This window comes from Strix aluco, chromosome 33 (assembly GCF_031877795.1).
Source record: "Strix aluco isolate bStrAlu1 chromosome 33, bStrAlu1.hap1, whole genome shotgun sequence".
Classification (NCBI taxonomy): Eukaryota; Metazoa; Chordata; class Aves; order Strigiformes; family Strigidae; genus Strix; species Strix aluco.
Genome location: NC_133963.1, coordinates 623,769 through 695,857, shown reverse-complemented (window position 1 = coordinate 695,857; position 72,089 = coordinate 623,769). Strand labels below are relative to the sequence as shown.

The following is a 72,089-nucleotide window of genomic DNA, read 5'->3' as shown; positions in this document are numbered from 1 at the left end:
TGTTCCGATGTTGAGTAATGACAGTTTCACAGAAATCTGTGTTACTGCATGTCTGGCAAGTTCTATAGGAGATGCAGGTATATTCAGATAAATTTCTTTGCAACCACTTCCTTCAAACACATCATCTGCTGGGTCCAGGAGAACACTGGGGCAGCTGTGGTAAAAAAACTCATTAAATATACTGTATCACAAATGCCTGAAGGTTTTTATCACGATCACATTTTAATCATCCCCTCTGGTATTTTTCCCTCGTAACGTAGCTCTGAAATCATGCAAACTGTCTTGTTAGTAGGCCACAAAGGCAAGACACGCTGCTTTTTTATTGGTGAAGTTTAACTGCAAATTCCATATAGGCCAGCCCTGCCTGTCTTCGCAGCAGGGTATTTGTCACGTGCCTCATTTCAAACATTTCCTATTGACAATCATATTTTCCATATACGGACTCAAGAACTAAAACAGCACTTCAGAAATAAGAAATTGATTTTAGCTCCAAAACTTTGACTGTGCATGAAAAAAAAGGGTAAAAGAAAACATCCCTATCTCTAAAGGCTGCTTTAAACATGAAAAGTGTTTGGAGCTTTTTTTGCTTTTTGTTTTCACACTGCTTACATCTCTATGTTTCTTGGGATGACGACAGTCACTTTTTGAGATACGATTTGTCTCACGATGACTGCTGGGACTGGCTGCTAAGATCTTCATAACTAACTCCCCAAGACCTCTCATTACAAAAGCTTTGGTTTAAATCTAAGACATAACAGGAAATTAGTTAGGCAGATGCAAGATGGACATTAGCCATAGCGTGTTAGAAAAATATTTTTAATAGTCTTGATAGGAATAAAGTTCATTATCTTCTAACCCCCAGATGGCATGGGCACAAACTGGAAGAAAAGGATCTGGGGGTTCCAACTGACAAGCAGCTGAACATGAGCCGGCAGTGTGCCCAGGTGGCCAAGAAAGCCAACGGCATCCTGGCTTGGATTAGAAATAGTGTGGCCAGCAGAAGCAGGGAGGTGATAGTCCCCCTGTACTCTGCACTGGTGAGGCCACACCTGGAGCGTTGTGTCCAGTTTTGGGCACCTCAATATGAGAGGGATATCGAGGGGCTGGAGCAAGGGCAGAGGAGGGCAACGAGGCTGGGGAAGGGCCTGGAGAACAAATCCTGTGAGGAGAGATTGAGGGAGCTGGGACTGTTCAGTTTGGGGAAGAGAAGGCTGAGGGGAGACCTCATCACTCTCTACAGCTCCCTGAAAGGACATTGTAGAGAGGTTGGTGCTGGTCTCTTCTCACAGGTGAATAGTGACAGAACAAGGGGGAATGGCTTTAAACTGCAACAGGGGAGGTTCAGACTGGACATGAGGAACAAATGTTTCCCAGAAAGAGTGGTCAGACAGTGGAATAGGCTGCCCAGGGAGTCACCATCCCTGGGTGTGTTTAAGGGTCCTTTAGATGGCATCACTCAAATTGGCATTAAATAGATACATTCCTGGAACAATAAATAAATAAGCAAAACCATACAGAGTTCAGTACACCAAAATACTTTATGGTCTTGTTTTGGCAATAGGAATCTTTGAATATGACTGATAGTAAGTATCTTCTGAAGCTATTGCTCAGATCTATGCCTTGCCTCTAGCACAACTCAGATTTGTCACAGAGAGTCCTAATCAGTGCTAGTTTAGTGAAAGACATACTTCTCTCCAACACCTTTAGAGGAAGGCAAAAGGGAAGAATCTTTAGGCATGGCAGAACAGGTAAAAGCTTCCAGAAGACACCGTGTAGAATTACACTGCCGGGGAAATAACAGCTAACTACTTCTCTTGCTAACGGCCATCGGCAAGCCCCAAAAAGACACAGCACGGATGGGGAAAGCAAGAGGACACAACTGAAGGAGGCAACAGGAGGGCCCCAAGTGCTTCCCCTTCTACCCACTGCACCATTACAAGCTTCTGTTGGACAGAAACCCTGGCACAGCTAACAAACTCTGATAGGGAAATCCTTCCACTTTACTGGCAAACTATGGAGTCATTTATTATGGTTTTTGGGAGTTCTCCACAAGCAACAGGCTCAATTACACTGAAGGAAAGAATTTGGTTTCCAGTAACCATTTGCATCGCACTTTGCTACCTAGAGTTAGCACTTCAGATTTGGTGATTTTGTGCGAACTGTGGGAGAAGGGACGCTTTGATTTCTATCTACTCAGTTCAATCAGTGCAAAGAGTGAGGTGGGTTTCTTTATACTCTGGTTCAGGGTTCTCCCTTGACCTTTGATCTTCAGGCTTCCTGAGAAAGAGGCTAATAGCAAAAGTTCAGTATGAGCTAATGGTCAAAAACGTTCTACAAATTGAATCTCTTCCGGAACACTTGGCACATCGCTCCCTTTAGAAAACAAGCATCATACTCAGTGTATTATTATTTAGTACTACTCCTACCAGGGACAGCTGAACAAAAGCAGGAGGTGTATTTCTCAGAAGTTCACCTACTTCTGCTGCTTATTCCTCCACCTGAAAGCAACTGTGACTAGAGCACCGTAACTACCTCTGCAGCAGATACGCCAAACGAGCACAGCAGATGGGGAATGAACCCATATAGAAAGAGATCTTGTCTTCATCATGAGGTACCATTTGTAAAAAAAGAAGAGGTATAAAACCAGCAGATAGGATTTTGGTAACGTCTCTCAAGGGACAAAGCGACTTTGAAGCAGATTTTTTGGGAGGCAGGGGTTCCCATGTGAATACTGATGTAAATGCAGCTTCCTGCCCGGCCCAGTGACAATTTGCCAGCTGGCAGTGTGTTATCTGGCAATTCCTCCCCCATGGCAGATCAGACATATCGGCAGCATGCTCTAAACAGAATGTTTCCCAACAGGATGAGACGTCCGTGGGTGTTTTCAGCCTTGCACCCAAAGCTCGGTATCTCACTAACCATATACCCCTAACATTCTAGCCACAAAAGACAGCTACTGCTTGCAGCAATGCATTTGACAACTAGCTAAGGACAACAGGCCTTTCTATAAAATAAATTAAAATGCTTTAAAACTGATTTAGAGATGTAATGAACAACACTTCACAACTGATGAAGCCTTTGCTGAAGTCATCCTTGCAGGCAGAACCTCTTGCTTCGAGTGCTGCAGGTCCCTGCAAATGTCAGGCTGCCTTTGGTACAGAGCAAGTCATGTGTGCAGGCTCCAATAAAAAGGCCAGCCACTTTTTAAGCTTCCTAGGGCTGGAACTGCAGACACATCTTGATTGCATGCAGTTAACCTAGGTCTTCTTTCCCCACCATCTGCAAAAGAGAGATTCTGACCCAGGTTTCTACCTTTTAATTTATCCATTTCAAAGTACTCCATTGTTTCTTGACGAAACCAGCCTACCTAATACTGATGGCTTAAGGCAAAGTGATACATTAAAAAAAAAAATTACAAAAGACAGAGCCAAGCAGAACAGAGAAAGAGTCATCCACCCCATCTTCCACCCCATAGTAGTCACACATACCTATGCCACTCCTGCCAGACAGTTGCCTTACCTCACTACAGTACTAGAGGCTTCAAGCCTCCCTAAGCCATACATTCCAGGGCTTAATTATGCTGAATTAGAATGCTTCTTTCCCTAATCTCTAACCTTAACTTCCTTTGCTGTAAAAATCAACCCACTAACCCCAAAGGGCAGAAGCAGTAATAACTCCATTTTGTTCATCACCTCTTTGAAGACTTAAAACCCACACTTTCTTTACCCAAGTCTTTTTTCTAGCTCGTAGATTCTGGTTTGTAGACCTCTGACTTTCTCATACTCCTCCCTGAAGTGTCTCTGGTAAGTTTTTATTCTTCCTTGATACGTGATGTCCAAGTCTGGAAAAAGTACCTTGGCCAAGAAAAAGGGTTTCCCCATTATTTTACTGAAAAGACAGATAGTCGCATTGAGGTCACTGAAGATTTAAGTCTCCAAAAATCCTGTCTTCTCCTACTGATCTAGTCTGAAGTTGCTTGCTAAAGCTAACTCAACCTGGTTTTGAGGCTACTAGGATAATCAGTGCATGGTCAAAAGACATGATTTTGCTTATTCTTTAGAAGTGACCCCATCCTGCACAGCAACTTATGCAAATGAAAGTGAGTTACCATACTAAGATTTATCAAAACAGTGGAAAAAGCAGAGATATTAAACAGTGGCTGACAATTCATGGCCCATGCCAGAATTAACACAGCTTTTCTAACGGCACAGTTGAACCACTTATTCACAGAGCCCCTCAGAAAAGAGACATGAGTGATGAAACGAAAGTTGGGAAGCAGCAGTCCTAAAGGAATCTCAATACAAGCACCAGAATGAATAGAGGCATACGTGTTGTGGTGGTTTGACCTTGGCTTAATGCCAGGTACCCACCAAGTCGCTCTATCACTTCCCCCCCTGTCCCCTTTTTTTCTCAACAGGGAAAAGAGGGGAAAGAAAATAAGATAGGAAAAAAAACCCCAACCCTTGTGGGTAAAACAAAAGCAGTTTTAATATAAGCAAAGCGAAGCAAAGGTCCGCGTATGGAAGCAAAAAAAAAAGCAAACAGATTTATTCTCTACTTCCCATGAACAGGCGATGTCGGGCCTTCTCAGGAAGCAGGGCTCCCATACGCGTAGGGGTTGCCTCGGAGGACCAAGGGTGACCCCACCCCCTTCCTCCTCTCTCCCAGCTTTATCCTCGAGCAGACGTCAGATGGTCAGAATATCCCTTTGGTCAGTTGGGGTCAGCTGTCCTGGTTGTGTCCCCTCCCAAGGTCTTGCCCACCCCGTCCCACTGGGGGGGAAATGTCGGAAAGAGCCTTGGTGCTGTGTGAGCACCACTCAGCAGTAGCCACAGCACCAGTGTGCTATCAACACCCTGCCAGCTCCAACATCAAACACAGCACCATGGGGGCTGCTACAGGGGAAAACCAATTCTGGCTCAGCCAGACCCAGTACACGTGTACAGGACAGTTTCATCTGTCCTGAACACTGGACAGACATGTGGCAGAAGGGGAGCCTGCAAGCACTGTATGAAAACAAGGTTTGTTCCAGTGAAAAGTGCCACCTCTTAGTGTCACGCTACGATTATATTGTTACTTTGCCAAGCCTGTGCATAGAGTCAATACCCCAGCACTTTAAGCTTACATGACATTTGCCTTAGCATAAGCTTGGAAGCTTAACAAGAACTGAGGATACTGATTTTATAACGAACGATCATGGGTACAGAGATGCTGGGCATATATTTATATGCCCATACCTTGTTTCTCCTCACCACACTGGTTCCTGAAAAAGCAATAAGCATTGCTAGAGCAAATTCATTCTCTTGAATAACACAAGTTCTGATTTAGTAATGTATCTCTACCTGCCTATAGATATATATAAAGACCGATCCTTTCTGTAGAGCTTTTCAAACTTCACAGTGAAGCTCAGAGGTGGCAGGTACTGTTGTTGGCATGAAACCTAAAAAGAGGGGACATTCCAAAACAAATCACACTGCTTCAGGATTTTAAACTGAAAATGAACCCACAGACAGTAATGAAAAGATTACCTTGTCTCTAATAAAATTAGAGACATCAACCATTCAGGGGCCTGACAGTACTTCTGCGGTATCACTGACTTAACATTAAGTAAATCCTGACTGCTTCCTGCTTAAGTCAGCCCAGGATCACTCTGTAAGTATCTGTGCACTGATCTATGGTGGTAGGTCACCTCCAGCAAATGAACAAATGCATTTCAAAACAATTTGAATGAAGGTTAAATTTGAGGTTGAGGTAGCGCTCATTTGATAATCTGAATGGCTTAATCAGTAAGTGCTCCAGTGAAGCACAGGAAGTTATTCCACAGATTTAAGAGGCCAGAGGGACAGATTTACTATGTATACACAGGAACCACCAAACCTGCATTCTCTCCTATGACTAGGGTGAGACAAGACAAATCTGCCACCTTCCTGTTGAGATATTTATCTGACGACACACTAAAAAAAGAAATGAATAGAGCTATGAATGATAAAATGATACTGACTGCAGCAGATGATAAAACTCCTGACTCAGGCGACTAAGATTACCATGTTCCAAATTATACTACTCACATTTCTTTTATTTATTCCTTTACAACTAGTATAATTCGTAGTTACCATCAATGAATGACAGGAACTTCTAAAAGATAAAAAATGAATCGTGATGTTGAGACAAAAAGCAAATAAAAATGTCAAAAGAATAACTTTATAAATGCCCTGAGGCATAGTATTGAGCTATTAACACACCGTGCTGGTCTGTCAGTATGCTCTGACCAGAAAGTGTTCTACGTTTTCAATAAACCACGTTCAGCATTTTGGCCCGTCTAACAGCACTAACAGGCTGTTTCCTGCCACTGTGTTCTTGCAAAGGACTAACACTGTAACTTCTTGTACAGTCAGGACCAGCAGGAAATAATACTGTCACCTGTGCTTTGAAACAGCACACGGGTGGTATGTAGAGACACTCGTACTCTTCAGATCTACTGCTTAGAACAAGTTTCAGTGCACATTTCTTAGGCTTCCTATCAAAACCTGTCTTTCTTTAGAGAGACTTTCACAGAAACAGAAATACCCAGGAAGGAAAAAGTGGTGTTCAAAAACCAAGTCATTGGTATCCAGTTCTCCCTGAGTTCCCCTCACCATTTCTGTCTCAAGCAGTGGGAGCAAATGACTGTAAGAGTGAGATTTTTGAGCCTATCTTTACAGATTAGCTGCTTCCCTAGTAAAACAGCAGGACAAGATGCAGCACACATCCAGACAAGGCTGGAAGCCTATTATTAAGCCGGAAGAAAAAGGCTGCTCCGTGACAAATCGCTACAGCATACCCAAATGATCAGTCTCACAGTTTATGCACATTAGCAATCACATTACTTGCAAATGGCACCATGAAGTAACAGTGTCTCCAACACCAGCACCAAAACCATTCCCACCCTCTACAACAGTGATGTTTGTAGAGACAATGTAAGGGATTAAGTACTGAAACACAAAGGCTGTCTAGTCATAGTGACTGAACTGTGAGTCCCTGAGAGCAAAAGATGTCCCAGCAATTTAACAACTTTGCAGGTACATCACTGAAATACAACAAAGTCAAGCTCTGCTTAACAAAATATTTCAAAAGAGTATTAGGAAAAGGCCACTGATGTAAACATACTGTTGTCCAAAAACAACAACTTTGAGATGTTTCTTTCTTTCACATGATGTGTTGGAAACTGCAGCCCCAGCTGTGCCTGCAAGTCGTGCACATTTTCTCCTGCTCCTTGAGCATCCTACATGACCAGGTACATGGGGTACTAGTGGATGAAAAACTGGACATGAGCCAGCAACGTGCACTTGCAGCCCAGAAAGCCCACTGTACCCTGGGCTGCATCCAGAGCAGTGTGGGCAGCAGGGCGAGGGAGGGGATTCTCCCCCTCTGCTTTGCTCTCGAGAGACACCCCTTGGAGTGATGGGTCCAGTCCCAGACTCCTCAGTATAGGAGAAATATGGGCCTGTTGGAGCGGGTCCAGAGAAGAACCTTGAAGATGCTCGGCGGGCTGGAGCATCTCCCTTATGACAGGCTGAGAGAGTTGGGGGGTTCAGCTGGAGAAGAGAAGGCTCCAGGGAGACCTCAGAGCAGCCTCCCAGGACTGAAAGGGGCTACAGGAAAGGGGGGAGGGGCTATCAGGGGGTATAGGGATAGGGCAAGGGGTAACAGTTTTAAACTGACAGAGGGGAGACTTAGATGAGATCTAAGGAAGAAATTCTTCCCTGTGCAGGTGGTGAGGCCCTGGCACAGGTTGCCCAGAGAAGCTGTGGCTGCCCCCTCCCTGGAAGGGTTCAAGGCCAGGTTGGACGGGGCTTTGGGCAACCTGGGCTAGTGGAAGGTGTCCCTGCCCGGGGCAGGAGGGTTGGCAGGAGGATCTTTTAAGGTCCCTTCCAACCCAAACCAGTCTGTGATTCTGTGATAACGTGTAGCATCTGGATCTGTTTCCAAATTCAATACGCAAGTACAAGAATTGATCATTTCACCAAAAAATTTACACAAAGGTGCAGAGAAAAGAGGCAGGCACAGTAGCCGATCCTTGGGCCAATGGAGAAGTTAAAAACAGACAAACAAAAGGTTCCAACTAGGTTTGAAGGAAAGAAAAAACCAACTCTACAGAGGAAAGGTGACAGCTGGAAGAACAAATGAACAGCAGCTCCACCTCTTGCTGGGAAGGATAAAAGTTACAGGCAGATTGATGAGTTTACACGAACTGCACACCTGCATCATGAACAATGGCAACAACCAGCCTTCAGGAAGAGGTTGGCATTGCTTTTGTGGAACCATCATTTTGACAGTTAAATACGAGAAGGAAGAAAAATTGCTGTGGAACAGATCTGCATTTCCCAACAGCAGACTTCAACTTTAAACAAAGTTTTATAAGGGAAAAAAAAAATACTTTTTTCAACTAAAACCACTTCTAATTCCAGCAGCCTCCACCTGCATCTCCTGCTATCAAGGTCAGCAGGCTTTTATTTTGGAATATTTATCCAGCTTTCGTCACAGTAGCTGGACCAAAGCATCTTCAATCTATTTGCTTCAAACAAATTCTCCTGGTTTCTCTCCTGGGGGAGACTGAATCAACTCTGTCAACTGAAAGTGAGATACCTGTACACGAAGAAATCCTCTGAGTCTTGCTGGCTATACAGAGTTACGTTGTACGTGACTTTTACACCGCATAAGGCTTCTTGCATGTTTGTTCAATTTTTCATGTGGTAGGACTTGCACGGCTTGCAATTTACCACAGTTCATGCAAACACAGCATAGAAGTTTGAAGTGTGCTAATTACCACTTAAAATCCTTCTACTGAACCTCAAGACACTCAAAAGACTGTCTACTGGGTACATAACTCTTATATTCTCCTGCGAGACTCGCCCTGATGTCTACTCTGCTCCTGCCTTGACAGGGCAAGGTGAGGGAGCAGGCAATAACTTAACCCCCCACAGGGTACATAAAGCAATGCTATTAAAAATTTGCACTTCACAGATTTTTCAGGTTCCAGTAATACCACAACAGACCATCTCTGAGAGCAACAGAGAAGCCTTATTACTAACTAGAATGAGGACAGGGAACAGAAGAAGAGTTCTCAAGAAGCTGGTTAGAAAGAGCAGCTGCAGCAATGCGTGGAGGACTTGGTAAGTGATGGAGAGGACATTATAGATGTTCCATCAAAACCAACTACATGCAACCGTGTACTGATTGCAAAGCCATAACGTGCATTTTAACAGCACAGGCATCCTAGGCCACACCTGGGAGAACAGAAAATTCAAGACACACCTGGTAAGGTCAAAACCTGCAGTTGAATCGTCTACAGGAGTAATATCTTGCATCTCTAAGCCCCAAGGCTCACATGCACCATCTTCTTCCACTTCAAAGAAGGACTCTTCCTCCAAAGCTGTCAAGTCTGCCACCATCCAGTATACTGATGCCAGGTGGTACAGCTCTTAGCTCTGCTGAAACACCAGGCCATACTGTTGAAAAAGGAGATCATAAAGAAGGCAGACAGCTGCTAAACTGACCGGTTAAACTCATAATACCATACTCAGGATCCCAAAAACTTCTGGTCCACACTGGGACTGCTGAGATGAGACAGAACGGATCCAGCTTGCTTGACCATGCTACCAGTGGTTAAGATTGCAGGAAAGTTGAATAGCTGGAAGCTCCCAAGTGACGAAATGCTCATCAAGGAGTTTTAGCAAGCTCTCCCAGCTCCGCTGTACAGCAAGTGGAAGCGGGTCCCAGCCACAGGCCTCAGGCAGCTAACCAACTACTGGCAATGCAGCGGGGTAGCAAATACAAACCGACATCATGCCTTCACACAGCAGGGCAAATCTTGTTTCTCCCCACCTACTGGTAACATACCCTCAGCTGTAACACACAGAGGCCAGACAAAATGGATAATAAAACATTTTTTAAAAAAAAATCCAATTCAAATGGTTTTAACTTACGAAGATGCTTCTACATGGTGTGATCTTGGTGTTTTTCAGCCCCTGAATCTAAAGCTGCCAAAATCCAATTCCAACACCTGAGCCCATGTGCCCCCACCACAGCGCATGTTGGCACTAACAGAACAGGATTCCATGTCGTAACAGCAGATCTGTCCACAGCTCTAAAGGACAGGACAATGTGACAATTGGTTTTGGTGTTCCTGCTGTGAAAAGCGCATGTTTCCAGACTGCTGCAGGAGCTGCAAGTGAAGTGTGGCATGGTGCATAAACTACCCAGGCAGAAGCGTTAAATACTAATGGAGTGAGTAGCAAACTATATGGAAATATGTAGTAACGTTACTATGGAAGTTAGGGTGGGTGTGAAGATTAAGAGGCAGTGAACAGAACAGCAAGAGTCTCCAGAAGTGACCGGAGGCCAACAGCTCCACCCAAACCATGGAGATCAGAAATGCTGACATTCTCCCAATCTGCTGAAAGTACTCCTCTTCCCAAATCAAAGCAGCCCTTCTCCAGGTCTGCGGGCTCGGTTAGGTAGAGCCAGAGGAAGTGGCTGTTTGCAGGTGCCTGAAGAAAGCATTTACTCTTACGTGACTTTCCAGATCTACAGCCTAGAAGGTGACTGTAGTAGCTGACTTGGGGACGGTGTTCTGAGCAAAAGCCAAGACTGATGCCAACACAAGACTGGCAGACACCAAGGTGAGAAAAGCAGAGAACACACAAATGTGAGCAAGTAACAAAAGGTAACAGTCCTTGCAAAAGTTGTCAGCACCAAGACCCGGAACCGCAGGCTCACTGTTAGAGGCCATAAGAAGAGATGAATGTCTTGGGCCCATGACAGAAACTGAACTCCTTACTTCCCGGCGAAGCAATTCTCAGCCTCTGAAGGTCTCCCCGACCCGGTCTGTGCTCAAAACTGCAGAATGCTGCTACCAGGGAAGAGTGAGCTAAGTTTTATTTGGGCTTCTTAGAAGCAGCAGCAAGCGAGTAAGGAGGCAGACTGTTCCTACGGGATCATTTCCACCTCCCTTCTCTATCCCCCGAGTACCCATCTTCTAGCCAGAAGAGGTGCAGTTGAAAAAGGCACGTCTCAAACAAAAGAGCACGCAGTCCATTACCATGGATTAGCATTCAGCTTTGGCAGGGTAGCCAAGCAACATGACTCTGAACCAACCTAATCTGTTAAGGCCTCTGGTAAGTAAGAAATGAAAAGGAAACCACAGCTCCGAAATTACCTTAGAAAAGGCTGAAGTAGAAACAAACACAACCGGTGACCCTAAGACTGTAATCAACAGTAATCAATAGGCTGTCTCATACCCTGACACTCATATATACCAAAAGGTTTCAAAAGTTTTATTGCGGGGTTGTGGGGTTTTTTTGTTTGGTTTTTTTTCAGAAAAATCCATCTCAGGTGCTAGGTTCCACGTGCAGAAAAATCATATTACTTACAGCTGGCTAAGAGATTTTGAAGAGACTGCGGTTTTTTAAGTCAAGCATATGAAGAGACTTCTGGTTTCAGAAAACCAAGAAAATGAGCAATTTGGGGATTTAAGAAGTACGTGTTAGGTTGCATGGACTCTGAAGCAGAAAAACTGGGCAAAAATTTATTCTGATATACATGACGCAGCACAACACAAACCATCAGGTTAGTCTAACCTCTATTTTCAGTGTTTAACATTAAAATTAAAGTTAGCCTTTTATAACAGTGAAAGACTGCAATCAGTATTTGGAAAGCATCCCACAAAATTGTTAAACAAAACCCAAGCTATTCTTCTGTGATTTCTGTAATGAAAATATTTATCACACTAACCAAGAATTCTACATCAAAAAATATTCTTAACAAAGGTTTTGCTATCATTGGTTGCATACACATTAGAGAAATTAAAAAATCCTTATTATTTAATGAAAAAAGAACAAAGCATCTTACATGCTATTCAAAAAAAAAAAATCTAACTGGTTTAAGGATGGAAAACAAAGTCTAGTATCAGAGACAAACCTGCCAAGGTGGTGTCTTCAACCCCTGGGGACTGTATTATTGTTCCTGAGGGCTCCCCAATTCCCCTGGTGCTGCTTCTTGACCTTTACACGCTACATTTCCACATTCTTCATCCAACAGGACGCAGCTTCAGTAATTCCTCTACAACATACTAGTCTGTCAACAGCGCTGTCCAAGAGCGACACCCAGAGGCTAAATGTACTGCTGCAGCAACTCTGCACATTTTGACCTGTTTCTTTCTAAGAAAGGAAAACCTTCATAAAGATAAGCAACAATTTCCTGCAAAAATAAAGAGCTGACAAAACTCTTTCAATGGTAACATTAACAGTAAAGTGTTCCAAGCAAACAGACACGCTCATGAAAAGCACACCTTTACAGCTGTTGTGAACAATGTTTAAGAACAGATGATATGTACACGCACTTATGTAAAGCAAATGAGCATTTTTACAAATGCGTGCCTACAGTATTTTGGCTGGCAGCAGCACTGCAAAGGAGCAACTAGAAGGATGTCTGCTCTCTATAAAGCCAACTGCATTATTCAAATGCAGAAGAACAGAGAAGAGGCAGGCTGCCCTCCACTTCCTTTACCAGTTCTCAAAGCAGTACTATTTTTTTTCCTTAAATCTTGAAGGTGGCTGCTGTAGGAACATCTTGACTATGCCATAACAAAAATACTCCAGCAAAAAGGTGCATCTAGAGCATCTTTAAGAGGAACATATCTGGAATCACAGCATGAAGGGTAGAAAACTGGATACAAAAACAAGTTACTAAAGGTTCATCTTTAAGATCTCTGGCATCTAACAAGACTGTTCTCTGTAAATTTAAAGCCTATATAACGGACAAAGAAAAAGGCTGACAAACTAAGAACACAGTCAGTAACACCACACTTATACCCCTGAACACTTACTTAGAATAGAATGCGTTTAAAAGAAAATGCAGTGAAGACTGCGTAATCACAAAACATGACTGCACCTACCAAACCTTTTATATTTTGAAATTTCAGATCAGGACAACGATTTCACAACCAAACAAAAACAGAAGTCTCCATCAAACAACTGATGAAAAAGTTTCACATCTATTGAGTAGGGTTTGCTCCATTCTCCTCAGTTAATCACTTTTTTTTTCCCCATCTGTCTTCTCAGAATCATGGTCTTTACACGGCTCAGGTTCTTCACCTGGTTGTGGTGAAACTGGAATCGTATCCACCTCAAGGAAGCAATCATCCCTCAGCACCTGCTCAGCCATCAGTTTGTTACGGCAGAACCAATCCAGGAGAAGAGATTTAACTTTATCATCCTGCAAACAGAGGGAGTTTCATCAGTAAGTAAACCAAGCTCAACTACAAATAACAACTAAGTATTTGATGAACACATCTTGTAAGTGCTTAGGGCCCAAAGCCCTCACAAAAGGTTGTACCACGGTATTCCCAATGGTCAGCAACACTTGACACTTTGCTCATTAACAGCAAAATAAAAGCAAGTGTTCAGCACCAGGTCTGTCAACCTGGCGCCAGTAGACTTCACAGAAGAGCATGCGCTGTTATATTTTAAAATATCAATTCACTGAAATACCGTGAGTTATAGAAATACTGACGCTGGTCTTTCTACTGAGAAGGAACAGAACAGGTATCATTCACCTTCTACAACTTCATCTTTTAAGTTCTGTCATATTGCTTCATCTCTCTACAAGAGCACAAGAAAGGAAAACAAACTAAAGTAATGGGCCCTAAATCAACAGCAGCTGTTTTGCTGTTCACCCATCACTTATGCTTAGGCTCTTTGGATTTATCAGAAGGGATTACATACCTAAATGCTTAGCACATGACCAGTGCCAGACTCCATACACAGAACATAAAACCACAGCTGCTACGCTTATGCATAAACATCACCTGTTGAGGGAGGAAGAGCACACACTGGATTTGGAGCAGGGGACTGCAAGAGACAATCTCCAAGACTGATCTCAAGATGTAGACTACCAAAACTCAATGGGACCAAAATCCTTCCATAGGAAGTCTGGCTTGTTCAGGGTCTCCCAACACAGCAACACCTCTGCCCAGGGTCAATAAACCAGCCAAGCACAAGATACCTGTACACCTCTCACCTATCCCCATTTCACCCAGACTGAAGAATCACTGTGATGCGAAGAAATGCACACATGTAGTCAAAACTGGAAGACAGAAACAAGCAGACAATTTCCAACTCTTCCACTAATTATCAGAGTGACTCTGGAGAATCAGCCACTCCCCAAACAATCTGAAATCTAGCTGAAAAGATGAGATCTGAAAACTGTTGCTGTTACAGACATAAGAGATTGTTAAATGTTTAGAAAACATCTAAAATGCTTAAAGGAAAATCTCTAGTTAAGAAGATCCAAACATGTGCAATGAAATACAGGAGTGAACCACGACTACACACTTCCTCTGCAAAAAGTGAAGAAAGTCTGGGCATTTAAAGAGCTTGACAAGCTTTGTACTTGTGTATTTGCATTTCATGATATTATCAAATGTCTGTCAACACCAAATATCCCCTTCTCACCATCTTTTTGCACTAAGGAAACTGGATTGATTTCACAAGGAATACTGCTGTAGGACAACATTTCATCGTGTCTACTCCATTCCGTCGTGCTTGCTCTTACTTTTTTTTAAAAATAAAAATCTGTAAAACTGGATGCTGAAACACACTGAACACTGAAGCTTGGCATGGCAAAATGAGTGGCTACAAGAGCTTGTCTCTAAACTTTCCTTTTCCTCAACAGTTACCTAACATTAATATCCCCATTTTAAAGCTTAACGTTATTTTCCTGGGGCAATTTTACATTTGCTGAAGACAACAAAAATTTTACTAGTTGCAAGTACGAAGTCAAATTCCCTGACTTCTGAAGAGACAGGTTCCTAATTCAAATACCTCCTTGGAGTCTATAACTTGGGTGTCATTCGATCAATAGTTATCTGTGAAGAAGCTGTTCCTCCTGAGACTGGAGTTAAATATTAAGAAAAGTCAGGGGTTTTCTACCTTCTCAAACATCATTTTATTTGTGCATGCTATTTAGAATTATCCAAGCAGTCAATTAAGAACATTTTATCAACCCAGCACTTCCAATGCAATGTTTGACTTTAAAAAAAAATAATCAACTAACCACCAAGAGCACTCTAAACTTCCTCATCTGACAATTAACATACCATGACAACCACATCGACCTCAGACGTTCCATCTTCTTTTATGCCAAACTCCGAGTTTTGAACACAAAGCTGTAAATGAAAAGATACATAATGCATAACACTGGTGGGGTTTTTTCCCTTTAGTTTAACAAAGCCAAACATCAGTCAAGGAGATTCCAGGTTTCAAGTGAAAATGGATTGTTATAGGCAAATGGCAGGGAAATGCTTTCTTCCCCAATTTCACAGTAGGGTAAAACATGCAAGGGGCTCAAGTTCCCCTTACACAGAAACAATGGGGAAAAAAGTTAGCATCAGAAGAAACTTTGAGGTCAAAAGAAATAGACTTTTAAAAATATGACTTGAAGTCCATGCCCAAGCTGTACCTTTAATTATATAATCCTCTTTAAGAAATGCTGAGGGGTAAGCGCACTCTGACAGACAAATGTGAACCCTGTACCTGTACAAAGTAAAATTTCCCCAGTCTTTACTATAGCCTAGAACCATGCCCAAGTACAGCATTTTTCAAAACCCGGCCTGCAGGTTAATCTGAAAATGCCTCTATTCTGAACAATTACAGAGACAGCACAAGGAAACGTGTTTAGTCAGTGCTGGGCGCTTGTGACAGAGCAGCAGAGAACTTGGAAAACCACTGTCTCGATTTTAGAAGTGGCACTGTTGTTTAATGAGGGAGAACACAATTTCAGCTGCCCAACATGAAACTGGCAACTGTTGAACATAATACTAACACTTGAGCTAAAGTTTTCCATCAAATGATCAATACAACACCAAGTCCACGCTGCAGATGAGTTACACGTGGATTAACCTGAAATTCAGCTGGCAAACTGGGATGAGGTTTCAGAAGAATGCTGATCTTGTCACATCCCAGATATTCTCTTCAAGAAGAGCCAGCCATTCGTAAAACTGCCTTTGGTTTTTGGGGTTTTTTACTTTTTTTTTTTTTTTTAACCTCTCTTCTGCTCGTAAAAACCTTTTTTCTAGAACAGATGAAGATCTGGATAGTGGTACTGGAAGTGCTCTGACTGAACCATACCACGTTAATAAATTATAAGGATCTGTGATATTAAGCTACACTTTAGTTCATCTATTTCAGTAGAAAAATTACTTGATTTGAAGCAACTGCTTCCTAAATTGGGAATAAAACATAATGAAGAATGACTTTTATATGAACCGGCTTCATGTTCTCAGCACCGGTAACTGACAGCAGCTCCCTATCAACTTGCAGTTGACACCTCTGTTACGAAGCGTTTCCAAGATGCTGTGGCACAGAAGGGATTACCAAAGCCATCACTGTGCAGCTGGCAGAACCACCAGTGTTTCCCAGGAAGACCCCCATGTACCTGGAGCTCCAACCAGTACCCAGCAAAGCTGCTCCCGTATATCAAGCACTCATGTGAAATCACTGCCTGGGAACGTCAGCACTTGCCGGGCAGCCTGTGGCTTTTCATGTCTGGGAGATTTCAAGTTTTCCCATTCAGAACACGGGGCACTGACACCATGGTTTGAGGAGGCAGCCATAGAGTGCCAGAAGACAAAAAGGAGATGGAAGAGATGCTGTGCAACATGCCATCAAACACAGGAAAGGAGATTGCTTTCTCCTCCCCAGCATAACACACACTAAGAAACAAAACACCCGTCTAAGCACTGCTGCCAGCAACAAAACACGTGACGGTCCCATCCCTGCTTTCATCTTTCCTCTCTTGAGGAAAATTTACAGAAAAAATGCACTGTCTTCTGCCCACAATGGTAACTCCCATTCATTCCACACTTACCTCTCAGTTGGAAATATGAACACTTATTTAGCCAAAATAGTCCAAAGCAGAAGTTGGAGATAACATTTGTTGCTCTTTATAAGCCTGCTACAGTTCCGTAGTATTTCTAGAAACTCTCGCACAAGCCATGACATACCCAAAACAGAAGGCAGCCGTAAGCGTACGTGTCAGAGGCTGGAGAAGCTGGCTGTCCCATTTTCAGCTCAGGAGAAACTAAGCTCAGGGTACCGACAACCAGAGTGTTTGCAGCAGCACGTTCTTTCTATGGGGAGAAAAATTGTACCCGTGATTTCAAGCAAGACCAACAGCACATGCGTCAACTTTACCACAGAGTTCTGTGCTGACCCAGACTGAAATGTAAAATCCTCCTTTACTGATCACAAAAAAGTGGTGTGTAAAGGAAAAAAAGAGGTAACGTCACACATCTACCATCTGTAACAGTAACAGAAGAATAGGGACGGCAGATCCTATTCCTTAGTAGAACTATTTAAGCTCATAAGGTGGTATAGATTGCAAAACTTCTCAAATTAGAAAAAAAAAAAAAAAAACGGTATTAAAAGACATTTAGCACTATTTTAGAGAACTTCAGCTCTAAAGTTCAGTTCTGTCAGCTTTCCTATTTTTTCTTCTCTGCCTTTCCGGTCTTTACCTGAAACTAGCTGCTTCCTCCCTCCTGGTTTCCAGCATATTTTAGGACTGCCTACTGTCAAAATAAAAGCTAGACCCTGAGTTTCTATCCTCTTCCATGACAGCAGCCAGCGCCAGCTATAGCCAGACCGAAGAAGACTAGTCTCCAGACTGCCAAGAGTACTTGGTAACACACCAGTTACCAGCTCCACTCATGCATTTGTGATCACGCAGAAAGTACAAGCACTGAGCAGTACTGACACCCCTATAGCCAGGGCACAAACTGGATCCAGGCTGTGAACCACTGGTGGAACTTTCCTGCTCTATCACACATGAGCTGCTCATTTCAGCACAGCCCATACCTGCAGGGAGGAGTAAAGAGAGAGACGGTCTTCCCCAGCTCTTGCAATTTTCACAATGACACCATCTGTACTGAACACGACCTTTCAGAAAATTCAGCTGTCAAAAATTTTTAAAGCATGTCTCTGTCGAAAAAATGAAATTTATTTCAAGGGAAGCACACTCTGCTGTCCAAACATTTGACACTCTTCATGAGATTAACAGATAATGCATTTCCAAAGCAGAAATAAGGGTTCTCAATGAAAATTAATGTCTATTAGGTTTATTATATTAATAGGACATAATACATATTAATATTTTAAAAATTAAATAGGCATGAAGCAGACCTCTAGCACAAAAATGGTTTAGCTCAAACAACTTGAGTTTAGAAAGTCAAAAAGGTGACTACAGCAGACACCATTATTGGAGACTTTGCTATGTAAACACAATGAATAGCAAGAAAAGAGCTTGTGTTCTTAAAGAACATTAGATTTTCCCCAAGAACAACTATGAAAGTCTTTACTACAGAAACTGAGGACTAAATCAGAAGCACATATAAATACAGGTATATGGAGGCAACATGTAAAATCCTGTTAATTTCCCAAATACCACAACAGATTAAAACACAGACGAGAACCCCATTACCTATGAAACAGAGAGGCAAAGACTTCATACGAGCTCGGCCAGCCCTTCTTCAAACACGAGTTCTGACTCTCGCCTCTGATGATGCTGATTACCGTTAAATACACAAGACAGCCAGCCAGCAAACAACTACTGCAGCTTCTCTTTTTTGTTCCACTGGTTTGCTTAACCAGAGCCCACACTCAGTAATTCTTTTCTTCCCCTCCAAGATTAGATTAAGTTTACAAAAACTTCAACAAGACTCAAACTGCCCAACCCTACCCGAAACATGAAACAGGAGTCTCCCTGCTAAGCACAATGTTTATCAATAAACCCTTTGAATCGCACAGTTGTCTGTTTTGATACATAGCTCTGACTAAAAAGTCACTAAAGGATGGGGGTTTTTTACCTCTGATTTTGTGAAATCAAAGTCTCTGAGGACTCCTCGTTTTTGATTCACAGCAAAAACATTATTGTCATGCAAAGATCCATGTACTACATTAGCTCCATGCAACCTTTGCAGACCTCGCGCCACTCCTTTCATCACTTTTAATGCCTCCTCATGATTTAATTTGTATGTTTATTAAAAGATTGACATGGAAAAAACAAAGCACAGTATCAAGTAAGTTTCTATCCAGAACTAAAACTTTTTTTTTTTTTTAATGTCTGTACACATTCAAAGCTCATGCCAATTGTTTTATGAAGTATGGATTCATTCCCAGTAAGATGATGACGTGCACAGTCAGGCAGGGAAAAAAAAAATGCAGTCAGTGATTAACATATCACTAACATGAAAAAATAGGGGGGGAAAACAAACAAAAAAACCCCCACATCACTCCACACACAACTTGGACTTTTACAAGTAGGCCCAAGTCAAACAGAACTAGAGAAAAGACTTCTAACTACTGCTTCTTTGAGAAGGGATGACTACCCAAACTGCCTACACTGTGTGGGGAAGAGGGAAAGGAAAAGGAGGGGGAGCAAGTGAGGGAGGAGAGGGAAAAAAAATAAAAATTTGCACACACAGCATGCTCTAAAACTTCAATACAGAATGCCTGTCCCTGAACATCTAACATGTTCAACTCCAGTACTTGTAAGATGTACTAGAAATACAGCTGAGGCATTAGTTTCAATTAAAAAAAAAGTGTATCCAAGCAAAATCTCTTTTAGGAAGTTATAAACTACTGCCTGATCAGATGCTAAGAATGCCAGTCAAGCTATCCTGTGCAACTTTGTCAGTCACTGTCAGCCACCACAGGAAATACACTGGTGGAGCAGCATCAGCACCATAAGATAAAGCAAAACAGTAAGAGTTCAGTTCACAAGCATACAAAATAAAATGTTGATAGTTTAAGTTGTTATACTTACTTCTAAAGTTAACGGTGTATCAGCTTGTAAAGCTCTCAGACTTGCTCCTGGGTAGTATGGGACCATTATATATACACCAAAGGACCAGACTTTAACAACAACAACAAAAAAAAAAAAAAAAAAAAAAAAAAAAGGATAAATGTTTCAAATATCAGGAATACTGGGAAGTTTAACATGTACTAGTGTGATAAACCAATTCATTATGTTTACTAAGTTTTACTCAGAAAGGAAATATTTTTCCGCTTCAATGCTCCACCTTGAAATATGTTAAAGCTTTAAGGTCCAACTGCAAGTCTTTCAGCTTAAACCAGAAATCAAGATCATCAGTTTGAATCTTGCCTTGCAGAAAAGAAGGAACAACACTTGCAATAGTCCAGATTTCTCCTGCTGATTCCAAGCTCTGTGATACTTGGTAACTCCTTCTATCACTCTGGCTTCTGAGCTTACACATATAAAGTAGCCCTTAAAAACAAAACAGACACCCAAGCTATTACTCCTAATGCCTGTAACATTACTGAACTTTTTCTGTTTTTAAAGAAATGCATATTGTTAGGTGCCACCAAATAACTTTCTCTGAACACAGAACTCAATTCTAACGGTCATAGACTGTTCCCATATTTTCTTATTAACTCTTAGAAAGTCTGTACCAACAAAACAGGGAGCATGTCTCTAATCTCAGATTTAAATGAAACAAGTCAAAAGCAAGAAGAAGAATATTTACAACTATGCTTCCCATAATACTAAATCCCCTGGGTTCCCAATTGCTAGCAGATTGGTAGAAAAGCAGAGCAAGGGAAAAGCAGCAGTTCCTGAAATATCTCAGTGAAATCATCAGGAAGACAAACCAGCCTCTCCAAAGAGACAGGAGTAAGGAACAGGATTAAACATCCACCAGGTACCAGAAAGAACAGACAGTAGAGGGGAAGCACTGTTCACTACAACAGTCCTCAAAAGAAGTTAAAAAAAAAGAGCTGGAAGCAATTCAGAAGGAAAACAATGCTTCATGTTCCACAGGCCCCAACAAAAAACTCTGCCATCAGAAAAGGGCTGTTAAATACAGGGATACGAAAGGAACAGCAGAGTTCATTCGGAACCAGCACGTTAATAAGCCAAGGCCTCACCTGCAGCGCCAACTGAAACCAGCACCAGCATTACCTTTAAAAGAACCTTCTGGCCCTGAATTTCTGAACACATTAAAGGTCGCTTTGTGCTCAGTTCCTTCATGGGCTCAAGACCCAAGAGGTCTCGCTCCAGGCTGCATGTCAGCAGTCCGCCAGAACCCTGAAGCACATGCACACACAGATCCAGGGTAAGCACGGGGCATGTAACAGCAGGTAAGATTCAGAGGCCTTGACTACGTCTCCTCTTCCTCAATCAACTTAGCGAAGCACAAAACCAGCTGGCACATGTTAAAAAGCATCTGTTGCCAAGAGGCTGGCCATGATGAGGCAGCTAATGAAATATATTCCTTGAACATCTCCCAGAAGAAGGGGAGAAGGAGGAAGACACAGCAAACAATGGTCAGGGTGTTTGTCCCCCAAATGAACAGAGACTGTGCAGAGCATCGCTGGTGCAGAGCCTTGAGAGTGTCCCGAATAATAACCGACTGCACTCAAACAGTCGCTGCTTACCATAGAGTTTAGAATTCCTACTTCTGGATAAAGAAGCGGTAACTCAGGCAACCAGTTCTGTACCAAATACGTAAGCTTCTCCTAAATGAAGGAAACAAGGCCCACAGCTTCAGGTCACTAGTTTCTGACATATGTAAACTTACACTGACATTTGCAATGTATACCCAGGACATTCGAATGTACATTGACCATGACTGTACCTCCTTCAACAACATTATTCAAAGTAACACTGCCATTCACTTTTTTTTTTTTAAAAAAAAAAGCAAACCAAAAAGAAAAACCAACACACAACAAGAATACAGCAGTTCAATATGGACAGATTTTTGAAATCTCTCGAAGGTGAGTAGTCTTAAGGCCCCAAACAGCTCATACACTATCATGGAAAAGATTTCATCTCTTCTAGAAGAGGCTTTACTAGACCTAAGCAAAGGAAAACAACTTCATCACGGGTAAGTGGGGAAAGATAGAAATCAAGTAGTAACACAGACCAGGCCAGCATCTCATGCATCTCCAGACCTCACAGAGCTGTAATGCTGCAAGGGAACTATGACACACAAATGTTGTCTCTGCGGAGATAGACATATCGCCACCACAAATTCTGGCGCCCTTCTGCTCGCTCACAAGGCAATGGTTTCCAATTCTTCCCTCCATATAAAGGACTTCGAGGAAGGGTGATCTCCTTCACTTCAGGATAAAAGCCTGTTTTAACCTAGTCATAAGGAAACGTTCCCCTTCCTGCAAGAAATACAGTCTTTCTTCAGCAACTGAGCTTACAATTTTATCTGTAGCTCTTCTGGCTTGAGAACTACAGCTCACATCTTTTTCCTCACCTCACCCCCTTACGTCGTAGGGAAGGGCGGAAAGGTTTAAGAAACCATGTTCACACAGAGATAAAAGTGATTGGCCTCCATGCCTTCTCCCATAGGTTTCACCAAAAAAAGGGCCATATTAACATTCAACAACATAAAAATCACATTTTTTGTTTTACCCAGAGTGCACATTAAAACAATTGAAATGCAGATGTGCTTCATACAGGTTTCTTTTAGTTGCCTAAGTAGTTTAATACTTACATATTCTTCTTATTCCTTGGATATTTCCTGAAGAACCCTATTTTGCAGATCAGCAATTTCCTCTTTCATTCTTTTCATTTCAAACTCATTGTAATCATCAGACTGCATTAGGAATAACAAAGTTACAGTGTATAACTCTCATTCTGCTATCATACCAAACAGTAACCTACTATATCAGGATTAAAAAACAGCTTCCACATCACAGTTCTGGAGTTGAACATATTCTCAGATGCATATTTTACTCAGTCTCCTTCCTGGAAACCCAAGAGATTCTCTTAAAACCTAATCTCTGAGAAAGTTGTTCTCTTTATTTATGTGACACACCAAATGTTCTAGCCATTTGCCTGCTTGTTTCCTAAGTCACAGAGCTTTTTTTTTTTTTTAATTAGCTGATCACATATAGTAACAGCAACATCATTCATCTGCCAGCAATGCCAGGTTCCATAATTCATTCACTTTTTTCTCCCATAAGCAGGCCTTTTCCTCATGTCATCTCATTATTCAAGAACCCTTTTCTCAAGGGGTTTCATTAGCGTGTCCCATTTCAAATTCCTCCTGGAAGTTTACTGCCCCTTTACAACGCTTACAGAGAGACAGATGCAGGTTCTTTTTTTCCTTAAGCATGACCAGACTGATTAATGTGCAATCAAACAAACAGCACTGAAGCAGGGGTAATATTTACATTCTTTGGACTTCTCTGAAGGGTAGTGGAGAACCCTGGAAACTAGAACAGACACTGACTTCTGTCATCAAAGCGGAGGTACACGCATTGTCAACAAAGTAAAAACTTAAAAGTAATCACACAACCAGCACAGTAAAGAGAGATGGACAAAACTGTTCAACCATCACCACAGGGACTTAGTTAAAAGCACAGTGCCGTGACTGGGGACTGAAAAGTGGCTATGTACTGACCTTTTTTTTTCCTTTTTAAGCCATTCAGGCTTCGTCTCAGGGGCCTGTAAAACCTCCACAGTTAAAGGCAAAATTCAGGCCAGAAAACACAAACTGTTCTATATAATTACCACTTACACGGAATAGACAAAATTAAAGTTTCCAAACCAATTTAAAAAACAACAGACAAAGCCACCAACACTGTAACATTTTCATACTTCCTCAAAGTTGTTCTTTTCAAACAGCTTCCGCCTTAACTGGGACTTTAAGCTCTTCACAGTTTCCTTAATTCATAATAAGTTTTTAATATCGGGTTTTCTATTCAGCTATTCCTCAGCATGTTTTTTGAACTAGGAGGAAAATTTAAAAAAAAAAAATAAATCAGAAAGTGTTCAAGCATTCTATTTTAATATGCTTTAGTCCAATGCGTTAGAGAAACTGCCTGAAGCCTACCTGAATTCAGCTTTCCAGGGCCCTTCCCCACAGAAGAGGGGTTTTATTGTGTTTCATTTTAATTACATTAACAGCCTTCTGGAAAACCAACATTCTACTTAAAGCTCAATCCCCTTAAATTACATTGTACTGATTTGTAATGAATCCAAAGACTCCAGCTTCTACTGCTTTATTTTTTAAAAAAGTATCTTTGGATTTCAATCAAATGAAGCATTGGCTGAGGTAATGCACAACTGCAATTGTTAAGGTTTAACCCAACCAATCTCTCATCACCAACGTACTCCTAGAATTTCCTTCTAAAGAGATAAGAGAACATCTTTCAAAAATAAATTATGTCAGAAATGGTTACTGGTATAGATTAGTGTGGCAGAAATAAGGCATAAACTCACCTCAACACTGGCCAGGTATCTGTTCTGTATGACAGCGATCATATTTTGCTCCTGATGAACTTTACGTATAACTTTATTGTAAGCGCTCATAATTATTCCCTTCTCTGCTTCATCATGCTCCTGGATTTAATTACGCAGAGGGAAATTAAAGAATGAGAGTTGTTCTTCATTCATACACACCAACATTTACGATGTAAAACCTTTACTGAGAAATTCCATTGTTAATGGAAAAAAAAATCAGTTACCAGATTTTTCTCTCTCTTCTTAAAGAGATCCTAAAAGGGAAGTTCGCAAGTCTAAGAGGTCATCCAATGGTTTCAACAGAATAAAACTGATTGGCACTTCCATGCAGAAGTCCAATTTCTTACTCCACATGCTGTGACAGATTTTTTTTTTAGGATAGCACAGTTAAATAGATATGAAATATTAAAGCATGCAACCATTCTTCTAAGTGAGAGTCACTGGTTCTATCACAGAAAGCAGTCACAAGCAGACTAAACTAATGGTTTGCTGTTAGTATGATGCTACATCAAAGGACAAGTTCAACTTCTGCTGACGTGGCTATTCTCTGGCACAGCAGGGACTCTCACTGCAGAGACAATGGAAGTATCTCAGAGTTAGCAAAAGAAAATGGAGGAAATGCTTATCAGAAAAGGTAAATAACTGGGAAAAAGACTAACAGAAGCATAGAAAATTACCATCAGTAAGGCAAGAACACTTGTCCCATGTAAAATGAAAGCAGTTAAAAACCATTCATCTCATAGGACTGGGGAAAAAAAAAATTATCCATACACATTCACCCAGAGAAGCAATCCCACTATTTTAAACAGAAACTTACTTTTCATCACGTGTGTTTTCAACACAAATACCAAACTCAGTACAGTTCAAAGAAAGCTTCTCTGCACATAGAAAGGGAAGAACGAGTTTCCCCAGTTTCTTAGCTAAGCCATACATACAGCTTAGTTAAGTCATACATACAGCTAAATTCCTGTAACCCAAAGCTCTTTGCTGCCACATTCTCTTCTCTCTGGGGAGCAGCCTGAGTGAGTTTTTATCACATTGCCACAAAAAAAGATGCCGCCTTGTAGCAAATAAGGCGAAGCTGGTGCAGGGTCTGGAGCACAGGTCTGATGGGGAGCGGCTGAGGGAACTGGGGGGGTTTAGTCTGGAGAAGAGGAGGCTGAGGGGAGACCTCATGGCCCTCTACAACTCCCTGAAAGGAGGTTGCAGAGAGCTGGGGATGAGCCTCTTTAACCAAGTAATGAGTGATAGGACAAGAGGGAATGGCCTCAAGTTGCACCAGGGAAGGTTTAGACTAGATATTAAGAAGCATTTCTTTACAGAACAGGTAGTCAGGCATTGGAATGGGCTGCCCAGGGAGGTGGTGGAGTCCCCATCGCTGGAGGGGTTTAAGAGTAGGGTCGACATAGCGCTGAGGGATGTGGTGTAGTTGGAAACTGCCAATGCTAGGTTAAAGGTTGGACTAGATGATCTTCAAGGTCCTTTCCAACCTAGATGATTCTGTGATTCTGTGAAATAAACTCACCCGATACATTAAGAAAAGCTTTAAACTGAAATCAAAGATGTATAAAATATATAGAAGTCACGACACAGCAGGCATGATTAGAACTTACATTTAAGTCGGTATTCAGTTCTTCACAAATAGCCAACTCAACCTTTCTGAGAATTTCATCCGCACTGCCAACCAGTTCCTCTGAATTTGAAGATGCTTCTGACATCAGATCAAAACACTTCAAATAGATTAAAAAAAAAAGAACAAAAACAACCAACCAAACCAAACCAAACAAGCCAGCCTTGCAATTGAAAGGAAGAAGTTAGCAAGCAGACATCAAAACCAAGCAAGAAATACAAAGAGTCAGCACTACCGGGAAGCTAGCCAGGATTTGTGTCAGATCTCACTTTTAACTGCCTCACACTTGAGTGATTTAACGACTTCTAGAACAGAGTTAGTCTACCAGGCAGGAAGAAAGTCAATTCTTGCCTTGATCAGGTTTTATTCTCCTAGTCTCATTTTGATTTTTACCAAAAACGAAACAGTAGAAGAATCCCAATCCTTGTCCTATTGAGTTTCATGTCAAAAATCAACATGCGTGCTGTCCATACAGTGATACACGAGATGGCAGCTTCACTAGCGAGTGGGCTTTCCATTCCCGTGTAGTCTACCTGAGATAAAGACATATCCTGTGATCTATTTCACATTTTATCAACTGTGAAACAAGGTTAAAGATTTCACCAGGAAACCCTCTGTGTTTTCATAGAAGTCAGAAGCAACTTTAGCTTCAAGATACAAGATACAGAGGGTGCCACAGAAAAATCAGTAAGATGATATTATAATTACACTGGATGTTGTCAGCAGTTCTGTTACTCATATCTGCAGAAGAGATGTTACACTGGCAACCAGAACTGAAATGAAAACACGGTCCTGTATTTAACATGCAAGATACACAGTCATGACAGAAACCTGCAAACTCCACCTTGTTCATTTACCTATCAAGCACGGGTATTCCACTGAAAATTGTGAAAATATTTTATTACCTTAACCTTAAAGGAATTAAAAATAAAAACTTTAACAGTGCAAGTTCAAACAGTATGTTGCTCCCCAAAGCCTGGAGTTGCAGACTGGAAAGGAGCCATCCAGTGTCCAAAAACTTCCTTGTCTGTCATTGACCCACTTCATATTGTAGGTTCTGATTGATCCTATGTGAGACTAATCTGGATTCAGAAAGAGAGGAAGAGGAGTATCTATTTAAAACACAGGGAGGGGAAACTCTTCAAAGAAGCATTTCCTCTACATGACTGCTCACACTTTTTTAAAAAGGAGCTAGAAATTAAATTGCAACAGAATAATTGAATATCAAAAGCTGAAATTATTAAGATACGAAAATGAAAATTTCTTCCTTGGTCTACCTAGCAGTGCTTTACCAACCCATGCCAAAAGTCTGCACATTTCCTGTGTCTCTGAGCTCTCTGTGGAGAAGTTCAGATTTGAAACAGGTAAAGCCAAGTTCATCACCACACTAACCACCTTTACTCACTTTCACACCTGCAGAATAGCATGCTGAATTGCACCCAGCAATCACAGAAACCCATCTGCAGGTTTGCTCACTCTCTCTAATAACTGACATGATTATAAACATTTGCAAGACATTATATTCATTAACACGATACTGCACATGACATGCACAAGGCTACACTGCTGCCGAGCAGCATTCATCATCAGGTCAAGGAACAGTCACTCGTGACAGCGTCTGGCCACAGTAAATGCGCTGGGTACAATGAAATGCAAGGGCAGAGAAACTATTCGCTGTGAAAGGGCACGACCCTTGTGGATTATGTACAGTTCACACGGGCAGGAAGGTTACGCTGACACAAACTGAGAACATTTACACCCAAGTGCAACAAGGAGATCAAGGAAGCTGGGCCTGCAGGAATGGAGGGAGAGCAGCTCGCAGTCTTCCCAGGAAGATCAAGAGTCCCAAACTGAGAGAGAACATAGATGTTAAGCACAGAGACAGGAAAGCCACAAAGTTACCTCCCTGCTTTACACTTTCTTTACAAGCAGAACTCAATGGATGGTAAGCCACTTCCACCATCCATCTCCTTTTAAGACAAGTAACATGCACTCAACTCACAACTGAAGAGACACAGCATCAGAATGGTATTCCAGAAAATACTGCAGGACATGCAAATAGAAGGGGACAATAAATTCTCCACACTCGGTATTTCAATGAGGAAAAGGAAAATCTATTATGTATTTCTCTGCAGCCTGTACCTACATCACGTCAAGTCAGATTGGCAGCTTCTTTGTAGTGATCTTTCATCACCTCTTTCAGCAGTGTTTATGAACTAGAAACTTTTAAAATCTGAAGTCTTTCTATCCAAAGGCCACTTGAAAGGACTAATTAAAGCATTTCAGTCACACAATGAAGAGATATGGCACACCCATACAAAAGTTACACTTGCGTAAGTCCTGATCTTTATACAGAAGATGTCCTTTCCTAAGAAAGCGTAAGCCCTAGCTCACTGCAAAGGTACACTAAGGATAAAGGTAAATTACACTCTGTTCTGCAACACATTACCTTTCCCTCTGTATTGAGCCACTGTCATTTAGTGCCACAGCTCATCTACACAATCTCCCTGCTGCCATAGGTAGTTGTCCCTACTGACGCCTCTCCTCGCAAGCTCGGTTAGACAGTGTCATACTTCATCTTCTACACCAACAGGAAAGACTGACTGTTTGCCTTACCTTTAAGATACCGCTGAACCAGTCAGCGAGAACTTGCAGAGCTGTGTCTGTAGCATTTCTGACATAAATTAATTTCTTCATTTTAACGCTCTTGCTCTTCAAGAACTGTTGAAATGCCTCCTCGGAGTCATCTGCTTCAGAAACTTGACCACACACAGCCTCCAGAGAAGCAGACAGTTCCTGTGTGTCAAGTGAATCAAACAAAAACAGGTTTGCAAACCGGAATAAATTTGTGACAGTATACTAGCTATAAAAACAAGACATTTAACACAGAAAAAGTTAGCACTACCTGTTAGCATAAAATTATTTCTACTACAAAAGCCTCCTTCTATAGTCCACTTCCCTCTCAGATCTAGTTGCAGTATAGCTACCAGAAAACACAACGCCGAAAAGGATCTCACACAGAAATCAGAAAACACAGAAGGAAAAGACACCACTAAAAGTTTAACAGCTCATAAGAAGTCATTTGTATTCTAGTTTCTTGTTCCCTATGGATTGGACTTCAAAGTCATACCCATCAGGACAAAGAGCAAAATGGGGTTCAATTTATAATGCTCCTCATAGAACTGCTCAAATTCAGAAAACAAAGTGAACTTGTACTAAGAAACAAGGTGAGCAGCCAGACACCCAAGAAATGCTTCTGGACTGATCCCTCCCTTCAGAAGTCAAATCTCTTCTGGTGCACCTCATCATCACGCTGATTCCTAGATGAAACAACAATTACCTACGTCTCTGACACCTGAAGGCCCTTTCAAACAAGTTTTACAGTCTGCAAACTTGTATTTCCGTCTAAAAGCTAATTATTCCACAGGTGTATGAAGCAAAGGGTCCACCTCCTTTTGACTTGTATTGGAGAAGAAACTGAAATGCTACACATAAGGGAAAGGCATCGAGGCTAAAGCTCAGGGCAAACAGAAATCACTTTTGAACAAAGGGCAGTCTGTCAAACGACCTGAAGAACAAGCAAGCTCAGGGAAGAATCTATCAGTTACCAGTGGAGACAATGTCCTGACAGAAAGCTGCCTTCCTTGCGCCTGGGTGGAAAGTCACATGCTGAAAAATACTTGAGCACTACATTGGTCTTTGCCTGCAATTTGCTGTAGTTTGAAAGAGAAAATTCTCCCTAAACAGTGGGATTTAGAATAGACTAGACTATTTCAGTTGAAAGGGACCTACAACAATCATATGAGCCCAACTGCCTGACCAGTTCAGGGCTCACCAAAAGTCAAAGCATGTTATTAAGGGCATTGAGGCATGTCCAAATGCCTCAAATACTGAAAGGCACCAACTGACCCTCTAGGAAGCCTGTTCCAATGTTCAACCACCCTCTCAGTAAAGAAATGCTTCCTGATGTCCAGTCTAAACCTTCCCTGGTGCAGCTCTGAACCATTCCCATGCATCTGATCGCTGGATTCCAGGGAGAAGAGCTCAGCACCTCCCCTTCCACTTCCCCTCCTCAGGAAGCTGTAGAGAGCAGTGAGGTCACCCCTCAGCCTCCTTTTCTTCAAACTAGACAAGCCCCAAGTCCTTAGACATTCCTCTCAGGACATTCCTTCCAGCCCTGTCACCAGCTTTGTTTCCCTCCTCTGGATGCACTCTAGTACCTTCACATCCTTCTGAAACTGTGGGGCGCAGCACTGCACATAGTACCCAGGGTGAGGCTGCAGCAACGCTGAATGCAGGAGGATAATCCCCTCTTTTGACCAGCTGGTTATGCTGTGTCCAATGCACCCCGGGACGGGGTTTGCCCTGCTGGCTGCCGGGGCACTGCTGACTCATGTTGAGCCTGCTGTCAGCCGGCACCCGGGTCCCCTTGCAGGGCTGCTCTCCAGCCACTCCTTTCCCAATCTGTACTTCTGCCTGCTGTTACTCCATTACTCTGGTGCAGAACCCAGCATTTTGACTTGTTAAATTTCCTCCCGTTAACCACAGCCCAATGCAGCAACCTATCTAGATCCCTCTGCAAGGCCTCCTGTCCCTCAGGAGTCAACAGCAAACTTGCTAATGGGTGCATTGAACTCCTGCATCCAGATCATTAAGAAATATACTGAACAGAACTGGTCCTAGAATTAAACCCTGTGGAGCACTGCTGCTGACCAGTTGCCAGCCATTCACTACAACCCTTTGAGCTCCGCCCTTCAGCCAGTTCTTCACCCAGTGCACCATCAACCCGCTCATCCAACGGCTGGACTTGTCCAGAAGGATACTGTGAGGGACAGTATCAAAAGCCTTGCTCAAATCCAGAAAAAAATTACATCCACCACATCCCTTTCATCCACTAGGTGGGTGACCCCATCATAGAAGGGTATCAAACTAGTTAAACAGGACTTTCCTTGACTGTGCCTGATTGCATTACTCTTTAAATGCCTTTCAGTAGTACCCAGTATAATATTCTCCGTAATTTTTCCAGGGACTGAAGTTAGACTAACAGGGCTGTAGTTAGGCTGTAGTTCCCTCACGCCCTTTTTATAGATTGGAGTAACACTGGCCAGCTTCCAGCCAGCAGGGACTTCCCCACATTCACCGGACAGACCTTTTGGCAGATGATCAAGAAGGGTCCTGCCATAACATCCGCTACCTCCTTCAGTGCTCTGGGATGAATCCCATCAGGTCCCATGGACCTGGGAACATTCAGCTGATACAGCTGGTCCCTTACAGTTTCAGTGTCCACAAATGGAAAGTCTGGAACAACCCTGGCCAGTCCCGACTCTAATTGAGCTTTGGCCTTTTGTGTTCTCCCTGCATAAAGGAACCACAGCTCTGTACTCTTCCTTGTGAAGCCTGACCTCGCTTCCAGAGATCATAAAAAAGTTTCTTTTTCCTCCTGAGCTCCAGGGAGAGTTCCCTGTTCAGCCAAGCTGGTCTTCTGCCCCGCTTGCTCAACTTAGGACACAGTGGAATCGCCTGCTCCTGTGCTTCTAAAAGGTTGTTCTTAAAAACTAACACTCACAGACTAAGCCCTCAAAAGCAGATTCCCAGGGTACTCTGCCAGGTAGGTCCCCGAATAGCTTAGTTTGCTCTCCTGAAGTGCAGGGTAGCAACTCTGCTGTCCTTTTTTCTCCTTACACTGAAAATTTTAAACAGAACCATTTCATGATCACTGTGGCCAAGACAGCCACCTACCATCACATCCCCCACGAGTCCTTCTCTATTCACTAACAGCAAGTCTAAGAGGGCATCTTTCCTAGCTGGCTCACTGAGTACCTGTGACAAGATGTTATCACCTACAAACTTCAATAATTTCCAAGAGCTGCTCATCACAGCAGTATGATATTCCCAGATGATCTCTGGGAAGTTGAAATCTCCCATAAGGACAAGGGCTACCGATCCAGAAATTTCTCCTAATTGCCTACAGAATAACTCAGCAGTGCTTACATCCTGGCTGGGTGATCGGTAGTAGACACCCACTCCAACACCTCCTTTGTTTTCCATCCCCCTAACCCTTACCCAGAAGCTCTCAACCACATCATCACAAACCGTAAGCCCTGTGCAATCAAACCTCTCCCTTACGTATAGTGTGACACCTCTACCTCGCCTGCCTGCTCTAACCCCCCTGAACAGCCTGCAGCCCTCCATTCCAGCACTCCCAGCATGGAACTCATTCTACCAAGTCTCACTAACACCAATGAGACCGTAGCTCTGGGAGCTGACCAACACTTCCAGTTCACCCTGTTTGCTTCTCATACTGTGTATACTGGTGTACAAGCATTTCAGATACGCTCCCGGGAGCGGTGTAAATGTTCTCATGAGGACTGCCACCCCCGGGCAACACCATGCCAACCCTTGGCTTAGGTACTACAATCCTGTTGGTATCCCCTTCCCCCTTCATTTGACAGGAGGAACCTGTGCTTTTGTAATAAATAGCATACTTGAGCTTTCAAAAATCCATCATTTTCCTTGCCCACATCATTCCCAACAAGGTGACTGAAGAAACCCTGAGAAAGGCTGCTGACAGTTTACTTATATAGAGCGCTTCACTTTTTTTTTTTTCCTTCTCTCAGATCCTAAAATATGAGCTAAATACCACAGACCTTTCCAAAAAACACCTAGGTCATGCAAATGAAGGAAAACACCAAAACACCTCTCTCCTCTCAAGAGAGGTTTTCATCTGTGCATCCGTTCAGACTCAACTGCCAATGCTGTGGAAAAAGCAGTATGACAGAACTTAAAGTCACCTGTCAGGAGCCTTTTAGGCACTTGAAACACAGAGGTCATATGAGCAACCAAATATAACTTGAAGCAGAACAGGCTGACGCTACCACCACAGGCCAGAACGTAGCAGCAACGCCCGCCCCTCGCTGAGGACTGCAGGTACTGCGGAGGTCAGGAAGCGAGCCTTGACCACTTCTGTAGAACTACATGTGATGATGCCACAGCCAGGCCCCAGCTCTACAGATACAGCACAGCGAAGGTTCAGACTGGGGCCAAAAGCATAAAAATTTCCGGGCATTGTGACTAACTAACTATGGTGACAAAAAAACCCAGAAAACCAAACAACCACCACCAAACAGTATTTTATAAAAATTATAAAACCACCTTCAAGGCAATAGGTACTACACTGAACAGCATATTCAGTACAATCAATCCTTTAAAACATCAGTTTCCAACTGCACCAGGTGACATGAGCTTTGTACAAATACGCTTGGCTATAAGCTAATACGAGGAGGAGGTTTGTGCTAAATTTATGGAGGCTATTTAAATCATTCAAGCCCACAACAGATTTTTCTCACATTCTTTTCTGAACAGCTGGATATTAATACACATGGATAGAAAACGGCACAGCAAGGGAGAAGCCAGATTCAAAAGAAGAGTCTGAAGGTGGGAGAAAAAAAAAAAACAATCAATCAGCCCGTTAAACAGCCGCCAGAGGTGGGTAACAGAACTGAGAAAAGTGCTCAGCAGCAGGTTCACATCCAGTATCACACCTCGTTTACAAAAATAATAGCACTAGTCACACCAGAAGAGTATCTGCATGCATTCCATCAGGCTGTCCTCAAGGAAAGAATCCTGTAAGTTACATCCCATTTCTTCCCATTTATTTTTCTTACTATAAACACACTTCCCTAGAGCATTAGCAACTTCACCAGCGCACGGATACAGAAGTCGGCTCCAGAAGGGTAACAAGTGACCATCTGAGGACAGCTCAGTGGCCCACATGCACTCGTCCCAGACGCTATCTGTAAGCACAGTAAGTCAAAAGGAGCAGAACACACTACCCATGGGGCAGAGGGAACATGCTCACAGACAGCTAAGACAGACCCACTGACAGCCGCTCAGCTCCCACCCTAGCTTGCCTCAGAGTAACTGATGCGTATGCCCACACTCTCAGCCTTCCTCTTGACCAATGCAGTACTATCACTTGGAAAGCACGGAGTTCACCATCTGTTTACTTTGGTCCTAACCAGCTGAAACAGCTGCAGCTGAAGCTGTTGGAATTTGTAGCTCAGGCCAACAACCGTTCTCACTGGAAGGTATAAGATGTAAGTCAGAAGAGATGTGTGATGCAGAAGAGAGGTTTGCAAGACACAGCCTCAGTGAGAGGGCCATTAGCGTCTAAGCTCCCACTCTTCTGAGAGATATTGGGAAAAACTCTTGTTTCTCTAGGACAGCACAGCGTGACCTTTTCAGCTCTATGAAATTGCAGTCAAGGTTCTCACTGATACTTGGTAAAAACTTGTTTATTTCCCTACTTGGGAAAACTAGCTTACATCCTGGATGTAAACCATAGCTAGATCTTCTAGCTGCTGATACAGGAGACAATCATCAACACAGTTAAGCTAAAGCACAACATTCACGCAACACACCTAGGAGCATTCCAGTACTCCTTCAAGTATTTTCAAAAAACTATTAAAATATCCCTGCAGTATGATTATCTAGAAGATGCTTAATGCCTACCACCTAGTGGATTAGCACGGCCTAACCTTTAAACACATACCAAAAAACCCCACAACCACAAAACAGAAAAACCCCGTACGATACAGTACAGCTTTCCTCTGTCAGGAGGAACAGGATCCACACAGGGCCTCCAGTGACAGAGAGCCATGAAATGCTAGCCATCCAGTATCTTTTCCAATTAGACACCAATCTGCATATCAGACTAGAATCAAAATATAAGTGTATCAAAACATTTTTTTGAACAGCATTGAAAAATAATTCCATTAGAAATGGAGTCAGTAATTCCATAAAAATTTGAATGCTTCCATTTATTAATGTTGCTCCAACCTGATACAAATGTAAGTGCAGCCTGTAGTCGTGGTGACTTTTCCGACAAACCCAATCTCATACACTTGTGGACAAATTCATCTCTGGAATTGGCGCAGACAAGCTGTCAAACTATTGCCAACCTTCTTCCCCTCTCCACACACACTTGCACAGACAAAATAAAAGGAAGTAATACTTCTAAAGCTAAAAAGATGAAAAGAAATTATTTCTAATAGCAAAGCCCAGAAGCACCAACTTGGTGTTTCTATTGGTAAAGTCCTCTTCAGAAGTTCTTACTGCCTCTACAGAGCCTGTTTCCCTGTCTACTTCCCTACTTCCTGTTACTGGGTTGGCTGTGAGGGAAAGACACCCTTGGGATAAACACATGCTTCTGTAGTGTTTAACTCTCACCTTAAAAAAAAAAAATGTTTTAAACATTTTACACTTTGCTACACTAGTCCAAACTACACAGCCACCTTAACAGAAAGGGCTCAGAAAGCAGCTGCTCAAATCCAGGATCTAGATAATGATTTGCCTCTAGTAACAAAACATCTAGGAGACCAAGATCACAAGTAGCACTGAGAACTACGGGTGTCAGATGTACAACTTAACTCAGAAGTGTTATCTAAAGCTCCACTTGCTGCTGTCGAGGTCTCCAACTATAAAACATTTAACATTTAAGAAACACCCTCCACAAGTTCCCAGTGCTCCAGAAGCAAAACTGATAAAAGCAACCTCCTTACTTGTGACGTTCTCGAGCGCTCAGAGAGGGGCAGTTGATCCACTTCCAAAATGAATTCTTTCACTGCCGAACACAAGTTCTGCTGCACCTCCTCTCTCTTGATAATCAACTCATCTCTTTCATCCTATGCAGAAAGAAAAGCAAGTCAGCAGCTGAAGTGCTAAGGCTTGGACAACAGGCCCAAGCCTGAGTTGACCTATAGATGAATCCTGTATATTTTATAACTGATAACCATTGTGCTAGTAGGTATTGTATTAAGTTATAACAAGCTATTTATGCTGGTGTAAAAAGTGCTAAAGCATTGAAATACTGCAGCCTGAACAATAGGCCCCAAGCTGGAGCTGCTAACTTAGCATGTAGTCATTAGTGAAATACGGAAATTAGTTAGTGAAAGACAAAATATAATCAGTAGAGGGGAGAGAATGTATCCCACTTTCCTTTCGCAGCCTTGTTCAAGGCTGAGAACCCAAGTATTTGGCCTTGTTAGAAACTCCCTTGGTTCCCCCCCCGAGCCCTGGCCAGGCTTCAGGTAGAATCCAACAGGAGAATGAAACCAGATATTTTCCACTCAACACAGAGGTGCCAGCTATTCTGGCTTGCCGATCTCTGGTATATAAGGCCGGACCCGCTCACAGCGACTTTGGAAGCCCACCTATGGGTGGACGCACCGCGTAGGATTTCCCACTTGCCGGGACTGGCTCTCCAAATCCTCGCTGTAACCGGGGCTGCCCAGCATCTGCGGATCTGGATGATGATGATTATACATGCAAGGGGTGATGTATTGCTCTTAGTTACTATTCTCTCTCTCTCTCGTGTAGTAATGATTTAATGATTACCCTGTATTTTCCTGTTTGTTGCTTTAAGTGCACTGTTCTGCTTCTTCTTACTGCACGTTCTCTGTATTACGCTGTTACATTACTTGGTTATCACCAGTAAAGTACACCTGCTCTTTTCACTCTGGTGTCTGAGTTTAATTGGTATCCTTAATCAGCAAAAGATAAATTGGTGTCAGAAGTGGGATCCGACAAAAAAAATGCCATTATTTAAGTTCAAAGGAAATTTGTCAAGTCCACCAGATACTCCCGGTTTGAAAAATCCTCCGTGTAGTTCCTGGGCCCAGCAGTGGGCTCAGGTCGGAGGACTGTGTGAGCAATGGGAGAGCTGGCTGCAAGAAGCCAAACCATTAGATGTTCTAAATTATATGAAAAGGATACCTATTGGAAAAGAAAAAGAGATTACAAATTCAAGTAAACGAGGATGGACTTTGTTAACTGCATATAGAAAACAACACCAGAGTAAAGAGAGGCTGTTGTTGGAGCGCTCCCAGATCCCTTAATCAGGAAAACAGCAGCTCACACCAAAACACCACATACACAATGTGGAAAGTGATACAAAAAAGTGTTAATCCCTGCAAAGTGTGAATAGCACAATACATGCCTGACTAGGAACCAGTGAAAAAGCAAATTTTGTTTTTAACCTCTACTCCTATGACATGGCCACCGTGCACAAATACAGCACCCTTTACAGTATAAGAATATGCCCACATTATCAGACAACAGAAGAAACACTGCATGACTGTTGATAACGGTGGGAGTCCTATCGCCACTGTAAATTTAAAGTGTCATAGTAGTTCTGCAGTTTTTGACTGTATTACAGAAATTAGAATTTGGATTATCCACACATAGACATGCCAAATCACATCCACAAAATCAGACTGCAACACATTTCTTGCTGGAAAAGAATACTTTAGAATCAAAAAAATCCTTTTACCAATTCTTTCCTTGCCTTCTAGCAGGAAAGAGAGGTGACCTGTAAACTCTCTGCTGATCATCAGTGATAAGATCATTAAACTAAAGATAATTTTCTAGAAACAAAACCAATTTCCCTTGGATGACTGGCAGGATTGGTTCTGCTAGCGAGAGAGAAACCCCACATTCATATCACACAAGGTACCTACCAGACTCGCCAAAACCAAACCTTCCGAAATGGATGAAGCAAAGCTACTCAGAAGCATGTTTGCAGTGTTCTTTTCAGTGATTTAACCCAACGTGCCCACAAAAATATGAAAATATATATGAACATGGAAGACCGTGCTACAGCTTTACAGACCTGCTGTAAAGATTTGCTATTCCCTCCTACATCCATCTCCAAAAATAAAATGACTCAAGTAGCTATAACATACTGTCTTGACATGCATTCCCTTCCCCTCCCTGGAAAAAAAAAATAAAAAGTCTTGGAAAGTCTAGCACGGAAGGCAATTAGTAAAGAAACAGGAAACAACACGGCAATAATGCCAGTTTCACATTAAGTCAAATGAACGCTTCCTACTAACAAGCAATTATAATATAAATATAACTCATATGTACACACAAACACAGGTTCTCAGAGTATTTAAATCTAGTTTATCCAGTGAAAGCTTAGAAGTTGACTTAATCAGGAGTGCGTAAGCATCCACGGAAGACAGAATAGAAACCTTTTGCCTGTAACAGACGGCAGAAAGAGATGGACAAACTCCACCTAAAAATAAAACCCCACGTTGCAGCACACACTGCTTTAAAACTTCGATTAGCAATTGAACAGATGTTGCAATGCAGCCAGACATTAGTGGGCTGGATAATAAAAATTAGTGGATTAAGTTCTACTGCAGAAGCTGAACACAACATGGTGCTTCAGCACTGAAAACCATGAAACAACAGCACAAAAAGAGATTGAACAGGCACTTCTGCACTTGTTGGGTACCTCTGGTGACCAAAAGCACACACAATTTTTACAGACTCCCTGCTGGTTTTCCTGTGTAAGACAGGAGCTAGTTTGTAAGAGAATACTGTAATGCACGGCATAAAAAGGAGTGAGGACCCCTTGTCATAAAGAACACTTTTCAAGATGAGATTTCTGCAGAATATTACTTCAAAAACTAGAGCATTAGAGACTTCATGGAGGAGAAGATTCAGTCAGGCAACCAAACTCCCATTAACACCAGTTCAAGCACTAGAGTAAGTTTAGCAGTCTACACGTGACTAAATGACAGTCCAGGAACTCGGACAGCTCGGGAGCCACAGAACAAGTCTCCTTCCAGCGTCTGCCATTTAACTGGGTACATGGACAGTTCACGGCTCAGACAATGCCTGTTAAACCACAACCACTTCAGAGAGCACTAAGTACACAGGCAGTATTTTAATAGCCTGCTTTACAAAGATGTAAGCTCATCACAAAAGCAAACAGCAGAAATCCATTCCTTTAAAACGGGCTAAAGGCTTCCCAAACTACAAAAGTTGGTTTATTTTGTGTCTGGTCTACCTTATACCTCCCAAAGAAAGAAAGAAACAGACAAACAAAAAACCAAGAAACAAACCACCCCCCAAACAAGCCCACACGAACAACCACCAGACTCAGTCATACCAAACACCAAGCTCGCTTACCATCTTGTTTCTGATAACTATAGCAATGCTTAGGAAAGTCCATCAGAGCAGGATAATGCAACCACCCCACCAATGCATTCTTGCTTAACTGTGATTTAGTGACCTCATAAGTAAGAGGGAAAAAAAAAAAAAGAAATTAATCCCCCTTCATGGGTAAATTCTAATTCATTTGTAGAGCCTATTTCTACTTTTGGCCCCAGTTTTTGAGTCCCTTTAGTGCAAGTTACTACTTTGCAGCACATGGAATAGCTAAAACTAACTCTAGCATCAGCGTCCTCATTAAACAACTCTATTTATCCACCCTCCCCCAGTTCTTTTTTTTTTTTAAATGAGCAACTGAATGGTCCCCCTTTTTTAAACAATCAGCATGATTTTTATTTCATCCTTCCCACAAAAAAATGCTGAGTATGTACACTACAGTCTCCAATAAAGTAAATCTTGAATATGTTTCTAAATCAAAATCATAAATTAAACAACACATCCATAAAACGCTATCTACAATGTCTGACAAGTCAGTTGTATTACACTGTATTGCTATGAGTATCTGTCTACATTGCCATCATGGGAACTTCTACCCATCCCTGGTTTTTTCACCTGCAGAGCCGGCATCCTCTCAGTAACGTTTCATCAGAGAGCTGGTTAAGTGACCAGCACCACTACCTTCCTATCTGGGTACAGAATTTACATCAAATTCTGTGTTTTGTTTTGAATACATTTTTAAGCATTTCCACTCCAGAAGAACCAGCTTTGTTATTTTCATGCACACCATGCCCCAGTACCACGTCAGTTCACTGATTATCTTCTTATGTTTTGAAGTGCTCAGGCTTGGACAACAGGCCCAAGCCAGAGCTGACCTGTAGATGAATCCTGTACATTTTATAACTGATAACCATTGTGCTAACAGGTATTACACTGAGTTATAACAAACCAACTATTCTGCTGGAAAAGGTGGGAGTGTTGAAGCCTGAGCCACAGGCCCTGAACTGAAACTGCTAACTCCGTATGTAGTCATTAGTGAAATATGCATAGATGTAGCTTAAACATCATAAAACATGTCTATCTCGAATGTATCCTTATATTTCTTTATGTGTGAGCAAGACAACAAGGCCACAGAAACAGTTGTCTGGCCTTGTGACCTTGCTCATAAATTAACTAGACCAGCAGGGAAACTCCCTGAGCTTCTCCCCTGAGCCCTGGCCAGGCTCTGGGGGAACCTAATGTGAGACTGAAACCAGATGTTTCCTCTCAAAACAGAGGTGCCAGCTATTGTGCCTTGCTGGTTTTTGGGTCCCTAAGGCCGGACCCGCTCACAGCCGCTTTGGGTGCCTCAGCTACGGGTGGACGCCCCGCGTAGGATTTCCCACTCGCCGGGACAGGCTCCCCAAATCCTCTCTGCACCCGGGGCTGCCCAGCGCCTGCGGGTCTGGGTGATGGGAACGGGTGCGAGTGGGGACGGATCTTCCTTAATCACTGTTCTCTCTCCTGTAGTAATGGTTTGATGCGTTACCCTGTGTTTTCCTGTTTGAGGGCACTGTTCTGCCTTTTCTTACTGCACGCTGTCTGTATTACTCTGTTACATTATTTCGTTATCCCCAGTAAAATACGCCTGCTCTTTTCACTCTGGTGTCTGAGTGTAACTGGTATCCCTGATCAGCAAAACATGTTTCCAAGACATGTAGAACATAAATACCTTATTAAGAGCAAACGCTCCAGTCACCCATCTTCATTTTTGGGACACTATCCAGGAGAGATCCAGTTAAACCAGCATAAACCAACCAAGAAAGCACAGACAATGAAAGCTGAAATAATGCCATTTACTCAAACTTCACTGGGTTTACTCACACCTGTGACATTTAAGATGCATGAGGTTTCCCCCAAAGCAAGACAAGATGTTCACTCCCAAGAGCTTACAAACAAATGAGGCTTGTACCAGTGAAAGAGGGCATCAGCACTCCAGGGAGGTTAAAGGAAGAGCACATTGCTTGGGCAACCGAACAGCAAGAATTAACTCAGTAAAACCAATCTTGGCAGCTCGGCCGACAGCTTAAGCACACAGAGTTCAACAGCCTGCTATGGTATAACAGCCAGCTATTTCATGTGTTGGGGTCCACTGGGCTTCCTGTACCTGCACTGACTTGTACCTCATTTTAACTGAGCAGGAAACAAAGTTAGTGACATTAACATACTCGGTTGCACCATCAAAAATACTTGTTAGCCCATCTACAGTCAGTATCATTTCAGTAGGGATAACAGGCAGAATAAGGGCAAGCACGCCCGTTTACTGTGTGCATCCTGGACACTTCTTATATTTGAAAACAAGTAGCCAAGATTCTGTGGCATGTTACAGCACATAAAATAGATCTTCAAAAGAATCTAAATTATTACCAGGGAAAAAACGTTAAGTCACTACACTGCACATTAAAACAGGACAACCTTTGCAGTACCATGGCTCTAGCATGATGCCACCAAAGCTCTTGTTCTGTTCCCTTCACCGACCTACCACAGTCTTCAAGATACTCAAGCCAAATTCCACAAGGGCTTTGCCATGTCCTGCTTCCAGCTGCTACCAGCTCATCTTGAAAAATAAATTAAGTCTTCAGGGAGCTCTACACTTCCACACACGTTTCCACGTGCACACCCTTTGCAGCATCCAGGCACTCTGGGGGATACCCAACATCTCGCAGAGCTTCTGTCTTTTTCATTTTTCCCCCATTTCAAGCATTTGTGACACTACTATGACAAGTTCCTCTCTTCAGATAGCAGGATTTTTTTTACAGCTGCATGCTCTTGCAAGTCACAAGATTCCATGCCAGCTTTCATGTACATCCTGGTTTAGGCAATCAGGAACAATGTCCTCAGCAGGGAGACACAGACACACACACAGACACAGACACACACACACACACACAGAGACACAGACACACACACACACACACACACAGACACACACACACACAGACACACACACACACACACAGACACACACAGAGACACACACAGACACACACACAGAGACACACACACACAGACACAGACACACACACAGACACACACACAGACACACACACACACAGACACACACACACACACAGACACACAAACACAGACACACAAACACAGACACACACACACAGACACACACACGCACAGACACACACACACACAGACACCCCACCCCCACCCCCCGGCAGTGTTGTTGATTTCTGAACAAAAGGAGTTTTCAAGCCATGTGTGAGGCCACCCCTTGCCAACGCAAAAGAGGGGGCACACACACACACACACGGACACACACGGGCACGGAGACAGACACACAGACAGTGCTCTAAGCTCATTTCAGCGCTATTTCAACTATTTTGGCCGTGTAACACACTCTGCATCATGCAGACATGACTTCAGTGTTAGCCATTCACAACTGAAACGGGTGACGATGTCCAGATTGTCTAACATATTCCAACACATCAGCCCATCAGAAAAACCTCAAGCACTCTTCAAGAATGAAACTTCTTTTCATGATGTTTGTCGTGGAAGAATACTGCTTGCTGGGGTTCGCAAGTCAAACCCCCCCCCCTCCCAAAAACCTCAGACACACTGCACTGCCACCTGAATGGCACCAAAGCAACCATCTCCTCTGTTGATCAAACGCTTTGAGGCTCCCCAGAGTCTGCCCCTGCACCTGTCCTAACTCCTGTCCGCGTTAGGAGTTTTCTTTCCCCCTATCCCCAGCCCGACCATGTCAAAGCAAAACTGGACAACGGGGCAAAAACAAGTTCTAAGACAGCCTTGCTTTACTTGTCTGCTGTTGCTCAGCAAGGTTTACCAACACACTTGAGCTCAACCCTCCCATGTCATCTCCAGAAATCTGTAACTTCCACTCTTTCACAAGGGGTCAGGAATCCACCCAGGGAAAGCTTGTGCAAGTGAATCCCTAAGCAGCCCTGGCTCCTGGGTACCTCACAACCTAGCTGTTCTTCTACGTATTACTCCCCTACGCAAGATGCAACACCAAAATGTCATCTGCTTATTAACACTTGGTGTCGTCAAATTTAAACATTTGACTTTGCTGTAGGTGAAATGTTGTTTACTAAAACAATTAAATGTATGCAATGCTATAGGTGTGTTAATACTCTTCCCAGCACAAGCAGCAAAACCAGAACTTACTCGGGTTCTCCTCACGGCTCATTATTTTCTAGTCCGTTCCACGAGCCATTAAATGCAGTGTGATACAGCCCCACTTCTTAAGCACACCCATGGCCAACGTCTTCGGTTCTACTCAAGCCAGTCACATCCCATTTGCTGTGGTTCCCCCAGGCGCACAACCGCCACCCCCTCCCCGCCGGCCCCAGAGCGGGGAACCTCCCCGTTCCCAGAGCGGCGCCGCACGCCGGCCGCAGCCCAGGAGCATCCCGAGCAGCACAGCCGTGCCCGCACACCCCGGCAGGCTCCTGCAGACCCCTGGTTGCAGAGAAGTTGCCCTGGGTGGCAGCTTTCCCCCACGCGAGTCCCTCTCCCCGGACACCCGCATTTGCGCACCGCTCTCCCCGCAGGAGGGAAGCGTGTACTGGGCAGCGCCCCGCGGCTTCAACAGAAGGTTTTGAAGACAGACGCTGCAGCTGCACAGCCGAAGAGGCTCGAACTAGTACAGAACAGAAACCCTTTAGCTGCCATGTTCTGATTTCCTTGTATTTCTCTACAAAAATCAAGGGTGTCAAAAAGTCTGGGTTTAACACACAGAAAAACCCCACTCCACAAATACACCAGTTGTGGCTACGGCAGCAGAGCCCCCAGTGTTACCTGACAAAGCAAGATGTTTCCATGCTGTGCTCATGCTAGCCAGCTACACTTGTAAGACTAAAATACTCTGTCCATAGCTGTTAAATTATAGCTCTTGAGAAAAAAATAACTCCAACCTACCACGTTTCTGCATAACTGAATCCTCTCTTGAGCCAAGTCATGCTCTGTCCAGATCTTCTGCAATTCTTCCAAGGAACACGGAACAGTGAGACATCCTTCTGTAACAACTTCTATGGCTTGTGAGAGCTGATCCTCAAAGCGACTCCTCTCACTTGTGTGCCTAAGTTGTAAGGAGGCAGCAAGGTTTTACCAGGACTTTTTTCTTCCGGAACTCAAGCAGTTTAAAAATCAATGCTAGTCAGACCCCTCGACCATACGAATTTCGAGATAGCACCTGCCACGTTAATAACCTACTTTCTTTCAAAAGGCAGCAGCAGCAATCTCATTCAGCTGTTAATCTTCTTCTGAGGAAGGACCAAGAAGACATTCATTATACCTCAGCATTCATAAGGCTGTACGTGGAAATTCTCTCCTGCCCTTAATTTCCCCTTTGTCCCATTTCCTCTCTTGGTATTTTTTTTCCCCGCTCATCTTCCACGAACACATACACCAATATATATACACACACCTTCTTAAAAGAGCTGATGGTCATTTCTATTTCAAGCCTTCTCACTGCAGTTTTGTCCCTTCTTTTAAAGCCAGAAGGGTAATCTGGGCTACCCAAAGATACACTTCTCGCAGCAGTACAGATACCCAAGGAACTCTGACTACCCAGATACTTTTAACAATTAGCTGCATTTACTAATCAGCATTTTCTTTGAAGACGGAATGGAAAGCTCTTCTTGCAACAGCTATGGTAAAGGAGCAGAAGTGGACAAAAGTCATCTGACAAACATCGAGAAGCAGGCAACACAAATTCCAATGTGAGCTTCCAAAAAGCTCAGGTTTCAGCCTTGCTTTTGGGAAATATTCCCCTCCATATGCAACAATTTTTTCTTAGAAAGTTAACAAAACTTCTGGGAAACAAAAAAGCACGCATGACTTCAAGAGATAAGCAGGGCAATGATAAATAGTACTATTTCAGAAAACACCCACATACCTCATTTCTTTCGATGCCTTCACCTTAGCAGCCAAACTTCCCACTGTCATCCAATGTATGTACGTAGGGTTTCCTCAAAACTTGCAGAAGACCTCCTGGATGCTTCCTTCTCTCTCTGAATTATTTATCATTTTCGGGGCAGTGTTTCAGCAAAGACAGGTGAAGATAGATCAACAGTCACGGCAGTCAGTCAGGATTACTGACATGCAGAGCACAATTCAGACTTTTGAAAACAAGAGCAACACACACTTACACACAGAACTGCCCCTCTGCAAAACACTAACAAAATGCCTAGAAAGACGTACACACCAATGAGAGTAATTTTATTTTCTTTAATAGCTCCTTAAAGGTTAACGGTTCATTTCCTTCCTCTCATTTCAGCAGTGATGTGTTCAAGTGTATTTCTTCAATTACTCCCCATTTGCTAGCAACTCTTCCGTCAACATGGAATTTTTTCTTCCCTTGCTGAAAAATTCCCACCCAAAATTCCCATTTCAGGGAACTCAAGTCCAGGACCTCATTAAACTCCTTACTCCCATCACTACCACACCTCAGATTGGTGCAGCAAAACAAGAACTTCTGCTGTATGTACAACCATCCTGACCTTCCTACAAGGAATATTCTTAAGACGAAATAAGGAATATTCTTGACCCAAAAACAGTCCACACACCACACCACGCTATATTCCTCAAGGGACAACCTAAATTTAAAAGTTCTTGCTCACAGAGATGCTTTTATAAACTCCACTTGAAGAAATGAAACAGAGTCTTTAAACACTGTTAGCCTTTCAGACTCACTACATATTATATTAAAAAACCCAAAACCACCAACAAAAAAAAAAAAAAAACATAGAAGGATTGATATAGTCTCGTATTTGCAGATGAGCATCCAAAGTCTCATGACTCAGGGTGGTTTTTTTAAGTACCCCTCAAAGCCACCACCACACATCACCCTTCTAAAACAATCACTGCCTACCATAGTGTTTTTAGCAGGGAGCAAGTATTTTCCTATTTAGAAGAACTATCCACAACCTTTTCTTTTAAAGCAGTTTCCTTGCACTCAACACAAAATAGTAATAAAAATTTGCAGAAAACAGGTTTTTTTTTAAAAAATCATCAGACTATATAGAAGAAATGCTTCTAAGAAGTCCTTGCAATCAAGTATGTTTTCTTAGCTGAAGACATGTAATTCTGTTGCTTGTTAATTTAGTTTGCACAGAAGCGCACAAACATCGTATCTTCGGCGGATGGAGGATCTGTGCAATGACAGGTCAGTATATGTAGAATCACAGGTGTTCTAGGTAGAGGTAACCAAGTACAGCTGGTTATGAGTAGTTTTATTCCACAAAGAGGAAAAAGGAAAGAGCTGAACTGCACTACAATGAAAGCATAAGACAGAAGCATTGCCAGACACACTGGCAGCGAGGAGAGAAGCATCCTCCTTGCATTCCCACACACCTGAAGTTCACATTTCAGCTCTTGAACCATCAGTTCTAGTTCCTTCTGCCTCTGCAAGAGATTTACAATCTGCCCTCTGAGAACTTCTTTCTCTCCGGACAGCTTCTGATCTAGACTTTTTTGTGCCAAGCTGGTGTCTGACGTTGAGGTAAAAGCTGGCATTTTTGCCCTTTTAAAAGTGAATTAAGAGGAATTCAATTAAAAGAAAAAAAAAAAACAACAAAACAAACAAAAAACAAACAAAAGTGCATTCTTTCGTGCTATTGTAATTTCAATAATGACTACAGAACACCACATCAAAAAGACGACAGAAGCACCTGCACAATTGTGCTTTACTTCTCCAGAATTTCTATTCCTCTCCACACCAGTCCTTACAAAGACTGTTACACACCGTCACAGAAAAAAATACATCATTTGAAGACAACCCTTCATATGTTTTCACAGTCACTGGCTCAAAAGTCTTTCCCATCCAAAAAACATCATACAATACCACACTGCAGATCCAGAAAAGTCAAGGTCCATTGTAATTCAAATCTTCTCTCTACTAAGGAAGCCAAAGTACTTTAAGGTTAGTGGTTTGGATCTGTACCCTAAAAGCCATTTTTATAACGAAGAAGAGTGATGTGAAGCCATCTGTCTCAGAGTACTGTGACAAAGTCCCAAAGCTCTACTAGACCCCGCATCAACTTCATCCTCACCCGCATGGCTTTGGTTACAACCCAGCTTCTTTCTTTCTCAATTTCCTTCGCAGGCATACCATCTCAAAAATGCCTGCGACGTGCAAAAACTTAAAGGACACCAGAGCATACAGAAATGGAACAGAGAACCTGCTGGCTGCCAGCTGCTCAGGCCAGTCAGGATACTTCTGTCTACAAAGCCATCTCAACACTGCATGCCAAAAAAAAAAAGCTATTTCTTTTTTAAAATCAGATTCAGAGCATATCCATTACTCAGAGAACAGGGTAGATCAATCAAAATAACTCAGGATGAGGCACTTCACTACACATGTAGACTTTCTGAAGAGCACCTCATTTCATATTCGTGTTTGTTAACAGCATAGACTTGCCTAAATGGTCTAATTGTAAAAAAGATTTGGATACTTTGCTGGTATGTGGAAGGGTGTGCCCTCAGGCGGTTCATTAAAACTTTCTAGAAACTCAAATTATGGAACATTAGTGAATTCTAAACAAGTTCTTTTGAAGAACATTACTTCCCACACTATCTCAACTTTCTAAATGCCAAGTACCATCCTTCCCACCCACAAACATTTGTCTCAGCAGCCTGTTGCCATGGCAACTGTAGGATAAGTCTTTTTAAAAAGATTTCTGACAACAACTGTAACTGCCAACTTACCACCACCTCCTGTCAATGTAACTACAAGTTGCACAGACATGGTTATCCCCAAAAAGCTTGCTTCAAACTGTGATTGCTGGCTTTATTTCTTAGAAGTACACATCGTTACATTGAAGGGAAGCTGCTACAAGTGTACTTGAAATTGCTAATGTGCAGGGACCTGTAATATAAGTCATTTAGTTTTAACGTTAGACATCACTGGTATTTTACTAGCTTTTTTTCCTGTATTTTTCCGTATTTTGCTGTAATGTATATAATTTCATTTCTGCTTTTCCCTGACTACCCTCTGGAATCGTTACCCAGTTGCCCACTTGCAAGAGGCTTGAGAACCTTGAACTCCTCGCCTAGGAAAGGTCCGACAGAGCTGGGACACTCTGAAGAACTCCCCGAGCCCAGCCCTGAGAGCAGGAACCTGAAGGAAACAAGGGCCCGAGAAGACGCCGGTGTGGAGAGAAGTGCCTGAGAGCTGGAACAAAGAGGGGCTGAAGGACGGATGCAGTGACTCTGTGAGCAGAGAGGGACACGAGAGCCCTCCAGTGCCCTGGGGGACAGTGTGAGAAAGGCTGTGGGGACCCCTCCGGAGGGGAGAAGACCCTCACTCTATTGTTACTATGCACGCTCAGACTATGTAAATGAGTTCTAAGAACCCATTAGCATAAGACTGCCTTTTCTAAGCAATCTAATGCAGAGGTTGCTTTTTGTGTATATTAGTCAGAGAGTTTTGTCAGTAAGCGCGGCACTTGTGGTGGAGCGATGCCCAGCGCTGCGAATAAACAATCCCTGTGACCAGTTGTACTCACTCCTGCCTGTGGAGTGAAGCTCTTTGTTTCAACATTCCTACACAAATAAATCACCAAAACACATTTGTCCTGCTAGGTGAGCGTACTTTCACATTCCACATTTGTGTCCAGTGAGTTTTTCTTAGAGGTAAATAAATAGGGGATAGATACCAAAAGTCTCAAGGACAAGCTTATAGAAATTACACAGATGCTAAAACGAGTATCATTCATTGCATTGCTGATCACTGCAAAATGTGCTGGAGGCCTGATGTCCTGCAACCTGCACTTTCAACTAAGCTGTCCAGTATCTTCTCCTCTTCTTACTAGCTGCTACCCCTTCCTTCTTTTGCAAAATCTTGCATTGATAGGTAAGAACAGCCTGTCTCTGCAAATCAGATGAGGAAGCTATCCAACCAGCAACAACACTGATGAACAGCTTTGTACAGATCAATGCCCTAATTCCCACCACCGCAGCATGTGCACACACACAAACTCCCGTCCACGGAGTACCAGTATTACTTGACGCTGGAAAGGCAGAAATTGTATTTTAGGTGCCCACTTCCCTCTCCATCTTCTCATATGGACAAATCCCAGCAACTGAGCTAACCAGATCACTCATACAAAGTTTTCTGTGACATCCCACTGCCTTACTTTGATGCAAACATTTTTCCAGTAAAATTCCAATTCCTTGCGCTGGCAGTACTTGATCAAAGAACGCTCCCGGGGTGCCGTTCAGCATCTGATCAGATCTCTTTATCCACAGTGGAACTGAAAGTTTTATCTCCTGATGTTGGTGTTGCGTGACATATACTTTTCTCTCTTCTGCATCTCTAGTGTTCCCTGCAGATGTGCATTTTTCAGCAAACCCTGCCCTGGCCACCTCTTGTCCAATACCTATTTTTTCATATACTGCCTGGGCAATAATGGTACCATCTTCATGCTTGGCTTTGTGACGTATTTTAATTTGGTTTTCAAGAACTAGGCTGCTCAAGAACTTCCCCCCCTGTAAAATAAAAATACAGTGAAGTTGTGCACTGGATACTCTGAATGCTTTTAGCTGAAATCAGCCGTCTTTCTTCTAAGAAAGAGAGGACACATTTAAGACCAAAACCCAGAGAGCTGCACAGGTAAAGCTTATGTTTAACACATTTTTTTTCTGAAACAATGCTGTATCTGTACAACTACAACTGTACCTGATCTAATCACTGTCAATGCCAGACTGGGCTTCAACACCAGTAGCTCTCCCTCAGTGTTCAGCTTTGAAGAATTAACCAGCGCCAGGCCAAGAGGGAATGGCCTCAAGCTGCGCCAGGGCAGGGTCAGACTGGCTCTTAGGAAGGATTTCTTTGCAGAAGGGGCTGTTGGGCGTTGGAATGGGCTGCCCAGGGCAGGGGGGGAGTCCCCATCCCTGGAGGGGTTGAAGAGTCAGGTTGACCCAGCGCTGAGGGATCTGGTGGAGTTGGGAACAGTCAATGTTAGGTTAAGGGTTGGACTAGGTGATCTTCAAGGGCTTTTCCAACTGAGATGATTCTGTGATTCTGTGAATTCAGTATCATTTATAAGTGACGGAAGTCCAAAGTCCCATCAACTCTCAATGGAAGTTGGCAACCAGATTATCCAATTCTTTTAGAGGATACTAGACCAACTGTTTAACAGTATTAATCAAAATAACATGAAAAAATATTTGAATTATTACATTAACAGCCTTTCAGTATGTGGTCTAGAAGTTGAAATAGAACATAGCAACAAATGAATTCTTATGTGTATCTACCTTACTGAAACTACTCACTTGGAACTTGGAAAATACCAGAATTGGCAGAAATCAGCTTCATCTGTACTATCAAAGAAAAACAGCTTTGAAAGACTGGGGAATACACTCCAGACCTTCACAAGACATCTGGGAGAAAGTTATCTTTTATTAACAAGGTTGTTTTTCTTTTTGCCCCACCACTTCTGAAAACAAGCTGGTTTTGCTGAGAATTAAGAAGGAAAGCGGTGGGGGCAGGAAAGCTACACGGAGCAAGCAAATAAAGCTTTAGCTCAAGCAACAAGAACTGTTTAAAAAACAAAAAAAACCCACCAACAAAAACCAAAAGACACACCACCATCGCACAAACAAAACAAACCCCAGGGAGTTGAGAACTGAGATTTTCACCTGTCTCAAGTGCTCACACCAAGCAGTGTCAATAGGACCACAGGGGTGAGAGCATACACAGGGGGTCTCGGGATCTCCTCCAAAGGGCAGAGGGGTACACTAGGCAGCCGGGGCAGCCGCCTCCTGCCTCCTCCTCCTCCTCCTCCCGCAACTGCTGCTCCCAAGCCGCCGGCTGGTGAAGGATGGGCAGTGCCAGTGAGAGCCCTGCAGCCACTAAGGCTGTAAATGGTGTCCCGGAAAGGGAGACTGCCACTGGGAAAACTCGACCAAGGGTCACCAGTGCCACTCAGAGGGGCTCAAAGCTTTTACCAGTCCTGTTGGCATCAGCTCCTGAGCCTTTCACGTTCGCTGCTGGCCAGGAGCGACAGAGTTCCTACCGCCACTCACGTTCACCTGCTATTCTAACCAAAAGTCTGTACGGTACCAGGCACACAGCATTCAAGCTGCTCATTCGAGCAGCACTCAAGCTGTGAATTTATGGCAGGTTCTGTGGCCAAGGGAGGTATTTTTCCCTCTGAAGGGGAAGAAACAGAGGCACTTTGGTTCCTCACCACCAGAAAGAACTTGGGTCAGTCAGAAATAGACCTTAGGCTCTGAAGATGGCAAAAGCGTGCTCTAAAAAACACCCCCCTGCACGACCTGAACCATTTTTGACAAAGCCATTTTAGTTTCTAGAGTATGTTTGTGGGAGCGTCAGCCCTGCACAGCTGTGGGAGATTCAATACTTAAGAGCCAAATGGACATCAGCAAAGGAGCTCTGTTTGGGGAGCTCGGCGAAGGTGGAGCGCTCTGGTCAGAAGCTCTGTTTTGCTCAGGCTTGGAGAAGCGCTGGTTAGTCCTGCGGTGACTTGGAGAAGTGCCAGCTCTGCTCTGCACAGGCCCGGAGAAGCAGCAAGGTTTGGAGGAGAAGCAGAGCTTGGAAGAAAGATAAATCAGCTCAGGGAAAGCATGGAACTGTTTCTGGGAGAGAGGGTTGATGACTCTCTAGTTGCTGATTTGCTTATTATGAAGTAAGAGCTGGGATGAGAGTATAAGTATGTGTTATTGCATGAGTACGTATTAATGTAAGAAGAAAAAGAGAGAATAAAGAAAATAAACAGCCCCTGCGGAAAGAAAGAAGAACATTGTGATGTGTGAGTTATTTTGGCTGCTACAACTTACTACAATTTAATACAACTTGATTACAACTTAGTACAATTTAATACAACTTACAACTTAATACAACTAATTACAGCTTACTACAACCTAGTACAATTTAGTACAACTTAGTATAATTTATTAAAATTTAATACAACTGGTGACCCCGATGTGCGAATCCCATCTTGGTTTGGGACAGAGCGAGGACCACGGAAGCCAAGCGGTGGTAGTGGAGCCCAGCTGAACTTGGCGATCAGTGGAGGTGAGCCGACTAGTCCGGAAAAGTAACTGAAGGCACCTGGAGAGAAGGTGAGCAGCTGGGAACTAAAGATGGGGGCAAAAATTTCTGCAGAGAAAAAGCCTACTTCATATATTTTGATAAGACTCTGGAGAAGCTGAGAATGAAATATGAGGAAAAGGTGATATGTACCTTGATTATTTGGTGCAAAAGGAATGGGGTCCCTACTGCATCATCCTTAACTACATGGCAACTGGTAAACGATTCCCTGAAACAGTTAAATAGTGATCGGGCTGCTGCGCAGGTCAGAGAGAGAGAAAAACATGATCGGGCTGTTGCGGTAGTTGCAACAGAGGCCAGGTCACCTCATGGATCCAAGTCTCCAGTGGATCCTATAGTTGTGGTTGAGACACCCCCAGAAGTTGCTGCTGTAATGGATGAACTAGGACGTCAGCCACATTGGGAAGGACTTTATTTTTCTGTTATTGAAGAACTACAGAGAAAAGCAGTAATGAGGGAAGAACTACAGAGAAAAGCAGTAATGAGGGAAGAACTACAGAGAAAAGCAGTAATGCGGATGGACTTAAGAACTCACAACAAGTATACTGGATTTTACAGAAGGTGTTGACACTGTGATGCAGTGTCCCTTGTCTATTCTAAAAGGACTAATTTGTATACTAAAGGCCTTGATTTAAAAACAAAGAAGGGGGAATTCTCTGGATACACCACATGGTCAACAAGCAATGGCTTTGTGTATTTTTAATGGTGTTTTGATGTTTAAAAGTCTTGAAGCTTAAGGAAGTTAAGTTAAAAATAATGCAGATTGATAATGTAGATTGTAGTATTTGTTAAGTTTAAGGAAATAATGTAGCAGATTGTAGTATTAAGTTAAAAATAATGTAGATTGTAGTATTTGTTAAGCTTAAGAAAAATAATAAGATAATGCAGATTGTAGTATTAAGTTAAAAATAGTGTAGATTGGAGTATTTGTTAAGCTTAAGGCTTGTGTGACTGGAGTGATGTCAATAAAGTGTGTAATCAGCAGGGAGACTGCTTGTATGACTGGAGTAATGAGCCCCTCAAGGAGTTATCTTCCTTGTTTTGTAATTATTCTATGTATATTGTGTTGTCTGAAGTTTGTCTAAACCTTAATTGATAAAGCCTTTGCAGGTGCAGTTGTAAAACAAAGAAGGGGGAGATGTGGGAGTGTCAGCTCTGCACAGCTGTGGGAGAGTCAGTATGTTAAGAGTCAAATCATGTGTTACTGGTAAATGGTTAAGAGGCAAGTCAGCATTGGCCTGCCAGCCCTGCACAGCTGTGGGAGATTCAATACTTAAGAGCCAAATGGACATCAGCAAAAGAGCTCTGTTTGGGGAGCTCGGTGAAGGTGGGGAGCTCTGCTCAGTGAGCTCTGTTTTGCTCAGGCTTGGAGAAGCGCTGGTTAGTCCTGCGGTGACTTGGAGAAGCGCCAGCTCTGCTCTGCACAGGCCCGGAGAAGCAGCAAGGTTTGGAGGAGAAGCAGAGCTTGGAAGAAAGATAAATCAGCTCAGGGAAAGTGTGGAACTGTTTCTGGGAGAGAGGGTTGATGACTCTCTAGTCGCTGATTTGCTTATTATGAAGTAAGAGCTGGGATGAGAGTATAAGTATGTGTTATTGCATGAGTACGTATTAATGTAAGAAGAAAAAGAGGGAATAAAGAAACAGCCCCTGCCCTGAAGAAAGAAAGAACATTGTGACGTGTGAGTTATTTTGGCTGCTACAACTTACTACAGTTTAATGCAACTTAATACTATTTAATACAAATGTTCAGGACAAGAGGTCAGACAGTTCTTCCCAGCATGCCCTGCCTTCACAGTGAAACATCCAGCTCTTAGGAGGCTCCTCCTGGTGAAACTGCTGATATTTGGCAGCATCAGATCCCATCATCTAGATGTTTCAAAATCTGTTACTCACCCAGTTAAATATGTTGAAGTTCTGATCATTTGGTATCTGCCGTCCCCAGAGTCTGTACTCCTCGGCAACACTCGGACACTGCAAGTCTGGTGGAATTTCAACTATGTCTGATGTATTCAGAACCTCAGAATTTCCATAGTCAATGTACAACACTTCACACTGCGACAATAATATAAAATATAAGTCAGCAGAGGTTACACAAACCTCACACAGGAATATGCACTGACAGCTACTAGAATAGAAGCATTTTAACACACAGGCATGTGCAGAGATCAGAGTCTTCTCTACTAAGCCTAGACACCCTTCAAGGGAGGAACCAAGTCAGAGAAATCTCTTGTGTTGGCACCTGTCTAAAAGCTTAGCGACAAAACTTTAAGTAACAAAACAGACCTTTGCTGGCAATTTTTTCTTTCTCCAAGGGCTACAATCAAGAAGCAATATAGAAGACTTTCTGTAATGGACAGCTATGTAATCTAATGTTTGCATGCCAACCAACCTGTCTAGAAACCAGCATTTTCAGTAGGAACTACCAGCCTCCTGTATCAGTCACCTAATGCTGATTAACAACTCTTTCAGGTCATCCCCACCAGTGCTAACATGTCACACAAAGGCTGCTATTTTCACCACTCCGAAGTTTTGAAGTTAAATTACACTACTTAACAACATTAACTACCACTCACTCGTGAATCTCCTGATAAAGAGATACAAACAGCATTTTGCAAGTATGTCATGCTTTGCCAGTCTTTTCATCAGCATTTTCCAAAATTCTAGGTCACTTGAATTTGTGTCCCACGTATATATTCACCGTTCCTAAACGCATTCACACAGCAAGTTTCAAAAAGAGGAGTTGCATGTATTCCTGTCATCCTACATGTAGAACTGATAGATGATTAAAGAGTTTAAAAAATGTTTCCTGCCTCTTCCTCGCTGATCACTTCCTGTACCACACATCTGTACCAACATCCACCTTCAGAATGGCCACCATAAATCTGGAAATCAGGAAAAAGAGATAAAAATAGCATTTTGAAAATATAAGCACACCTCAAAATGGTATTTGTAATACATTACAAATCTTATTTTCACACTCTCCTACAATTATCCCAACAGCAGGATAAAAACAAAGTAATGCATTTGATACCTCATCTCCTAACAATATATGCTAATGCCTCAGAAACATAATCCTCTACTCCAACAACAATAGCTCAAAGAAAATTTTGCAAGTAGAAAACCACCACCATCTTACACAGCTTTTTCCATGGCTTTTCTGTTAATGTGCTGCCACAACATTTTATTGACACTGACGGCTTATTAAGCCTGACAAAGGAACAAGCCAGTCACACCACAAACACGCTGGGTTTGCTGTTGGTGCGTTTTCTTCTTTTTCAAGCAGAACACAGAAGGTCATTTACCTGCACACACAAACGGTTCAGACAACCACTTTAGGTCAACCTTATTTTGCAATAAGCCATCAGTAGTTCACACGCAAAACCAAAAGCTGCCATCCCTCTCTGTATGCCTGTCATCGAACTGCCATTAAATATGCCCTTGTTATCTTCCTAAGAGCACTCTGTGCAGCGCATTGACCAGGACAGGTCTTTGTAAGATCTTCTGCACTTCTTGAGATGGAGCAAAGAATCACTTCTCAGAAAAAGCAGTGCTCTCTTGTTAAAGATAACTCATAATGTGCACTGGACAACGACAGAGAATTCAGCATTCTGTGTATTACCTTCCTGTAGTATTTCCCCGAGTGTTAAAAAACCCCTATGGCTGCATAATTTAACTGAAGTCTGAAGTGCAGAAAGATTTAAACTTGCTCACACAAAATAAGCGTTTTCTTTAGGAAAGCCAGCAGTTTTTAAAGAGATCTTAAGAGAATACAACCCACAGCATAATCAAACATCAAGAAAACACCTAAGAACACGGTTGCATAGAATTAAGGCTTTTACATCCAGGTAAAAACAAACCCCATTTACACACCACCTACTTACCTGACAAAGATCAGGTCTGCTAGAAACTGCATCAGCCCGAGGACAAGCTTCTGCCAGCACAAGACTCATTTCCAAGAGGTCCTCACGTCTACTGACATTCTAAGAAGTGTGGAGAGAAGGTACAAGTTATTAACTGTCACTTTTAATAGATGATGGCTTGTAACATCCAAAAATTAAACCAAAACAGTTGCACTGCTGTTGAGGCAAGTAATGCCCCACCTTAAGCTTTCAATCCTCATGATTTCGGTTGCGTTGGTAAGCCTGCTCTCATTTTCTTCCAAAAATTCATGAAACGGATCAGGGGCAGGTGACATACCCCAGAGAAATAGTTTGCAACGGACGCTTTTAACAGTTTAATTCCCAGCTTCTGTGACCAGCATGCAGATCTTTCTTATCAACCATTCCTCACAAATTTTAGTATGCACTTGGTGTTCTTTTTCTTTCTCTCCTTAATACAAGGAGGCAACAGCTCTGGCACACCCCTTGCTCTTTTCACATGCAAGACTTGGGTTTTGGTTTGGCTGAGAGAAGCCGTGTCTTTCCAGTTACAACTCGGGATCTGAACCACTGTAACACTGGGTCAATTCCAGTAACACGGCATTATATCAGACAACTTTCTGCTTTGTAAGTCAAAGGAAAGGATCCAGAGCTCGGAGCAGGTGAGAAAACACTAGTACAACTAAACATTTAGTTAACCTTAGAAGTACAGTCCTAACGTTTGTACCTTACAATATGAAATAAAACATTGTGACTGAGTTGCAGAATGCCAGGGTAAGATCCTAAAGGAGAATTACCTGTTCCCGTTACATCCAAAAATCCCTTTATTAGAAGAAGCTATTCCATAAAGAGTAAGTTTGGTCCCCCTCCCCAAATTCCCCCTAGGGAGATGACAAGCAGCATTACCTCCTCCAACAGGCTCCCAGTTACACAGGTGTTGACTAATATGCCCACACCAAGCTGCCAGCAGACCAAACACAAAAGGCAAACTCTGGTACTCCCGGATTTTCCCTCTCCCTGCTGCACCCCCCCATTCATGAAAACTACTCATTGTTCGGGGTTTTTTTACTTTTTCTCACTCCCCCCATCCAACATCCTCCTGCCCGGCTACACAAGACACGAAAGGACCTACCAGCACCTTGGAACCATGTCAAGCGTCACTGAAGCTGCCCCAAACGCTCACCTAGAGCAGGGGGTTCGCCCCCAGCAGGACTCCGACTGACTCCTACAGTGTTCTGCAGCCAACAGCAAATACTTTAACCCTCCATCTATTTATTTTTTTGGCCTACCAAATGTTCAAGAAAACCCAACTACAATTCAGATGGATGGATGAACAATTCTTCTTGACATTTCAGAAAGTAATAACCGACTTTAGTTTAAAAGGGAACAATAATACCTGCAATTCTGAAATCTAAATCAACTTTTATTTTTCCCCAACATCAAACGCCAACATCTATTCTCACTGCCACAGAAACTTGCTGGGGGTTGGCAGGGTGATAAAATCAAACACCTCAGTTAAAATAAAACAATTCTCTGAATTTACCTGTGCCCAAAACGTTACAGCATCTTCAGTGTGGCAGCCCACAACATCTTCAACTTGAGGGAGGGGAAAGAAAGAAAAGAATTAAATTATTCTCAAGTGTAAGATCACGTTTATTTGTTTTAAAAACTGCCCCACGTTTCCTTTGCTGTGCTCTGTGTCTCCATCCGTGACGACGGATTCTGAAACATTACAAGATATCTACAGTTAAAAGGGAAATTAAGCTGTTCTTCCAGAGGCCCGTGGAGCAGGGGGGTGCACCCACCCGCCTCGCACGCCCGCGCCGCTTGTCCCTGCCCTGAACGCGCCGCGGGCTCGCTGTCCCGCGGGCTCCTGCCCTCCGCCCGGCTCCCCGCCGCCTCTCCCCTCCGCCCGGCTCCCCGCCAGCGGGGAGACACCCCTTTCTCTAGCGAAAGAGCACCCCTTTCTGTAGTGGAAAACGCGCGTTTGCGCAAGGAAGCGCCCTAAGGCTGGCACGGCCGCGAGCACCGCCAGGACAGCGGGGCCGCCTCCTCCCCGCGCGAGCGGCCCCGCCACAGCCGTACGCGCCCCGGCCCCGGCCCCGGCCCGCGGCTGCTCACCCGGGCGCTGCCTCCCCTCCCTCAGCGGCGGCCGTGAGGCGGCGGCGGCGGCACCACCGGCAGCACCGGCGGGCAGCGGCGGCGGCGGCGGCGGCGGCGGGGGCGGCGGCGGCGGCGGCACAGGCCGCTGCGGCCGTGGTGGCAGCATCGACGGCAGCATCAGCAGCATCGACGGCAGCATCAGCGGCGACATCGGCGGCTGCATCGGCGGCGGCGGCATCGACGGCGGCGGCATCGGCGGCAGCATCAGCAGCATCGACGGAAGCATCAGCGGCGGCATCGGCGGCGGCATCGACGGCAACATCGGCGGCATCGGCGGCCGCATCGGCGACAGCCGTATCGACAGCGGCCGTATCGGCAGCGGCCGCATCGGCAGCATCAGCGGCGGCATCGGCGGCAGCATCAGCGGCAGCATCGACGGCGGCATCGGCGGCGGCATCGGCGGCGGTATCGGCGGCGGTATCGGCGGCGGCCGCATCGGCGGCGGCGGCATCGGCGGCCGCATCAGCGGCGGCACCCGCGCAGAGGAACGACCACCGGTCCCGCCTGTGGGCAACCCCTGGCCCAGCCGGGGCAAGGCCGGTGCTCTTAAAGCTTGCGGGGGCCGGGCTGCTCCTCCCCGCCCAGGCCCGCTGCCCGGCGCATCCCTCACCACGCGGGCAGGTGGCGATCAGCGCACGCTGATCCCGGTTTTGACGGGGGAAGGAAGCGGCAGCGGGGAGGCCGCCGCGCTGGCCATACCCTCTCTGCTGGACTCGACGTGCCCCTCGAACGCGCTCGTCCGACTCCCCTCGTGCAACGTGTCAGCGCTCACCTTTGGGTTTCACAACACGTTTGCAGTTGTCCTGAACTGTCGCTGCACAGACGGCCAAAGCGACACACACGCACTCACACGGGTGAACAAGCGGCTAGTTTTGTTATTACTAAAAGCAGGCAGCTTTATCTATTTCAGGTGCCAGAGTGTTACAATATAACTGGTCAAAAAGTTGGTTTTAACATTCTGGTTGGATAACCTTTATCAGTTTCCTCCCTGCTTGCTCCATCCTGCTGTGTAGTCCCCAGCTCCTGGAAAGTTATTTGCTTTAAGCAAAGCTTCCTTTTCTCAAGGGTACACCGGAATCTTGCCAAGATCAAACTCTTCTTCAATCAGGTTGTCGGCAGCCCAGCTGCCTTCTCTGACACCCCCCCCCCCCCCTTCAGTTTAAATACTAAATAGTCTGATGTGCTTTTAAAAAACTAAATGCCACAGGAGTAAGGGAGTTTAAGTCCTTTTATGTTCTGTCCGTGTAGATGCATATTGTCCCAAAAGCACTTAAGTGAAAGTTCTTGCAAATTGCGATGAAACTGATACCAAGGTGAAGGTGCTTATTGATATGTAGGAAGTTCTATCTTAGAGATTAATTAGAAAGTGTTTTCCTGTTTTGCTACTGTGTGAAGAAAAAACGTTCCTGTATAAATCAGTAAATATTTTTTAATTTACCCACAATATTATCAGGAATTCTACTTTTTAAAAAAAACCCTTACTTTTAGCAGCATTAAGATACTCGCCATGTATATGCTTTGCCTCTAGTTCATGATTTTAAAATCATAAAGTTAATCTGAACAGGAAATTTAGAATGATTGTGGAAATAACTTTTCAATGAGAATGTGTAATTTGCACTGTTTAAAAACTTGCATTTCTAAATAGTTGGGTAAAATCACTGTAGATATTTTTATTTTATCCTTGGGCTCACTCTTCATTGACTTTTTTTAAGCAAGTGTTAATCAAATATGTTCAGACTAATAAATGTCTGCTCTGTTTTTGTATCATTGTGTTTCAACTTATGCAAGTTCAGTATTAAGAATGTTGCTGGTTGAACAGAAGAAATCACACACCCACACCCCCCCACCCCCAGCAAGCACGTTGATTTAATGGAAAGAAATTGGCAGAAGAGTTAGAAATATAGTGGATGTGCTAGAGCTAAGTTTGTGGACATTAAGAAGAAAAAAGCAGTTTTTAAGTCATGCTTCTTATCAGTGATTGACTTTTGGAAAAGTCATAGGATTTTATCGCCATTGAATGTTCTTTGTGAGCAGCTTGGGCAAATGAGGCTTTTTGATCTTTTATTGCTGTCAGATGACAGGCAACTCTTATTTGCTTTCATATTCGTTGTTATTTTCAATAACACGTTCATCTGATGCACACTTTGTGATGCAACTTTATGATGTTTCCCAGAACAGTGAACGAGTTGGAGTCTGAACAAACCTGCACTTCAGAGGCTCCACTTGAAACTTGGATTGGTTACTTCTTTGAGCTTCTGAGAATGTTTGGTTTCTGCAGCTGTAAAGTTTAGCAGTTTTCTACCAATATTAATGAACTGTTTGTCTAAATAGATACAGCTTTTCAGCAGAACAAAGAACTCCATTTTAGAACTCCACATTGGTTGTCTTCCTTCATTCTAAGGAGACACCTCTTCCTGCTCTGAGCACTCTCACAACGCTCTCAGGCTAACAAAGCACTTGAAGGAATACGTGGGTTTGCGTGTGAGCCGTCCTGTGGAAGGACGTGTGCGCAGTTCACACGTATGCAAGCAGCTTTTGGATTAGCTTAACTGCGAATGTGTCTTGTATTCGCTTCATGAAGCTTGTATGCAAAATACTTGATTTCATATGTGTTCTAATGTTAGTTACCTAAAGCTGATCAGCTTTGAGATCATTTCTTTGGCCAAAAAAGAAGGGGGAGTGGGGGGGTGGGAGTCTGTTCAGCTGTTGCATTCAACCTCTCCTGTAGTGGCAATCTGCTGTCTCCGGGGAAAGGGAGGCACGTTGCTTTCCGTACCTTTGGAAATACAGGCTTCTGCTCGGGAGTTCGCATTTGCTCCGAGAGTGCTGTGATCACCCTGGGCTTTCCAATGACCTGGCTGGGAAAGGAGACTTTTTCTGGAAGCCAATATTTTTATTTTTTTTTAAATTAAGCTTAGTAAATTCTAGATAGGTTTGGGCCATGTCAACTCGGAAGACTGCTCTTTTTGAAAACAAATTCTGTCTCCTATCTGTGACTAAGTGACTACAAAACCCTCCCTGTAGAGCCATATTTTCCAGCTTTAGTGAGAAGATTAATTTGTAATTTGAAAAAGTTTATTGCTGAAACTTCCTTTTTTCTTTTTTTTTTTTCTTTTAATCAGTATCAGTGAGTAGCGCTGAGAAATGTATAAAGTTTGCTGATATTGGTAACTTTTAAAAATACACCTGTCTTCAAGATAGCACAACTTATGAGTTGCTTTTTATACAGAAGCTTATTCCATATATCCCATTTTATTCCAAATATGCCATTTTATTTTTAAGTGTGAGTGATAGAACATAGTATGAAGCAAAAATTATTTAACTTCTCCTGTGAGTTTCAGGGCAAGTTGGTAAATACTTGTCAAAAAGTGGTTAAAATGTAATCTTGTTCTTTCTCATAAATGAGATGTAACTAAATTGACAGTTTTATCCAGTGAATGTAGGCTGCTGCTAAATTTCTGTTTCTTTTCTGACTGCTTATATTTTTCTGTCCCCTTATAAAGTTGGACTTCATTTAACCTTTGAGTTTGGGCAGGAGATTTTAGCAGGATTTTTGTAAAGTCTGAGCTGTCATTTTGCTGGCTTAATGGTATTGCTATGCTACTTGTCCTGTCCTTTTTTCACCCCATGTGTGTTTTTTCTTAACAAGGTTAAATGAATTTCAACTGAAATTTCTGTGTGATTTAATGATTTTCTTTTTTTCTTCCCAGTTCCCTTCCCATGCTTTGCTCTAGAAAGCCTAATTTAAGCTTATTCAGTTCTTTTTATTGATTTTAATTGATTGACTTTAAATTTTGATAGCCTTTCTGTCATACTCCGAATTGGTAAGGTGTGAGGTGAGGTAAGGCGTGACCGAAGTTCAGGACAGAATGGTCTAAAAGAGAGAACAATTTTATCTGGGTTTTTTTTCCCCTTCCCCTCATGGTCTTTATCATACCCTCTCATGATAGGTGGAAAACTGAAAGAATACTTCTTAAAGACTCTTGCAATTCTATTTTGCATAGAAATGTTTTGAATGGTTTTAAAATAGTAATTGTATTGGAAAGTAGCATTTCTTTTGAAGGATGTGAGGAAGGTAAATGGCAGATACAACTTGCATCAATTCCATGGTTTAAACAGCTGTACCAGTGCGGATGAAATGCACTGACGTGACTGACGTCTTGCTCAGCTGGATCGTCTAAAGTTGCTGACAGCTGTTCAGCGACTGGGTTTATGTGACCATGGAGGGGGGGCGGGGGGTGTCCTTTCCGTACCATTTTGTTTTGTGGGAGAGTGAAGGTAGAAAAGGTAAAAAATACTCTTCAGTGCTCCCTTTAAATGCTTCTAGCTGCGCATCTTCTTATCCAGTGAATCAGTAACTGAAGCTGCAGTCTTTAGATTTTGTGTTTACCTACAGTAATTTCTTTGGCTCTTAAGTTCCACTTCTCGGTGAATCATTAATCCCATTTCCTGGTATGCACTTGAGGAAGCTGCCCCATCTTATTGTGAGGAAGCACACTGTTATGATTGAGATTTTTTAATTATTATTATTTTAGGTGGGTTTTTTGGTGTTGTTTTTGTTTGCGAGTGTTTTGTGCTTTTTTAAAATTATTTTAGTTTTGTCCTGGGAAAAGTGTTATTGACAGATAAAGCGTTTGTTTTGAAAGGGAAGACTAATCTGAAGAATATTAGGAAGTATTAGGAAGACTGGCTCTTCCCACAGACTGTAGTGACAGCAAATGTAGACAGTTTGACATGGTCACAGTGAGTATCTGCCTGTGAGTTTGTAAGGGTGAAAATAGTGATTGGACAGCAGCATAATGAAGCCGAAGGCATTAAAATACATACTGTTTTGTAAGATAGTTGTGGGATGAGAAGCTGAATTTAAGAAATGCAGTCTTATCTGTGGCCCTTAAATGACTGAGAATCTTTAGAACAGACAGATAAGAAAATGTTGAGGATCCAGAGTGAAATTGTAGTCTTTTCTCCCTTGGGCAGTATTTAATTTCTGTGCTAACAATGAAACTAAGATCACAGTGCACAGATTGCTTAAAGACTGCTACAGAATTGAGAGATTTTTAATGCTTTGGGTAATAGGTGTCTATGTTCTCTCATTAAAGATGATGTACTGAGAAAGTGTGAATTATTTAATTTTCTCATTCAGATTGTAGAATGGATATAAACTGTTTATGCAGAACAACTGGGTTGGTCTGTGATATAGACTAAGATAGAGCTTCCCAATTATTTCCTTCTAGTAGGAAGTAGAGGAGGAGAATTCTTTAAAATCTCCCTCTGTGACTCCTTGAAACTCTGAATCTCTTAATTAATCCCTACCTGTAGTCTTGCTGATATAAATCTTACTAGGTACTTTTTCATCATCAGCCTTAAATCCTTAAACTCTTGCAGATTATTGTGATTCCCTTAGTCTGCCCTTTAGAAGCACTGTGGGAGATAAAACTAAGTGATCTACGTTGCATCAGAAGATGAGACGTAATTGCCTGCCGATGACAGACACAGCATGCAACTGCTAACAGGTAATCTCTCTTTAGCTGTAGTTTACATCTACACTCACTGTGTCTGAGGAAGTTTGAAACGTGTAAGAGCTTATGCTGTCACCTTTGTTACTCCAATTTAAAGCAGTATGTTTGTGAGTGCAGCTCCTAAAGGTCTTAAACAGATATTTCCAGAAGGACTTGACCTCCATGAAATGATGTAACGTTTGCTCTTGGCAACTTAATACAGGTTCGTTGTCATAACTGATACTATTAGAAACTCCATGGGTGGTGTCGTAAGATGCTGCAGTTGAATAGGTAAGGACACTAAGCTAATTTTTACACTGTATGGGAGTCATTGGGTCCTTGGTATTTTTGGCACCTCCCAAAACTTTTCAGTCGAGCAGTATCTGGGGTTGGTTTGTTTGTTCTGTTCAAGTTTCCAGAGTTCTTGGTGTTCAAGAATTGATATTTCCAATGTAAAAAGTATAGACAACACAGTATCCTCATGAAGGAGTGACTGAGGAGGGTGTCTTTGTTGAAGGATGTTTTCTAAATCTGAATGATGCCACATTAAATGTTTTCCTGTATTGCTGATCACTTACTAGGGAGGCAAGTGGAAATAATTCCCAGAGGAACTGGGAATTGTTGCAGGAGATGAAATGTAAGGGGAAGAATTAAGGAGGCTCTCAAGCAGTGAAGAGTATAAAAATAGATTAAAAACCATGTGAGTGATTATAAAAGGAAATGTATTTTTTATAGTGAACAGTGGATTTCAAATGTAAAAATAAATCACCAGATAAAATTTGCTAATATTTAAGTGCACATACATCCTGTTATTTCAGTGAAAGTCCTGTAGCTAGACCAGCAGATAGCCAGCTTTGATAAGAGTGACCTGTAATGCAGACCTGATTATGGTCCATGCATCACAGCCAAGCTTCGAATTTGGCCTTCATTGATAAGTTTGGTGGGCCTGTTATCCCAGTAGGTGACATTCTCCATGTGTCCCTGGTCCCTTTTTGTGAGGTAAAGCAGACAGGTAGGGTAGCTGTAATATCTGTTGGTAAGGAGTCCCTCGGGCTCTGTTTCTGGTGGATTTATTGTCTTGAAATCTGAGGACAGCATCCTTCGAGAAGAACTTCAGTGCAAAGTACTGAAGAATTTCAACAGCAAATGAAAATGCAAATCTGAATGTAGGCAGAGTAAGAAATAAATTGAGAAAAACACATGAGAACAGGCAGAAGGAGAAATGATGCAAATAAACATGAAATGTAACACTTACGGGAGGGGAGCTTGCTGTGCATTTTTTTCATTAAGAATTTTGCACATTTTTGGTGGTTACATACGTATATAACATACTATTCTGTAGGGGTTTTTTATAGCTGAGCTCCCTAGAAATGCTGTATTGCTATAAAATGTGAGGAAATCCTAACCTGCTCTTTGCTTGTTTTCCTAGTTTTTCTCTTGTGTGCATTACCATGCAAGAAAAACCCCTCCTGTCTTGTCTCTTACTGGATTGCTTTGAACTGTACTATTGTTCTTCTTGTTTTATATGGATTAAGTTGTATGCAAGGAAAACAAGGTAACAGTGAGGAAGAAAAAGCAGGAAGAAAAATGACTCGTTGCATATATCTATGTGCATGTGTTGTGCGAGTAAGTATGTGCATAGATAGGTTTGGGCTGGAAATCTTTGGCCATTCTGTTCAGCTGAGAGTGTCTTAGTAATAATGTGCAGGAGTAGAAATGGGGATATTGGATACTGAGGAGTACATAGTTATTATTTTGGGGGGGAAGGCACAGTTATAGATACCAATACTTTAATATATTTGTGCTAATTAGTTTTCAGTGTATGTATCTTAAAATCTGAAAGGGGAGGAGGGTAGTTTTGAAAATACAGTAAAACACTGAGAACTCAGTAAGCTCGTTGTTAGAATGTAGACTCTTCTACAGTTTTAAAGATTTTTTTTTTTAAAAAAAAAGTTGTTTTATAAAAGTTTCTTGCACTTTACCTGCTGGCTTTTGAATTTGGTAGCTAACATCTGAACTCCAGCGGAGTTTTATAATCTCCATGTGCTTAAATATACTAAATGTTCTTTTTCCATTAAGGCTAATGTTAGTGAAGAAATTGAAGAGTTTTTTCCAAGAATGTGGAAGATAAATCAAGATAAAAGAAGGCTAGTGGGAAGTATTAAAGATCAGAAAATTAAACTTGAATGGGGGAAAAAATTGAACACAAGATTGGTCAGATAGAAGCACTTGAATATTTTTTTAAGGCTATAAGGAATTGTTTGAATTGGGGAAGAATACAGGAAGTATGAAAAATGAAAAACTCAATGAAGAATGAAGAAAAGTAGAAAGCAAGAGTGAAGTAGAATGAAAAGAATCTGGAAGAATGAATGGGTCCTAAGTTAAGTAAGCGTATGGTTTATGTTCCAGTGTCTGTATGATCAAGTTGTAGATGAATTTGCATGATTACTTAGTTAATAGAGAATTGGTGGTCTGGTTCAAGCAGGGACCTATTTGAGGAAAGCATAGCGTATTAACAGAGGGTTAGCAAAATGAGATTTGTTTTGGAGGGTATTGCCTAGCCATTTGTTTTTCAGGAGCAATCAATATGATAGGATTACTGTACTTTAAATGTTAGGAGTTAGGCATTTATAGAACCAATACCATTTTTAATACTGTCTTTTTTGTTAGGAGTCTCGCACCCAGACAGAATCTCCAGCTGGGAGTCCTGCTTGTGTAAAATCAGAGAGCAGGTCAGGATCTCGCAGTCCATCAAGGGCTTCCAAACACTCTGAATCGCATTCTAGGTGAAGATCAAAATCAAGGTATGTCCGGGAAGTTAGTCATGTTAATCCAGTGTTATCACATATGCCTGTTCTTTTGGTACCTAGATGAGATTTCTTTTCCACCTGTAAAAGTTACAAACCTTCTGTGGTGTATTAACAGGGCTATATTAATTTGCATGTCAGGGGTTATACAGGTGGAAAAAGTTGGAGAAAGCTTCCATGAGTAATAAAGCACGGGTATGAATAGAGAAGGTAATATAAATGGAAGCAATGTAGAATTCACAACTCAAATTTGTAGGTTTATCTCTTCCGGAAGAGAGAGAAGGGATTGCATCTCAGTTCTCTAAAAGCTCCTGTCTCCTTCCACCAAAATCTTTTGGTGGGGAACTCTTGTGTAGACTTCTCCTTTAGGGAAAAAAAGAAAAATCAAGTGAGAACTGCAGCAAAGGTAGTCTGGGTTAGACAAAAGGAGTAAGCTCTGTAACTGTAAGAAATGTTGGAAGATGCTACTTGGGGAAGTTCTTGACATTCTTTCATTGGAGGCTTTAAAAGAAAATCTGAAAACTATGGCTTAAAAGGGGTGCGGATAGCTTCTTGATTTATGGGAGCTTTAAGATTTAAATTAATTTTTTGATGCTACACATGTCCTCCTCTGTCCCTTACCCCCACTGTGTGTGTGCAGAGGCAAAGTTTTATAGTTCTCGGTTCTGAGAGAGCTTGCTCAGAACAGAGGAGGAATGTCTGCCTTTTTTCCTCTTCCCTTGCACCATCATACTGGTGAAAATGGGGAGAGCTACTGAATCCTTCTTGCACCAATGAGAGAGAAACCAGAAAACAGCATTTGTAGCTCTGGAGGGGGAAGAGGAATTGCGTAGTATTATGTTGTTGTTCCTCCGCAGTTCTTGGGAGAGATCAATAATCCATCTTCCCTATTTATACACTTCGTACCAGGGCAGCCAAAAAAGAGTTACTGTGCTCTGAATTCCCAAAGTTCAGCCTAATGTTGTAGCTTCTCTTCTTGCAGCGTTTAGCCAGACTAACTAACTACCTGTCCTTAGGATATAATGCCCGGATGGGACGGGATGATGTCTGTTTAAAACTGAGCTTATCATTGGCTACACATCTGCAAAGAAGTGCTTGAGGAGTTAAGCAGGTTTGGGTTTTGTCTTCGCCTTTAATAATTTTCAAGCCTGGGTGAACTTCATTTGTAGATTCTGCAGCACCGTAGTGCTGGTAGATCTTTCCCTTCTTCAGCCAAGACAGCATTTTAGTGTGGTGTATCTGCTTTCTGTATCATTGTGCAAGTGCTAGTTGCATATGCAGCCAAGCTGATGCAAGTTTAAACGTTGAATTTCCCCAAAACTGCTGTGAATATAATCCTCATTGTACGCCAGAACTGCTCCTGCAAAGTTAAAAACGGTGCTACCGAGTATGTTGTTAGAGATCCGTGCAATCTTTAGATGTGCAAAGTAGAAGAAACTTAACTACTTTATTTGCAGAGAGTCTTTTAAAAAGAAATACATATTTTTCTGTAGGAAATGTAAGGCTTACAGTTCAATACGTTATGTGCATATGACCTAACTAAAAGCTTTCTCTCCGTTGAAGATCCAGGTGCAGAAGACATTGGCACAGACGTTAGGCTCGTTCCAGATCCCATTCCCATTCCCGTAGGAGACGTTCTCGAAGCAGATCGTACACGCCAGAATACCGTCGTCGAAGGAGCCGTAGTCGTTCTCCGGTGTCGAACAGGCGGAGGCACACTGGCAGCAGAGCATGTCATGCTCATCAAGGCTGAGTACCAACAAACCAGTTGCTGCTTACAGCGGTGTAGTCCGGGTTACCTGCAGGCTGAATCTGACTTGCTGTCTTGTCACTGGAGAATATGGGAACTTGGGGTTGGGGAGCAATCTCTGTCCTTACAGCTGGGCACTTATTTCTTGGGCCTGCAACCGGCAGGGCAGTTGTAGAAAGAAATTAATTGAAAACTGTACTGCTGCAAGTCAGCGTGTGCAGAGAGGCTGACATCTGCTTTCGTCAACTCTGGAAGTTGAAGCCATCTGATTGATTTTCTGTTACAGTTCCAAGTATATCTACCCCTCACAAAAACGAGGCATTTTCTGTGCATGTTTGCAACCTGACAGTATTGATAAGATTGACTAGAGGAGCCAAACAAGTGTTTTATTTGCTTGTAACATACAGCATATTATGTTGAAGGTTACTTGCGATTTTATACCTCTTGAGTATAAATTTGCTTTACTTGAAGAAATAAACCCATGTGGTGTTAGCTAATGTGTAAGTCTTAATGGACCAGAAAAGCTTAGAGTTACGAAAAGGATCAGTCAGCCTCTCGAAACGTAAATGAGAAGTGTATCTGTATGGACAGGAGGAAGTAGATGTACACCAGCCATTACCACCAGCAATTAAGCGCCATGCAGCTGCTCACTCAATCCTCCACCCTCCCTGTGGGATGGGGAGGAGAATCAGAAAAAAAAACCCCAACTCGTGGGTTGAGATAAGAACAGGTTTCATAACTAATATATAATAATAATAGTAAAGGAATATAACAGAGTGAAATACAACCCAAGAAAAGACAAGTGATGCCCAATGCAATTGCTCAGCACCCGCTGACTGATGTCTGAGCAGCGGTCCGCCCCTCCCGGCCAACTCCCCCCAGTTTATATACTGAGCTGACATCCTATGGTATGGAATAGCCCTTGGGCTAGTTCAGGACAGCTGTCCTGGCCGTGCTCCCTCCCAGTTTCTTGTGCACCTGCTCGCTGGTGGAGCATGGAAGACTGAAAAATCCTTAACGTAGGATAAGCACTGCTTAGCAACAACTAAAACATTGGAGTGTTATGAACGTTATTCCCACACTGGATCCAGAACGCAGCACTGCACCAGCTGCTAGGAAGAAAGCTAATGCTGTCCCAGCTGAAACCAGGACACCTTTGTAATCCATTTCAGCGCCTTAACTTCTGGTTCCACGTCACTTCAGTCTGCCTCTTTCTTGGTGAGGGCCATGGTATTTTTCCAATCCTTTCAGTTTTAACCTGGCTTAGTTTCTCTGAATTGCAAAGTAGAAGAAACTTAATTACTTTATTTGCAGAGAGCCTTTAAAAAAAATACAATAAAAATACAAAAAAAAAAAAAAAAGAAAGAAAAATACATATTTTTCTTTAGGAAATGTAAGGCTCACAATTCAATACGTTATGTGCATATGTGTAGCGGCCAAAAAAACGACTCAAAGTGTTCTTCTTTCTTTCTGCAGGGCAGGGGCCATCTTCTTTCTTTATTCTCTCTCTCTTCTTACAATAATACAATAGTACATGCTTATGCTCTCATTAAAGCTCTTCATAATTAGCAAATCAGCAATTAGGCAGCTATCTACCTTTTCTCCTATCAGCATCAGACTGCTCTAACATGTGCTGTGCAGACCAATCACCTTCTCGTTCACGCAGCGGTAACTTCTCACAGTTCAGCGCTTTCCCACAGCTCAGTGTTGCAGCTGTCCGTTGTTTTTCCCTGCCACCTTGGCACAACTTGGCAGTTTCTTACCTTTCTTCCAAGGCCTGTTTCTCATCCAAGCCCTGCTGCTTCTCAGAGGCTGCGCAGAGCTGACAGGCCGATGTCGACTTGCCTCTCTGCCACACAGCTTCTTGATCAAGGTTTTCCTCTTCTTTCTCCTCCCTTATTAATCGAGGGTATGGGCCTGTTGTTCTCCTTGTCCACTGCTTCTTTTTTACTACTGGGGCAATCTCTGCTGTTGTTGTTGTTTGAGTCCCCATCTCCACCACAGTCCTTTGAGAGCACTGAACTGCAGCTCGATAAGCACAGGCCAGGGCCCAGTACAGCGCTGGGAGTTGCTGATGTTCACTGGGATAGACAAGGCACCTTTCTATCAGGTGTTGTGTCAGTTTTGCGGGGTTGCTTGCCTGTTCAGGGGTAAGATCCCAGGCTACAGGAGGTGATAACCGTCCTAGGAATCTGCCCAAATCCTTCCACTCCCCCTGCCACCCAGGGACAGGCCGCCTCAGGGCACATTTTGGTATTGGCTCACCCAAAATTTGCCTTCTCTTACACCAAAAACCTAACGAGCTCCACACAGCCCACAATAGGCGAACAGCATTAATGAACAGTATCAAAGAGCTAACATAAGGGTGAATAAGCACCTTGGGAGCCTGCAGAATAAAACCACCCATGATGTTCCCAATTTCTTCTGGAGCTTAGCAAAATAAAGATAAGCAGCGCAACCAACAAACCTGTGACCAGCACAAGAGCTTGTCCCTTAATAACTGCTATAGGTATAGCACAATTAATATAAAACTGCTGTTGTCATGCCCCACGTTGGATGCCAAAAAAGGCTGTGGTGGTTTGACCTTGGCTAAAGCCAGGTACCCACCAAGTCGCTCTATCACTTCCCCCCCCATCCCCTTTGTTCTCAACAGGACAGAGAGGGGAAAGAAAATAAAATAGGAAAAAAACCCAACCCTTGTGGGTAAAACAAAAGCAGTTTAATATAAGCAAAGCGAAGCAAAGGTCCGCGCGCGGAAGCAAAAAAAAGAAGACAGATTTATTCTCTACTTCCCATTAACAGGCGATGTCGGGCCTTCTCAGGAAGCAGGGCTCCAATACGCGTAGGGGTTGCCTCGGAGGACCAAGGGTGACCCCACCCCCTTCCTCCTCTCTCCCAGCTTTATACTGAGCAGACGTCATATGGTCTGGAATATCCCTTTGGTCAGTTCGGGTCAGCTGTCCTGGTTGTGTCCCCTCCCAGGATCTTGCCCACCCCGTCCCACTGGGGGGGAAATGTCGGAAAGAGCCTTGGTGCTGTGTGAGCACCACTCAGCAGTAGCCACAGCACCAGTGTGCTATCAACACCCTGCCAGCTCCAACATCAAACACAGCACCATGGGGGCTGCTACAGGGGAAAACCAGTTCCGGCTCAGCCAGACCCAGTACACTTACATAGTTCTTTTGAAATCATGAAATAAGTTTTCAAAATGAGTCCCAACATAAATTGCTCATGTGTGACTATTCAAGTGTATTCAGTTTGCATGTCACTTACTGAAGTAATTCAAAGCACTTAGACACAGTTGGAACGAAGGCTTGGTGATCTCTTGTATAATACAAATGGTGTCTTGAACTCTGTAGTAGAAATGTGAAGTGACTGTGACATCAGCTCGGCCAAGTGAAGTTCTCTCTCTCCTTTCTCCTCGCTTCCTCCCCACACCCTTCCCCCAGTGACCACAGCACAGGTTGCAGAAATTTCCCACACTGTTTCTTTGTCCAAGCTGCTCTTTGTGGCATCATCCAGACTGAAAGATTGCTTAATTTCTTTCAGTGAATTCCTGATTGCTTAACTGACACCAGTCACCAGTGTAAATTTGTGCATATAAATAAAAGTTCAGTGTTTCCAAACTTGACTCTAAATGCTAATACGTGTAGAAAACACCACATACTGTAATAAATACCAAATGAAATTGAAATCTCTTAAATTTAATGCTTTCTTTCAAACTGTTTTGAGCCACTAGATGCCATCACCCTGTAGTTTGGGAACTGCTCGTTTTGTCAAACTAACACCTTACAGATAGTAATTTGAAGGAGGTTTGTTATTATGGGTAGACTGCTGTAGGTTTAAAACTACAAGGTAAGATGGAATTATTGCCTGTGGCATTCCCAATCCTCATTCTCTGTTTTCTGACTGCAAACATACAGATGTGTATTCTGGCCTACAAAGTCAATTTTTCCTTAGACTTTGCAACTAAAACTAATAGGAATCTTGTCTGCTTGCTT

The 72,089-nt window shown here is 42.8% G+C and overlaps 1 long non-coding RNA gene and 1 pseudogene across 1 annotated transcript; one reads left to right on the top strand and one right to left on the bottom strand.

Moving 5' to 3' along the window:
* Positions 1–13,033: 13,033 nt before the first annotated feature.
* Positions 13,034–63,388, bottom strand: LOC141916969 (serine/threonine-protein kinase 31-like; annotated as a pseudogene).
* A 32-nt stretch (positions 63,389–63,420) lies between these two features.
* LOC141917080 (uncharacterized) lies at positions 63,421–69,814 on the top strand. Its single transcript, XR_012621250.1, has 3 exons — positions 63,421–63,546; positions 65,611–66,335; positions 67,902–69,814. It is a non-coding gene; the product is annotated as an uncharacterized LOC141917080 (long non-coding RNA).
* The last annotated feature ends 2,275 nt before the right edge of the window (positions 69,815–72,089 follow it).